General features: G+C 54.4%; 1 protein-coding gene, 1 long non-coding RNA gene and 2 pseudogenes across 4 annotated transcripts; 2 read left to right on the top strand and 2 right to left on the bottom strand.

Annotated features, from left to right (window-relative positions):
• Positions 1–31,313: 31,313 nt before the first annotated feature.
• LOC129526705 (ETS domain-containing protein Elk-1-like) lies at positions 31,314–34,928 on the top strand (annotated as a pseudogene).
• A 4,632-nt stretch (positions 34,929–39,560) lies between these two features.
• LOC129526704 (ATP synthase F(0) complex subunit C1, mitochondrial-like) lies at positions 39,561–44,213 on the top strand (annotated as a pseudogene).
• A 2,378-nt stretch (positions 44,214–46,591) lies between these two features.
• LOC129526703 (uncharacterized) lies at positions 46,592–49,068 on the bottom strand. Its single transcript, XR_008671432.2, has 2 exons — positions 48,390–49,068; positions 46,592–47,941 (listed from the first exon to the last, which is right to left on the bottom strand). It is a non-coding gene; the product is annotated as an uncharacterized lncRNA (long non-coding RNA).
• Positions 49,069–50,743: 1,675 nt separating this feature from the next.
• On the bottom strand, positions 50,744–54,380 carry TMEM121 (transmembrane protein 121). 3 transcript variants are annotated; one of them, XM_031001713.3, is made up of 2 exons: positions 54,279–54,380; positions 50,744–52,204 (listed from the first exon to the last, which is right to left on the bottom strand). In XM_031001713.3, the coding sequence occupies exon 2, from the start codon at positions 52,089–52,091 to the stop codon at positions 51,135–51,137; it is 957 nt and encodes a 318-aa protein (XP_030857573.1). In that variant the 5' UTR covers positions 52,092–52,204; positions 54,279–54,380; the 3' UTR covers positions 50,744–51,134. The 3 variants fall into 3 exon arrangements, with proteins under 3 accessions (XP_030857573.1, XP_030857574.1, XP_030857575.1); XM_031001714.3 differs by lacking the exon at positions 54,279–54,380 and adding an exon at positions 53,494–54,268; XM_031001715.3 differs by lacking the exon at positions 54,279–54,380 and adding an exon at positions 53,039–53,487.
• Between the last annotated feature and the right edge of the window lie 16,234 nt (positions 54,381–70,614).

Below are 70,614 nucleotides of genomic sequence, written 5' to 3'. Positions count from 1 at the left end.
TCCTATGGGGCCCACGGCATGTCCAAGCCTCTGGGCCACCAGCCTCATGGCTCACTGCTGTGTGCCCACCACACGCTGCCTCAGAGGTCCCCTCTGTGAGCTGGGCACATGCCCTACACTCTGCTCATGGGTGCTCTGGGGAAACAGGGCCCACCCAAGGCCTGGCTCGGGAAAGGCCCCAAACACACATGGCCCAGCAGCAAACGGGCAGAGCTCAGCCTGCAGCTGGGAGCGGCCGAGCGGGTGCTGGGCCAGAGCCGGGGCCTGTCTGTGGGTGGGGGGCACGGCAGCACAGGCCCACCTGCACCCCCCAGGCCTGGCCCCCAAGGTCACTGGGCCACCACCCAGCCCTCACCCTGTTCCCTGTCTGTGCTGACCGGGGCAGGGCTCTGAGCCTCGGGGAAACCCACAGACCCACATGGGATGGAGAGACAGAGATAGAGAGAGACAGAGAGAGATAGAGAGACAGAGATTGAGACAGAGATACAGAGACACAGAGAAAGACAGAGAGAGAGATAGAGACAGAGAGATACAGAGAGACAGAGAAAGAGATAGAGAGACAGAGATAGAGATAGAGATGAAAGACAGATACAGAGAGACAGAGAAAGAGAGATAGACATGAGACAGAGATACAGATACAGAGAGACAGAAAGATAGAGAGATAGAGATACAGCGATAGAGATAAGAGAAAGACAGAGACAAAGAGATACAGAGAGTGAGAGAGACAGAGAGAGAGATAAGAAGAGAGACTGAGATAGAGACAGAGAGACAGAGAAAGGCAGAGAAAGACAGACAAAGAGGGACAGAGAGAGGGGAAGAGAAACAGAGACAGACAGCAACAAAAAGACAGAGAGGGATATACAGAGAGGAAGAGACAGAGACAGAGACAGACTCAGAAAGACAAAAAGAGACAGAGAAAGAAACAGGGAGAGAGAAAGACAGATACAAGGAGAGATAGAGAGAGGCAGAGCTACAGAGAGGAAGAGACACAGACAAACAGAGAGACATACAAAAACAGAGACACAAAATGACAGATAGGCAGAGACAGACAGAGATGAAGAGACAGACAGAGACAGAGGCAGAGAGACAGAGAGACACACACAGGAAGAGACAGATGAGAGAGACAGATATAGACAGAGATACAGAAAGAGACAGAGAGAGACATACACAGGGACACGAACAGACAGACAGAGATACAGACAAAGATACAGAGGCAGAGAGACAGAGATATAGACAGAGACATGGAAAGACAGAGAAGAGAGAGACACACACACAGGGACACAAAGAGGCTGAGATATAGACAGAGATACAGAAAGAGACAGAAGCAGAGAGACAGAGAGAGACACACACAGGGACACGAAGAGACAGACAGAGAGACAGAGGCAAAGAAAGAGACACAGCAAAGGGACAGGCACAGAGGGAGGGATAGACGGGAAGAGAGACAGAGGGATAGAGACAGACACGGGGGAGAGATGGATGGAGAAAGGAGGCACAGACGGAGACACACAGAAAGAGAGAGAGGCCAAGACAGTCAAGACAGCGGGACAAAGCCCAGCAGACGGGCTTGACAGAGATGAGTCAGAGACACCGACAATGGGACAGAGACAGAGATTCGGGCAGGGAGATACCTTCAGAGAGGCAGAGAGACAGGGAGACAGAAGGGTGGCCAGAGACAGGGACAGCGGGAAAGATGGAGCTGGAGGCTCAGATGGAGACGGGTGTGACAGAGCTGGGAGCAGGGAGGCCACAGCCCACACACTCCGGGTGCTGCGCCCAGCACGGCCCCCAGGCCCGGAGACCCAGCCCCCATCACCATGTAACCTCAGGCCATGTCTCTGGCCCTGCTGAGCCTCAGTGTTCTCTCTGTACAGTGGGGACCACCAGGCCGTGAGGGTGGGGGAGGTGCGGGCCTGCACCAGACAGGCCCTGTACCAACGGGCTGCCTGTGCCCAGGCCACCAGGGCCATCTCCGCTCAGCCTCCTTGGGGTTTCTGGGGTGGGGGTTGGCTGGGGGCCCTGCCAGCGTTGGCTCCCCTGCCCTTCCTGCCAACCTGGGGGCTGCCCCTGGGTCCTGGTCCCAAAGATGGCAACAAGTTCAGAACCACTGAATTCAATAAAGTTGACGTTTGCAGGGTGGTCCCAGTGTCAGCAACCCAAGTGGGCCTGTCCTGGGGGAGGGGGGGGGTGTCCCCGAATCTGGAGGCCCGGGCCAGCCTGGCCACGCTGGGGGAGGGGGCAGCTGTCCCCGAATCTGGAGGCCTGGGCCAGCCTGGCCACGCTGGGGGAGGGGGCGGGTGTCCCCGAATCTGGAGGCCCGGGCCAGCCTGGCCACGCTGGGGGAGGGGGCGGGTGTCCCCGAATCTGGAGGCCTGGGCCAGCCTGGCCACGCTGGGGGAGGGGGCGGGTGTCCCCGAATCTGGAGGCCTGGGCCAGCCTGGCCACGCTGGGGGAGGGGGCGGGTGTCCCCGTATCTGGAGGCCTGGGCCAGCCTGGCCACGCTGGGGGAGGGGGCGGGTGTCCCCGAATCTGGAGGCCTGGGCCAGCCTGGCCACACTGGGTGGGTGGCGGCTGCAGCTGCAGGTGGAGAATCGTGCAAGCTATTTCTGGAAACAGCCTCAGAGGGCAAGAAACATGTTTTCGGTGTGGAACAAACAACCATTTGCATGTGCCCTGAGGGCCAAGTTTGCCCAGAATGAGTCACTCAAGGAGAAACAGATCAGAGCCCTCACACCTGCCTGGGGGAGGGGTGGGCGCCGCTCCAGGGACCTGCTGTTGGGCCCAGAGATGCCGAAAACTCAGCCCACCCGGCCGCCATGGCAGGACCCACTTTCCTCACCAGCTTGCCCCTAGGTGGGACCCACGGGACCCCTGGGAAGCCCTCAGTAGCCCTTGGGCAGGTCCCACCCTGCAGAGAACGCGAAGGCTCAAAGGCCCACTCAGGCTGAGACCGCAGAGCGCCCTTGGCCACTTGGATGCAGACCCCTGGGGCCCGAGGCTAGGCTGTGGGAGGGAGCAGCAGTGAGACCCCCACTGGCCCTCAGGGCTCACAGGTGCCCCCGTGAGGATGCAGGGAGCGGGGGTGCCTGCCAAGCAGGAAGGCGGAGGACCCAGGCTGCCGTGGCACCATCGGGGCACACTATGTGTCACTGGCCCAAAGGAGACTCGCCCATGAGGAGCTGCTGCTGGTGGACACAGGGGTGCCCTCCAGCTTCCTTGGGGGGCTAGGAAGGGAGGGCAGGGCCAGGCAGACCCTAGGGTGAGGTAGGAGGCCTGGCAAAAGGCCAGTATGGCCAAGGGAGAGCCACATGGGGGCTGGGAGGGCGCAAGGTTCGGGCCCGGCCAAAGCGTGGGTGCCAGGTATGGTGCCCACCAGGGCCGCGCAGCTTGTACTCCAGAAAGACCCTGGGGCACAGGACGGGCTTGCCATGCTGAGATCTGGAAAGTAAAGAGAGGCACTTCACGGCAGCACGCCAGCCTACATGATCTGTGCTCACACTCATCCACTACGAGCAATGCCCTCCTTCTATAAATTTCCTCACTAACACGTGAACAAGGAATGAAGGGAATGGGGTCTCCCGTCTCACAGCCCTCCATGTAATGGTGCCCTCAACCAATCAACTGCTCCCTACCGGCCCCAGCCCTCGGCCCCGCGGCCCACCTCTGCCTGACCCCGGCCCTGCTCTCCTCCTGGCAGCTCAGGGATTCGGCCACTGCCTGGGCTCAGCCGGAGCAAACCCAGTGTCCCCCGGCACCCCACACGGCCTAGTCACCCCTCCCTCACTGCCCCCACCTCCTCGCCCCTGCCAGCCCAGCCACGCTGAGCTGCTCCTGGGCCCCCTTCCCAGAGACATCGGAGCCCTGCAGGTTCTCCAGGCCCTCCAGGCCCTCCGTCCACTCCACTACCCCTGCCTGCTCCCAGCTGCAGGCTGAGCTCTGCCCGTTTGCTCCTGGGCCATGTGTGTTTGATGCCTTTCCTGAGCCAGGCCTTGGGTGGGCCCTGTTTCCCCCAGGCCAGCCATGAACAGAGCGGAGGGCATGTGCCCAGCTCATAGAGGGGACCCCCAAGGCGGGGTGTGGTGGGCACACACCGGTGAGCCAGGGGCTGGTGGCCCAGAGGCTTAGACAGGCTGTAGGCCCCGTCGGAAGTGACAGGGCCTGAGGGAAGCTCAGTGTGTGTGTGTGTGTGTGAGAGTGTGTGTGTGTGAGTGTGTGTGACTGTGTGAGTGTGTGTGTGTGACTGTGTGAGTGTGTGTGTGACTGTGTGAGTGTGTGTGTGAGTGTAAGTGACTGTGTGTGAGTGTGTGTGTGAGAGAGTGTGTGAGGTGAGTGTGTGAGTGTGTGAGCAGGTGAGCGTGGGTATGAATGTGACAGTGACTATCTGTCTCTGTCTCTCTCTGTTTCTGTGTATCTTTCTTATCTCTGTGCCTGTCTCTGTCTCTATCTCTCTCTCTGTATATCTCTGTTACTCTGTCTCTGTCTCTTTCTGTCTCTCTGTGACTCTGTCTCTATCTCTGTGACTCTGTCTCTATCTCTGTTACTCTGTCTCTGTCTCTGTCTCTCTGTCTTTCTCTGTTACTCTGTCTCTGTCTCTGTGTCTCTCTCTGTCTCTCTATCTCTGTTACTCTGTCTCTGTCTCTGTGTCTCTCTGTCTATCTCTGTTACTCTGTCTCTGTCTCTGTGTCTCTCTGTCTCTGTCTCTCTGTCTTTCTCTGTTACTCTGTCTCTGTCTCTGTGTCTCTCTCTGTCTCTCTATCTCTGTTACTCTGTCTCTGTCTCTGTGTCTCTCTGTCTATCTCTGTTACTCTGTCTCTGTCTCTGTGTCTCTCTGTCTCTGTCTCTCTGTCTTTCTCTGTTACTCTGTCTCTGTCTCTGTGTCTCTCTGTCTCTCTGTCTTTCTCTGTTACTCTGTCTCTGTCTCTGTGTCTCTGTCTCTCTGCACTGTTTTCCTGGTGAAGGAGAAGCCATGTACCTTCCTGCATGATCTGTGCTCAGCTCACAACCACCCCATGATTGAGGACACCCCTCCTTCTAGAAGTTTCCCAGCTAACAGGTGCAGGAGTGAAGATTGAAATAGGAGACCCCATCTTGAGACCCTCCCGGAACAGTGCCCCTGGGCCGTGTCCCCACTTCAGGACGTGGGATCTCAGTGCCAGGTGTGCGCTGCCTGACCCCGATCCCGTCGGTGTGTGGGCCCTTCCTCAGCCCAGGTGATTCCCTGTGGGCACGGGACTGGGCAGTGCTCCCCATGGCTGCTGGGCCCCAGGACCGGCCTCCAAGGCTGAACCACCAGCTGCTGGGCCCCAGGACCAGCCTCCAAGGCTGAACCGCGGCTCTGCCAGCTCCACAGACAGCCAACAGCCCACCCGACAGGGACCAAGATGACAAGGTGCTCAGGGCCGCCCTGTGCCCCAGGACCCAGCTGCAGCCTCAGCAGGACAGGGCTGGGGGCGGGGGGCACAGTGGGACTCCTGAGGACAAACGGCCAGCGTCCTGGGTGAACTCAGTGCCGTGAGGAGCCTGTGCACGGGCTGTGGTGGACGTGTCCCTGTGACCCTGTGTGTGCTGTAGGGTGGCTGTGCCCGCTGCCCTCACCACCTGCTGCCCGGGGCCCAGCCTCCCTCGCTGGGGCTGGAGGGTGGATCCACCAGGGACGGCGTGATGCTCAGAGTCATCGCATAGTGACAAGGACGGGGGCTGCTTTCAAAGCTCCTGAATGTTTCAGTGGCTCAGAGTGAAGGTTCACAGGCCTCGGGGGACATGGCCTAGACTGGGCGTGGGTCCAGCCCCTTGGCAGGCAGTGGGTACACGGTGTGTCCTCCTCCATCCCCATCTGTCTGGTCTCCAGCCACACGCTGAGCCTGGGTCCCCGACTCCCCCCCCACCCGGCAGCTCAGGCCCAAGTCCCTGTCCCCTCCCCACATCCCCTCACAGCAGGTGCTTCAGAGGGGCCCTGGAACGTGACCAGTGTGGGGGAGGTGCTGCGGGGACTGGGGACCACACACGGCACCCGGCCCAGTGCCAGGGGGAGGCGGGTCAGGGCCCAGGTCTCCGAGGCCCAGGCTGTGGTGTTGGAAGCCCCATTGTTGATGGAGTCAGATGCCCACATGCTCATCCCCGCCTGGGGCCCCTTCTCCAGGAGCCCTGGGTTCAGTCAGAGCCCAGCCAAGGTCCCCTCCCTGGCCAGAGGCCTCACTGGCTCGGTCGCCCTCACCTCACTGCCCCCACCTCCTCACCCCTGCCAGCCTGGCCACTCTGGGCTGCTCCTGGCCTCCTTCCCACAGACACTGACCTGCAGGTTCTCCAGGCCCTCTGCCCACTCCACAGCCCCTGCCCCTGTCCTGTTGACCCCCCAGCGTCCATCCCTGTCCTCGGGCTGCACCCTGCTGGCTGTCCTGTTCTCTGACCATCCCCCGCTGTCTAGTCCCTCCTGGGAGACCGGAGGCCGTCCTGGGCTTCAGCCCCCAGGGCTGGGGTCGCAGTGCGCAGCATCCTGGGACCTCCTGCTCCTGCCTCTGGCATGTTGTTACCCACCCCAGCCTCCCCAACCTGATGTTCAGGGTCCCGTGTGTATCTGTGGGTTTCCCCGAGGCTCAGAGTCCTGCCCCGGCCAGCACAGACGGGGAACAGGGCGAGGGCTGGGTGGTGGCCCAGTGACCTCGGGGCCAGGCCTGGGGGGTGCAGGTGGGCCTGTGCTGCCGTGCCCCTCACCCACAGACAGGCCCCGACTCTGGCCCAGCACCCGCTCGGCCGCTCCCAGCTGCAGGCTGAGCTCTGCCCATTTGCTCCTGGGCCATGTGTGTTTGGAGCCTCTCCTGAGCCAGGCTTTGGGTGGGCCCTGTTTCCCCAGGCCACCCATGAGCAGAGCGCTGTCGGCTTACAGAGGGGACCCCCGAGGCGGGGTTTGGTGGGCACACACCAGTGAGCCCTGGAGCTGGTGGGGGGTGAGTGTGTGAGGGTGTGAGCGTGTGAGCATGGGTATAAGTGTGACAGTGACTTAGCGTCGGGGTTTGAGTGTGGGTGGGGGTGTGAGTGTGGAAGTGTGTTAGTGAGTATATGAATGTGAGGGTGAGTGTGAGTGAGGGTGTGTATATAGGCGTGTGGGTTGTGTGTATAGGAAGTGTGTGTGTTGTGTGTGTGTATAGGAGGTGTATGTGTTGTGAGTGTGTGATAGTTGCATGTGTTGTGTGTGTATAGGTCTACCGGTTGTGTGTGTGGTGTATGGGTTGTGTATGAGTGGGTGGTGTATGGGTTCTGTGTGAATGTGTGGTGTATGGGTTGTGTGTGTGTATAGGTATATGTGTTGTGTGTGTTTGTGGTACATGAGTTGTGTGTGTAAGTGTGTGTATAGGTGTATGGGTTGTGTGTGTGGTGTATGGGTTGTGTGTGTGGGTGGTGTATGCGTGTGTGTATGAGTGTTTCGTGTATGTGTTGTGTGTGTATAGGAGGTGTATGTGTTGTGAGTGTGTGATAGTTGTATGTGTTGTGTGTGTATAGGTGTATGGGTTGTGTATGAGTGGGTGGTGTGTGGGTCGTATGTATGTTTCATGTATGTGTTGTGTGTGTGTGGTGCATGGGTTGGGTGGGAATGTGTGGTGTATGGGTTGTGTGTGTGCATAGGTGTATGTGTTGTGTGTGTTTGTGGTATATGAGTTGTGTGTGTGAGTGTGTGTATAGGTGTATGGGTTGTGTGTGTGTGGTGTATGGGTTCTGTGTGGGGGTGGTGTATGGGTGTGTGTATGAGTGTTCTGTGTATGTGTTGTATGTGTGGTGTGTATGTATTGTGTGTGTGGTGTATGGGTTGTATGTGTGTATAGGTGTATAGGTTATGTGTGAGTTTGTGGTATATGGGTTGTGTGTGTGTGTGTATAGGTGTATGGGTTATGTGTGAATGTGTGGTGTATGAGTTGTGTGTGTAGGTGTATGGCTTGTTTATGAGTGTGTATATATGTGTACGGGTTGTGTGTGTGTGGTTATGGCTTGTGTATGTGGTCTGTGCATTGTGTATGAGTGTGTGGTGTATGAGTTGTGTGTGTGTATAGGTGTACGGGTTGAGTGTGAGTTTGTGGTATATGGTTGTGTGTGTATATAGGTGTATGGGTTGTGTGTGAGTGTGTGGTGTATGGGTTGTGTGGGGGGGTGTATGCCTTGTTTATGAGTGTGTGTATAGGTGTATGGGTTTGTGTGTGGTTATGGCTTGTGTGTGTTTATGGTCTGTGGGTCGTGTGAGTGTGTGCTATATGAGTTGCATGTGTGTGTATAGGTGTATGCGTTGTGTGTGTATAGGTGTATGCTTTGTGTGTGAGTTTGTGGTATATGGATTGTGTGTGAGTTTGTATATAGATGTAGGGGCTGTGTGTGTGTGGTGTATGAATTGTGAGTGTGAGTGTGTATAGGTGTATGTGTTGTGTGTGTAGTGTATGGGTTGTGTGTTTGAATGTGTATAGGTATATGGGCTGTGTGTGTGTGGTTATGACGTGTGTGTTTGTGGTCTATGGGTTGTGTGTGTGGTGTATGTGTTGTGCATGAGTGTGTGGTGTATGGGTTGTATGTGTGGCATATGGGTATGTGTATAGATGTATGGTTTGTGTGTGAGTGTGTGGTATATGGGTTGTGTGTGAGTGTGTGGTACGTGGGTGTGTGTGTGTATAAATGTATAGGTTGTGGGTGGTATACAGATTGTGAGTGTGAGTGTGTGGTGTATAGGTTGTGTGAGTGTGTGGTGTATGGGTTGTGTGATTGTGTATAGGTGTATGGGTTGTGTGTGAGTGTGTGGTATATTGGTTTTATGTGGTATATGGGTATGAGTGTGTATAGGTGTATGGGTTGTATGAGTGTGTGGTATATGGTTTGTGTGTGTGGTGTATGGGTTGTGTGTGCTATATGGGTGTGTGTGTATAGGTGTATGGGTTGTGTGTGTGTGTGGTATATAGTTTGTAGGTGTGAGTGTGTATAGATGTATGGGTTGTGTGTGTGTGGTGTATGGTGTGTGAGTGTGTGGTATATGGGTGTGTGAGTGTATATAGGTGTATGGTTGGTGTGTGACTGTGTGGTATATAGTTTGTGAGTGTGTGTGTGGTGTATGAGCTGTGTGTGAGTGTGTGGTATATGGGTGTGTGAGTGTATATAGGTGTATGGTTGGTGTATGACTGTGTGGTATATAGTTTGTGAGTGTGAGTGTGTGGTGTATGAGTTGTGTGTGTGTGGTATATGGGTGTGTGAGTGAGTGTGGTATATAGTTTGTGAGTGTGAGTGTGTGGTGTATGGGTTGTGCGTGAGTGTTTGGTATATGGGTGTGTGACTGTATATAGGTGTATGGTTAGTGTGAGGGTGTGTGGTATATAGTTTGTGAGTGTCAGTGTGTGGTGTCTGAGTTGTGTGTGTGTGGTATATGGGTGTGTGAGTGTGTGGTATATAGTTTGTGAGTGTGAGTGTGTGGTGTATGAGTTGTGTGTGTGGTATATGGGTGTGTGAGTGTGTGGTATATAGTTTGTGAGTGTGAGTGTGTGGTGTATGGGTTGTGTGAGTGTGTGCTATATAGTTTGTGGTGTCTATAATGTATGGGCTGTGTATGGTGTATGGGTGTGCGTGTATAGGTGTATGGGTTGTGTGTGGTGTATGGGTTGTATGTGGTATATGGGTGTGTGAATGTATAGGTGCACGGGTTTGTGTGTGTGGTATATGGGTGTGTGTATAGGTGTATGGGTTATGTGTGAGTGTGTGGTATATAGTTTGTGAGTGTGAGTGTGTGGTGTATGGGTTGGGTGGGAGTGTGTGGGACGTGACTGGATAAGTCCGTGAGTGTGAGTGTGTGGCTGTGGGTGTCTGTGTGTCTCTGGGTGTGTGTGGATAGGAGGTACGTGGGTGTGAGTGTGTGTGTGAGGTGTGGTTGTGGGTGTGGGGGGGGGCACTGCGTGTCCTCCCTGGGGGTGGCCCCTGAGAGTCGGGGCCTGAGCCCGGATGTCTCCGCGACTCTGCATGTCTCCCTCTGCCTCCGTCTCTCTGCTTTGTGTCTGTCTCTGTCATCCCTGCCTCTGCCCCATCCCTCTGGGTCCTAGAATCTGTCCAAGTCTGGGGCCGCCTCCCAGGAAGCCCCACAAGTGTCCACCAAGGGATGCACGGAGGACAAACTGCAGTGCACACATACGAGGAGGCTGAGTCACCAGAGCCTCCACCCTAGTCCTGCCCAGACTCCCCGGGTCAGAGCTCCAGGCCCCAAGCGCCGCCCGGCTCCCCGCTGGGCTGGGGCCTCTATGGGGCTGGGAGTCTGGAGGCTCAGCCCTGCGGGGGAGGTGTGAGCAAACCCGCCTGCACTGCGAGCCCCGCACAGGCCATCCCCTGACACTCAGACACGCAGAGACATGCACAGACACACACACATACACACAGACACACACAGACATGCACACACAGAAACGCACAGACACACACAGACATGCACAGAGACACACACACAGAGACATGCACAGACATGCACAGAGACACACACACACAGACACACACAGACATGCACAGAGACACACACACACAGAAATGCACAGACACACACGGACATGCACAGACACACACACATATGTGCACAGAGACACACATATAGACACACATCCACACGGATGCACAGACACACAGAGACACACACAGGCAAACACATACACACACAGACACATAAAGACACAGACACGGATATGCACACACACATATAGACACACATGCACGTGGATGCACAGACACACCGACACACATAGAGACACACACACACAGATAGACACATAAAGACACACACAGACATGCCCGCACACAGGCACCCCCTCCCGCAGGTCACGTTTGCAGCCCCTGGCCACTGTCCTGCCCCGTGTCATGAACCTGCCTCCCCTGTCCACACCACACACCTGTCCACACCACACCCCTGTACACCCCACACACTTGTCCACACCACACACCTGTCCACCCCACATCCCTGTCCACCCCACACACCTGTCCACACCACACACCTGTCCACCCCATACACCTGTTAACACCACACACCTGTCCACCCTGCACACCTGTCCACCCCGCACACCTGTCCACCCCGCACACCTGTCCACACTACACCCCATCCACCCCACACACCTGTCCACACTACACCCCGTCCACCCCACACACCTGTCCACACTGCACACCTGTCCACACTACACCCCTGTCCACACTACACCCCGTCCACCCCACACACCCATCCACACCACACACCTGTCCACACCGCACACCTGTTCACACCACACACCTGTCCACACTACAAACCTGTCCGTATCACGCACAACCGCACACCTCCAGCTCATCCACCACTCACTGCACACACGCTTGCATCTCACACGCTCATGCTCACACTCATGCACTAACACACACATTCTCCCACCTGTTGCCAAGCTCACACTCACACGTGCACTCATGGCGTTGCTGGGCCAGGCTTTGGCACATGGGGTCAGGGAAGGCTCGGAGAGCGCACGCCTTGGCCTCTCTGGCGGCATGTCCGGGTCTGCGGGGCAGAGGTCACAGTTGCTGCCCCACGACACCGCATGTGCCCCTGCAGGGCCTGGGAATGGCACCCCGCAGAGCCCGCGCTCAGGGCCAGCTCGTGTCAGCACCGCGTGGACCACGTCCCGAGGACACCTGGGCCAGCCAGTGCTGGGGGCTGCAGCGAGTGTGTGTGCACACGCATGCCCATATATGTGTTGTGTGGTGCTTGTGTGCATGGGAGGGGGTCCCTGGGTGGGCCAGGGTCTGCCTCGAGGGCTGGAGTGGGAGGCCTGGGCCCCTCAGCTTTCCTCCAACCCAGCCTCACTTCCCCGCCCCTCTCAGCTCTGCGTGGTCACCAGCCAGCCCTGGGCTTGGCCCTGGCATGAGGCCTGAGGCAGGGCCCTGGATAACGCTCAGGACGGGCACCTGGGCCTTCTGGGCCTCCTCGCCAAGGACCAGACTCGGCCTCAGCGCCTCACACTCATCGGGGGTCATGCCCTGGGGCCCAGCCAGGACCCTCGCTGCCCCACGCAGGAGGCTGGACACACTAGCAGGTGGGGGGGCCGCAGCTCCCCCTCCCCCACCCCCGTCCAGTCTGAAAAACAAGACCTCATGGGCACCGGGCCGCAGCTCCCACCCCCACCCCACCACACAGGCACAAACACATTCTTGCAAATATTTCTAAAAATGCTGAAAATGGGAACCACAGGGCAGGTGGGACAGTGGTGTGGAAACCCCCACCCACCTCCGAGATGGCGATTTGCATTGGGGGAGGTGGGGGGAAGGCTGGCACCCAGGCGGCTGCTTTGCAGGATTCCTGACTATTCACACTCCCCGGCCACACCCCATGTCCAGGCCAACGCTGTGGCCAGGCCCAGAGTGACCAGGCCCCAGGGCACTTCCCAGAGGACTGCCTGGTGGAGGGGGTAACAAGTCGGGCCTTGCCCCAGGGGAGCTGGGCCAGGGAGGAGGCCCCTGCATGGAGGTCCCAGGCATGGCCCCCAGGAACAGGACCCCCAGCACCCTCGGAAGAGGATTTTGTGGGTCACCTGAGGACAGAGCCTCCTCCGGGGCCCCTCACAGCCCACCTGTCACCAAACCTCTGTCCTCCCCTGTGCCCAGGCCTGGCCAACCCGGGCACCTTCAGCCTGTAGACCCTGGATGGGGTCGCCAAACCCTACCCCAGCCTCAGACCCTCAGGGGTTGCCCCACGAGACCACCCCAGAACAGACCTGCCCAACCCCAGCCCTGCATCTTCAGTGGGCCACAGAGGCCTCCATAGGACCCCACCCCACACCCAGGGGCTGTCCAGGGTCCATCACCCCAGCACCTGAGACCCTGGGAGATGACACCCTGTGCCTAGAACAGGGTGGACCACATGGGGGGACATTCTGACCCGTGTCCCAGCCAAGCGGGACAGCCCCATGCCAGCCTCCTAGAGGAGGGGTCTGTGCCCGCGCCCACCCCCTCAGTGGAACCTAAGCCTTCCAGGGAGGACTCAAGTTTGAAGAAAGGATCCCTGGGAAGACTCCCAGGGTGCAGCCCGGGTGACAGAGCTCAGGGGGCCCTTCCTGCACATACAGCCTCCCACAAATATAGTCATGCACACCCCACAGAGACACACAGAACACACAAGCACACAGAGACACACAGACACAGAGACATAAAGACACACAATACACACACACACACTAACACACACACACAGAGACACACAGACACACATAGGCACACACAGAGTCAGAGACACGCACAGACACACTACTACACACACAGAGACACACAGACACACATAGGCACATGCGGAGTCAGACACACAGAGTCAGAGACACACAGACACAGAAACACAAGCACAGACACACTACCACACACACAGAGACACGCATAGGCACACACAGAGACAGAGACACGCAGACACAGATACACAAGCACAGACACGCTACCACACGCAGAGACACACACACAGATAGATACAGACACACATAAAGTCAGAGGCACACACAGACACATATAGACACACAGAGGTACATGGCACAGACACACACACTCACAGGCTCACACTCAGCCACAGCCACGTGCACACAGCTCACACGGCCCACACTCAGGTCCACAAGGGCTCACAGCGTCACAGAGGCCCCCAGTCCCACAGCCAGACAAGCACAGGCTGTGCTCACGCTCACACACTGATGCACACATTCTCCCACCCGCTGCCAAGCTCACGCTCACACATGCACACGTGGCATTGCTGGGCCAGGCTTTGGCACATGGGGTCAGGGAAGGCTCAGAGAGTGAGCATCACAGACACGGGGTGGGACTGGTGTCCGGGGGGTCCGTGAGGAGCCGAGGGGCAGCCCTGCCACGCCCACAGGCCCCAGGTCTATTCTCAGGCACCCGCCTGGGGCTGGGGGCTTCCTTCTGGGAACACGAGGACCTCCGTTCTGCACGGAGACACACGTCCAGAAAGGGACACCCCAGGGCCACACCCAGACACACCCAGCCCGACTCGGGCACCCAGCACACGCCAGGCACACAACAAACACAAGAGCTGGCACACGCCTGGCCCCAGGCCAGGACAGCAGCAGGCAACTCGGCCAGTGCACACAGCCACTCACACACCCTCACACATCCACACACTCCCACACATCCACACACACCCCACACATCCACACACCCTCACACATCCACACACACCCTCACACTCCCACACATCCACACACACCCCACACATCCACACACACCCCACACACCCCACACATCCACACACACCCCACACATCCACACACACCCCACACACCCTCACACATCCTCACACTCCCACACATCCACACACACCCCACACACCTCACACATCCACACACTCCCACACATCCACACACACCCCACACATCCACACACCCTCACACATCCACACATACCCTCACACATCCTCACACCCTCACACACCCCACACATCCACACACCCCACACCTGACACATCCACACACACCCTCACACTCCCACACATCCACACACGCCCCACACATACCCCACACCCCAAACATCCACACACACCCTCACGTCCTCACCCTCACACATCCTCACACTCCCACACACCCCACACATCCACACACACCCCACACCTGACACATCCACATACACCCTCACACTCCCACACATCCACACACATCCTCACACACACACACCCTCACACACCACACACCCACTCCCTCACACCCTCACACTCTCACACCTTCACACATCCACACACCCTCACACACACCACACATCCACACACCCACACCCTCACACATTCTCACCCTCACACTCTCATACACCCACACATTCTCACACACATGCTGACACACACATCCCAACTTCATACATCCCACACACACCCTCCCACACATTCTCACGCACCCTCACACTCACACACACCCCCACACTTCCGCATATCTCCACACTCCACCTTCACAAACCTTTATAAGCCCTCACACCCTCACACTCTCTCATTCACCCCTAACACCCTTACATCCTCACACACACATCCTCACACATCCCCACACCCTTACACTCTCACATTTACTCAGTCACACCCACACCCCCTACACCCTTACACACCCTCATACTTTCACACCCTCACACCCTCACATGCCCTCTCATACACACACCCTCACACACCCACACACCCTCACCCACCATCACGCAGACTTCACACACATTCTCACACTCACACACACACCCCTCACACACCCACACCCTGACACACCCACTCACCCTCACACTCACACACCCTCACACCGTCACACACCCACACACACCATCACACAACCCTCACAGACTTCATGAACATTCACTCTCACACCCCCTCACACACTCACACACACCCACACCCTCACACCCTGACACACCCACTCACCCTCACTCACACACCCTCACACCGTCACACACCCCTCACACTCACATGCCCTCACACACCCACACACATCCCTCACAGACTTCATGCACATTCACTCTCACACCCCCTCACACACTCACACACACCCACTCACCCTCACACACATACCCACACACACCATCACACACCCCCTCACACCCTCACACACACCCTCACACACCATCACACAACCCTCAGACTTCACATTCTCACACTCACCTTCACACACACACCCACACCCTCACACCCTGACACACCCACTCACCCTCACACACACCCACACACTCTCACACCCTCACATACCCTCACTCACACCCACACACCCTCATACATTGTCACACACTCCACACCCACACACACACACACCCTCACGCACCCACACACTCTCACACACACACACCCTTGACAGCTTGCCTGCAGTCCGTCAGAGGGGTCCCTCAGAGGGCCACCACGCCCTGCGGATCAGGTGCCCAGAATCCACCATCCAGCGGCTCTGGGCCTTTCCCCTCTCAGCTCATGACCTTTGGGTACCACGGCTCAGGGGTACCCCTGTGCTCCCCAGCTGCCAATCCCTGCATCTCCTTGGGCCCCTGCTGACCTCTCCAGTGGCCTCAGGGTGACGTCCTGGCCAGGCCCTGGCCCTCTGCAGCCACCTCTGCCCACTGCCCTACCACCTGCCCAGGGCTCCCCCAGGCTCCCACACCAGCCGTGGGGGTCTCTCAGGCAGGCCGGCCAGGTGGCACCACGGCTCCCCACTCAAGGGCAGCAGGTCAGGCTTGAGCATTGCCGTCTCCCATCCCCTCCTGCTGAGCCCCCACAGGAGCCTGGCAGCCTGATCCCGTTGCCATAGTGAAGGCAGCTCCTGGCCCACCAGGCCCAGTCCACACCAGCCGGCCGCAAGCAGCATGTCTGGGAGACACCCCAGGCCGCCCACTGCCCAGCAGGGGACAAGCCAGCCCCCAGACCCGTGCCCTGCACGGGCGGACGGGGCTCAGACCCAGGCTGCCCTTGACAGCAGCAGCTGTGGTGGGCCCACGGTGGGGACCACCGGGGACAGGCCTGGGGGCACACGGTGCTCCTGAGGGGCCTCAGGCTGCGTCCTGGGTTGGGGCACTGTTCTGTGAGTAGGTGACATGTCACCTTGAAAGGGCTTTTATTTCACTAAGAGAAAAGGTGGAGGCTTTCCTGGGAGGGGGAGGGCGGTGCGGTGTTGTGTGGGACAGTGAGAGAGGGACCACCAGCACAGACAAAGGAGAGGAAAGGGCGGGGGGAAAGGGGGGGCTGCAGGCAGAGGCTTGGGGAGGCGCTGGAACCGCAGGGCGCGGGCCTGGGGGGCCCACACGCCACCTCGAGGGACCGCACCTGGGGACCACAGACACAGGCCCACTCAGGCTCTGGAGGGCCCTCCTGGGGCTGCCTGGCCACGGTCTCTCTCTCCTGGTCCCAGATCCCCTCCATGGCCCCTCCCCACCCGTCCATCCAGAGGTTGCCCAGGGCTGGTCAGAAGAGGCCACATGACACCCCCAGGACCGGCTGGAAGTGGAGGGATCGTGGTCCCGCAATTCAACTCCCACCCGGCACTCCCCACTCAACATCACTTAAGACAGTTATATTGTTTCGGGTTTTTTTTTTTTTTGTTCTGTATTAAAAGCATTAACTTCCAATACTGCTTTTATAAAACACACATGCACTGTGGTGAGGACATTTTGTTAAAATGAAAGGGACAAGCCAGGGCTGGACAGGGAAGCCCCCTGGTGGGGGGACACGGGAGGGGCACCCTGCACTCACAGAAAAGCCCCTCCATTCTTTGCACGTTTCAAATGTTGTATTTTCAAATATAATTAAGCGACGTGGGAGGAAGGGCACCGCGTGCCAGGCAGGAGCAGCCCCCTCCTGGGAGGGAGATGGCAGAGAGGGGACAGGGTGGGGGACAGCGACCAGGTGAGGAAAGATGCGGGTCAGGGACTGGGGGTGCAAATGGGGAGGTGGTGGGAGACGAAGCCCCTCCAAACCTGACCCCCTGCCGCTTCCCGAGCCCGGGGTTCAGGGCTTCCTGTTTCCCTGTGTAATTATGAGCTCTTGCTCCTGCCCTCGCCCCACGTGCGAGTCTCCCCTGGAAGGATGTGCAAGCTTTTCACAAGCACCACAGACTCTTACAACCCGGGACCACCTGGGACCCCAGGCGGTCAGGACCAGGGCCACTCCACACGGCAGGCACCAGCACTCCTGACCTGGGCTGCACAACAGCCTGTGGTCAGGCAGGGGCTCCCACTGGCCCCTGTCCCGGGCAGGCCCTTCCCCAGGAGCAGCCCCACCTGCTGGTGGAAACGAAGTTCCCACTCTGGTCTTTTCCGTTAGGGTTTTATTTCATGGAGGTTGCATATGCCCACCTCCCTGCAATGCGATGGTGAGGCCAGGGGCTGGGGCTGGGGCTGGGGCAAGGCCTGGAAGGGTGTGACTGTCTGTGAGGTGGGGATGGGCCTGCAGAGGGACGTCCGGGAATACACGGAGGCGTCTCACACCAACACCAGGGTTAACTGTGACGGGAGGGGCTAGAGACAATCTGAGTGGGCTGGAATGGGGGTTGTCGCACACCCCTCGGGGGTGGATGTGGGTGCCCAGCAAGAGAAGCAGACGTGGCCCCACAGGAGGCTGCAGATGGAAGCTTCAGAGGCAGCTCCGGGGCTGCCACAAACCCCGCCCCTCCACGTGCGTCCCTGTCCCGGGAGCCGCCCCTCTGACCCCCGGACCCTTCCCCGGACGTCCCATTTGCTCCACCACCCGGGCTTCTCCCCTCCTGCCCCCATGGAACCCCCACCCTGGGCTGTCTGGGCCTGCCTAGCCGGCCGTATGGGGTCCCCCAGGCCCGTGTCCCAAGCACCCATCTCAGTGTCCAGGGCCTAGAACACTCGGACGTTTCACACGCGGGCCTCTGGGGAGGACCCCCAGGCACCGCCAGCCCAACCCCGGCGGCCGGAAACGACCCGCTGCGGCAGCCACTGAGGCTCTGCTGCCCCCGTGTGGCCGACAGCAGCATCGCACGCCACCGACCACGGGGCGCTTCCCGGACGCGGCTCCTGGTAGGGGGTGGGGCAGGGGGCAGGGGGCAGGGGGCAGGGGGCAGGCAAGCTCTTGGGCCGGATCCCGGCTCTGCCTTGGGCTCAGCGCTGGGGCCCAGTCCGTGTCCAACGCTGCGATCCCCTCCGGACCCGCCCCCTGCAGCCGAAATGGCTGTGGGGTCCGTGAACAGCCTGGAAGGAGGGTCCCACCCTGGGTCCCACGCGGCTGCGTTCCCGGGGTGGACGAGCCACAGCCCCGGGCCTGGTCCCGCAAGAACGACGGAGGGCTGCCCTCCGGCCTCGCGGAGGAGTGGGTGGGGCCAGGGGTCCCCGACTTGCTGCGGGGGCTCTTGCTCCCGACCTTCTTACTCAGGGCGGGCGGCAGGTGCTGCGTTGACACTCGCAGAGCAACAAGGACACCCTCAAGTTCGTACGCCCCACGCGGCAGCCCCAGGGCCCATTCGCGACCACGGTGAAGACCGCAGGCCCCAGGTCCAAGCGTACTCCTGGGCAGGCCCCATTCCGGTGCTTCCGCGAGGACACTGGGCCACGCAAGGAGGAAGGGGGTCCTAACCAGGGTCAGCGAGCATCGGGTGTAGCCGGCAGAACTGGGCGGACGCGGAGCCCCACGGAGGAGCCCAGGTCAGCGTTCCAGCCGCCCCCGCCTGCAGCCCTGGCCTCCAGAACTTTCTGGGGCTGTTCTCTGCCTCTGCCAATCGGGATCTGGGCACAGACAGAGGCAGGCTGAGCCTTTGGGGCCAGTCAGACCTCGGTCGGGGTCGGGATCCGGTGCCCCACTAGCAGGTCAGCCTGCGAGGCCATGGCCCCGTCCCCAGCAGCCCCGTCCCCACAGGGACCCAGAGTAGGGGTCGGGAGCCCCCTCGTGGCCGTCCGGCGACACTGCAGTCTCAGCCGGCCCCAGGTCCTAGAGACTTGGCCCCGCCCCAGCCACGTAGGGTTCTCAGGTAAAGCGATATAAAAACAGACACAGATTGAGTGTGCATGTATGTCTGTGCATGTATATCTATGTGTGCATGTTTGCCTGTATACATTTTCCAGCTCTACCCACTCAGAGGCCCTAGTGACAATTTGCGACATGAATGTCAGCACTGTGGGAGCGGGTCAAGGAGTCGGGGTCTGAAATGCTCTTACAACCTTACCATTAGCAAAGATGTTTTGCTGGACCAAATCGCAGCTATATTCCCGAGGCTCCTCCAGGGCCCAGCTGTGCACTTCCTTACAAAATCAAATTTCAGGAAGAACCCTGCTGAGACAGTGTAGCAGGAAGCCCCCACCCTCGATACCTATCACCCTTGATAAGGGCCACCCTCACCATCTGACTGGATTCCTCACCCTCCACCATGCCCATGTGAAGCTGGCCTGCCTTCAGCAAGGATCCTGGCAGGACGCTTCAGCCAGAACCCCCTCCCTTGCCGGTTCCTCTGAGTCACTCTCCATCCTCTGACCCCACCTGCTCCCTGGCTGTAAACCCCCATGGCCCATGCTGTGTTTAGAGCTGAGCCCCGTTTCTCCCTGCCCCTCTGCAACACCTATTGCCTTGGTGGCTACACCTGCCCCTGTGGTCCTGAATAAAGCCTGCCTCCCCGTGTTTTAACAAGTGTGGATGAATAATTTTCTCAACATTATAAACTCGAAATGATATCAAAATGCACACACTAGCGCTATCACTCCTAGCCAGTCGATACCAGCGGGGATTTTCAAATTTAGTAGCATGAAGACAAGGAGAAGCCCGTTTGTAAAGGCTCACAAACGGTGCAGGCAGGGGATGGACTCCTCCCCCGGACCAGAGCAGGCCTATGACGACTTTTCCCAAGCGAGGACGGCCCTGTGACACTGTGCCCAAGTCTGAGCCATCATGGGAGATGTGGAACTCCTGGCTGGAGAGACCACCCAGGGAGGGAGGCCCCCTGAGCAGACCCCAGGGGCAATAGACGAACCATCCAGGACTGGCAAAGCAGCTCGGCCACCCGCTCAATGACCTGGTCCATGGACCAGGAACCCAGGCGCCCCGGCTGACCCAGCCTAAGTGTGGGGAAGGGCTGCCTGCAGGAACTGGCTTGGAACTTTTGTGGTGCAGCCCTGGACCACAAACCTGGTCCCCAGGCTTACTGGCGCCTCCAAGAAAGGTGTGTGGCACCCTCCTGGGCCTGGATTGAAACTAGAATGGGAGTCGGTATCAGCAGCGATGCCATTTTAACGGCTATAGCTCGTAAGTGCTGTTCTAACACCCAGAACAAAATGTCCACCTCACACTGGTGGTCCTCGTGTGACCCGGCCCCTCAAGAGGCTGCAGATGGAAGCTCCAGAGGCGGCTCCGGGGTCACCACAAACCCCGCCGTTCCACGTGCTTCCCTGTCCCGGGAGCCGCCCCTCTGCCCCCCAGGCCCTTCCCCGGACGTCCCAGCTGCTCCACAGCCCAGGCTTCGCCCCTCCTGCCCCCATGGAACCCCCACCCTGGGCTGTCTGGGCCTGCCTAGCCCGCCGTGTCGGGTCCCCTAGGCCCGTGGCCCAAGCACCCATCTCCGTCCAGGGCCCAGAGCACTCGGTCGTTTCACACGCGGGCCTCTGGGGAGGACCCCCAGGCACCGCCAGCCCAACCCCGGCGGCCGGAAACTGGACCCGCTGCTGCAGCCACTAAGGCTCTGCTGCCCCCGTGTGGCCGACAGCAGCATCGCACGCCGCCGACCACGGGGCGCTTCCCGGACGCGGCTCCTGGCAGAGGGTGGGGCAGGCGGCAGGGGGCAGGCGGCAGGCGGCAGGCGGCAGGCGGCAGGCGGCAGGCGGCAGGCGGCAGGCGGCAGGCGGCAGGCGGCAGGCGGCAGGCGTGCTCTTGGGCCGGATCCCGGCTCTGCCTTGGGCTCAGGGCTGGGGCCCGGTCCGTGTCCAGCACTGTGATCCCCTCCCCTCCCCAGCCCCTGCCACGGAGGTGGCTGTGGCATCCGCGAACTCAGCTTGTGGGGGCTCCGAGGTCTGGGATCCCAGCCTCTGCCGAAGTCCTGCATTCCCTGGGTGTGGGGACGCTGTGGCCTGGGGACCTCGCAGGGCTGCAGCTGGGGCGGCTGGGGAAGCTGGGGCGGCTGGGGAAGCTGGGGCGGCTGGGGAAGCTGGGGCGGCTGGGGAAGCTGGGGCGGCTGGGGAAGCTGGGGCGGCTGGGGAAGCTGGCCTGGGCTCCTCGGTGGAGCCCCGCGCCCCCCACTTCTGCAGGCAGCATCCAATGCCCCCTGACCCTGGTCAAGACCCTTCCTCCTGGCGTGGCCCAGTGTCCCCGCGGAAGCCCCAGAACGCGGCCTGCCCGGGAGCCGGCTGGGGCCTGGGGTCTGCGCGTCTTCACTATGGTCGCGAATGGACCCACGGGATGCTGCATGAGGCGCACGAGCTTGAGGCACCAGCCTCTGGCCACTGTCCCTGGAGGACAAGGGACTCGGCTCCGGAGCAGAGGGTCCTCCCCTGGGGATGCCCTCCCGGCGGCTGGGTGTGGGGCTGGGGGCTGTGCCCGGAAGTGGGTGGGTGGGAGAAGCTTCCTGAGCACAGAGGACAGCAGCCAGGCCCAGGCCCAGGCACTGCAGGCCCCCAGGGGCTCCAGAGCCCCAGAGAGGAGGAAGGTCTCCGAGTGCTCAGAATCAGCTCACACCCCGGGCAGGAACCTCAGAGGGCCGGGACAAGGAAAGGAAGGCCCCGGCCCAACATCGGGGTCTGGGCGCTGGTGGGACAGGGCAGGCTCAGCCTTGGGGCCGGTCAGGGCCCTGTTGGGGTTCGGGTCCCCCTGCCAGGTCCGCGTCTGCAGCCACAGCCCCTCAACCCCAGCAGGGACCCCAGAGACCGGCTCGGGACCCCCTGGTGGCCGTCTTGTGCCACTGCAGTTCTGCTGCTGAGAGGTTCCCGGGGTTCCCGGGGTCCCTGGCCCGGCAGCCTCCTGGGCTCCCAGGCAGGTGCACTCTGCCTTCCGCTCATGCGGGGCCAGCGGACCTCAGAGGCAAGCCTCAACGACGCGCCCAGATCAGGATCCCAGGAACCCAGCTCACATACAAATCAGAAAAGCCCTAAAGAAGCAGAAACAATCAGTGAAACAAGAAACTATAGAATAAGAACCCAAACAAAAGCAAAATGTCGGCGTTATCAGACATAGAATATGCAATGTGTGCTTAAGAGGGTATTTTTGTTTTGTTTTGAGATGGAGTCTCGCTCTGTCGCCCAGGCTGGAGTACAGTGGTGCGACCTCGGCTCACTGCAACCTCCGCCTCCCGAGTTCAAGCGATTCTCCTGCCTCAGCCTCCCGAATAGCTGGGACTACAGGTGCCCGCCACCACGCCCGGCTAATTTTTTTGGATTTTTAGTAGAAATGGGGTTTCACCGTGTTAGCCAGGATGGTCTCGATCTCCTGACCTCATGATCCTCCTGCCTCGGCCTCCCAAAGTGCTGGGATTACAGCGTGGCCACCACGCTCGGCCAAGAGGTTTTTTAAACTTACAGAAGCTATTCAAATATTACTGCAAAATGGGAAATTACTGCACATTGCATTTTGAAATGACCTGAGAGTTTTACGAAGAACTACTAGAATTGAAAACCGTAATAGATGAGGCTAAAATAAGAATGGATGGGACAGGCAGCGCAGAGGACACGCACATCGAAGAAAGCAGGAGACGCCACCCAGCCTAAGCGCAGCCCCGCGGAGGCTGGACGGAGGCTCCCTCAAGGGCTTCTTCTGCCCAAAGGAGAAACAGTCGGGGAGGCAATGGCTGGGAATTTTCCAAAATCGCTGAATAACAGGATGTGTCAGGATCAAGGCCAAGTCCCAAGCAGGATAAATAAAAGCAAACCACGTCCACACCTTGAAGCTTGCCGATGGAGCTGCCAACACCAGAGGCAAAGAGACTTTAGAAGCATCCAGAAGGAGGCCGGGCGTGGTGGCTCACATCTGTAATCCCAGCACTTTTTGAGGCAGAGGTGGGTGGATCACCTGAGGTCAGGAGTTCGAGAGACCAGCGAGGCCAACATGGTGAAACCCGGTCTCTATTAAAAACATAAAAATTAGCTGGACGTGGTGGCGGGTGTCTGTGGTCCCAGCTACTCGGGAGGCTGAGGCAGGAGAATCACTTGAGCCCGGGAGGTGGAGGTTGCAGTGAGCTGCCATCACGCCACTACCCTCCAGCCTGGGAGACAGAGTGAGACTCTATCAAAAAAAAAAAAAAAAATCCATCAGGGCCGGCCCAGGCAGGTGCACTTGCGCGGCCACAGACTCCGGAGCCGGACTCGGGAGCCCCCCGGCGGCCGTCCCATGCCACTGCACGTTCTCATAGTCTCAAGAACCCTGGAGCAAACAAGACGCCTGGAGCAGCCTCCCAGCATCTACTCACCTCTGCTGGCCGTTTACACCCGAAAGCCACCCCTCAAGACCAGGACAACGGTGACACTTTCATACCAAGGGCACAGGCACTTAACTCCACACGCTGGCTGCTGGCGCCTCCTAAGAGTGTGTTTAGAAATGTTAAAGAAAAAATTATTCCATGATAGTTGTTCAACGCAGAGGCGCAGGCATGATTCAGGACCACCGCGGCAGGAGCAGGGACCACGGCCATGGGGGAGAGAGATGGGGCTCAGTTCTTAACACAGCATGGGCTGGCAGGGATTGACAGCCAGGGAGCTGGGTAAACTCGGAGGACGGACATTCCCAAGAGGAAATATTGGGGGGAAGGAGGGTTCTGGCTAAATTAGCCCGGGAAGATTTTTGCTGCAGACAGACCAGGGTGATCAGACCTGGGAGATGGTGGAAGATGAGGAACTCAGGATCAAGGGTGATCAGATGTCAAGAGTGGGTCTTTAACCTGACTTAGGAGGGTTCTTTTTTATTTTGAGATGGAGTCTCACTCTGTCACCAGGCTGGAGTGCAGTGGCATGATCTTGGCTCACTGCAACCTCTGCCTCCCGGGTTCAAGCGATTCTCCTGCCTCAGCCTCCTGAGTAGCTGGGATTACAGGCGCCCTCCACCACACCCAGCTAATTTTTGTATTTTTAGTAGACAGGGTTTCACCATGTTGGCCAGTCTGGTCTTGAACTCCTGACCTCAGATGATCCGCCCACCTCAGCCTCCCAGAGTGCTGGGATTACAGGCATGAGCCACCGCTCCGGGCCCCACTGGGTACTTTTTAAAGCCTTTTTCTTACAAGGAAGTGCAAGCAGCCTAGGAGAAGATTCCAGAGCCCGACTGTAGTTTGGCCAAGCAGAGAATCTTTGTCAGTCCACCCTGTTTAAGGAAAGAGGAGACATTCTGGTTTCCCTCCAACAATATAAGTCCATTTTCTTTTGGGTGGCCTTTCATTCATTAAGAACCAGCTGGATTTTCTGTTGGGACTGGGTAGAAGAGGACATTTCGCCGCATGGTGCTAGCAGTTGGACATTCGAAGAGGAGAGACTCTGAAAATAAATGAAACACAAAGGTTAACACTTAGAAATGCAGTTTCCGAGCCCAGTGGGCACCAGGCCGGAAGATTTCTAGACGCTGGGCCTGAAGCATCTTCAGCTGCAGCCAGGTAGGCAGCTGAAGGGCCTTCCTGATTTGCAGGTCAGGTGTTGCAGAAGCTGCCCGCACAGGATCTGTGGTGATGATTTCTCTAAAGTTTACATCAACTTGTCCCATTTCAGCTCACACAGCTTCAGGAAAAGAGCAGTTTTAAATTTGATTCCAAGTGAGAGGGTGAGGGAAAAATTGGAAAAATTACTTTGCAGAGTTGTTGCCTGATATTAGACAAAACTAGAAGAATTCTGAAGGGGCCAGCCCCTCCACACCTGTGGGTATTTCTCATCAGGTGGGACGAGAGACTGAGAAAAGAAATAAGACACAAAGTATAGAGAAAGCACAGTGGGCCCAGGAAACCAGCGCTCAGCATACAGAGGACCCGCACCGGCACTGGTCTCTGAGTTCCCTCAGTATTTATTAATTACTATTTTCACTATCTCAGCAAGAGGAATGCGGCAGGAGAGCAGGGTGATAGTGGGGAGAAGGCCAGCAAGAAAACATGTGAGCAAAGGAATCTGTGTCACAAATAAGTTCAAGGGAAGGTACTATGCCTGGATATGCACGTAGGACAGATTTATGTTTCTCTCCACCCAAACATTTCAGTGGAGCAAACAACAAGGCAGCATTGCTGCCAGCATGTCTTGTCTCCCACCACAGGGTGGTTTTTCTCCTGTCTCAGAATAGAATAAATGTACAATCGGGTTTTATACCGAGACATTCCGTTCCCAGGGGCAGGCAGGAGACAGAGGCCTTCCTCTTTTACTAATCCTCCTCAGCACAGACCCTTCACGGTTGTCGGGCTGGGGGACGGTCAGGTCTTTCTCATCCCACAAGGCCATATTTCAGACTGTCACATGGGGAGAAACCTTGGACAATACCCGGCTTTCCAGGGCAGAGGTCCCTGTGGCTTTCCACAGTGCATTGTGCCCCTGGTTCATCGAGACTGGAAAATGGTGATGACTTTTACCAAGCATACTGCCTGTGAACACTTTGTTAACAAGGCACGTCCTGCACAGCCCTAGATTCCTTAAACCTTGATTCCATACAGCACAGGTTTCTGTGAGCAATTGTTCAGGATACAGGTCAAAATGGAATCTCTTTATCTCTTCCTTTTCTACATAGACATAGTAAGTCTGATCTTTCTTTTCCCTAAAAATTCAAGATCCAGTCCAGTTTGCAGATAAATAACAAAACCTCGTAAACAATGAGCAGGGCTGAAATCTCATCACGGTGCCCTGCAGTTTTGCATTGAATCATTTTTTTCTCCAGTCACTCCCATATTTCCATAAATGTTGATCCAAATAAGAGTGATATGTTTGTAAAGTCAGTCTAGTTTCACTATACTTGGCCTGATTGTTTACATAAGTGCAACAAGAAGCAGTTGACCACATTCGCTCTCTTTAAATTTGCTTTGCTGGAGGCTGGGCGTGGTGGCTCATGCCTGTAATCCCAGCACTTTGGGAGACTGAGGCAGGTAGATCACGAGGTCAGGAGTTCAAGACCAGTCTGCCTAACATAGTGAAACCCCGTCTCTACTAAAAATAAAAAAATTAGCTGAGTGTGGTGGTGTGCACCTGTAATCCCAGCTACTCGGGAGGCTGAAGCAGGAGAATGACATGAACCTGGCAGGCAGAGGTTGCAGAGCCGAGATCACGCCATTGCACTCCAGCCTGGGTGACAGAATGAGACTCCGTCTCAAAATAAAAAAAAAAAATTGCTTTGCTGGAGCTTTTCATGAAGAATCTCAGATTTAACTGTAAAGGCCTCCTGGGGCTGGGAAGCCACACCAAGGACATGCCATCTGACTTGGCACAGAGTACCTATAGATCTGGGTGAGCTCCTTTCTTCTCAGTCCCCAAAATACCCTGAGGTTGCTGGGCTGCCTTACTCAACCTGCAAGACTGGGAACCCTCAGGCCAATTTTTCCAAGGGGGGGCATTTACTGGCTCCATAAAGTCAACTCTAGTTCCTTAAAGCTGTGTGGTCATATCTGAAGATAGGATGTTCCGGTCAAAGCCTTGGTAATATCATCAGAGTCTGTAATTGTGCCATTACAAGGAGAACAGATTCTTACTGAACTTTTATAAATAACTCTATTGTCATAAAAATAAGTGTAGGGAAAAGAGAGATCAAACCGTTGCTGTGTCTATGTAGAAAAGGAAGACATAAGAAACTCCATTTTGATCTGTACCAAGAAAAATTGTTTTGCCTTGAGATGCTGTTAACCTGTAACTTTAGCCCCAGCCTCGAGCTCACAGAAACCTGTGCTGTATGGAATCAAGGTTTAAGGGATCTAGGGCTGTGCAGGACGTGCCTTGTTAACAAAATGTTTACAGGCAGTATGCTTGGTAAAAGTCATCACCATTCTCCAGTCTCGATTAACCAGGGACACAATGCACTGCGGAAAGCCGCAGGGACCTCTGCCCTGGAAAGCCTGGGTATTGTCCAAGGTTTCCCCGCCCTGAAACAGTCTGAAATATGGCCTCATGGGAAGGGAAAGACCTGACCATCCCCCTAGCCCGACACCCGTAAATGGTCTGTGCTGAGGAGGATTAGTAAAAGAGGAAGGCCTCGGCCGGGTGTGGTGGCTCACGCCTGTAATCCCAGCACTTTGGGAGGCCGAGGCGGGTGGATCACGAGGTAGGTCAGGAGATCGAGACCATCCTGGCTAACATGGTGAAACTCTGTCTCTACTAAAAAAAAAAAAAAATACAAGGAATTAGCTCGGCGTGGTGGTGGGCGCCTGTAGTCCCAGCTACTCGGGAGGCTGAGGCAGGAGAATGGCGTGAACCCAGGAGGCGGAGTTTGCAGTGAGCCCAGATCATGCCACTGCACTCCAGCCTGGCCAACAGAGCAAGACTCTGTCTCAAAAAAAAAAAAAGGAAAGCCTCTTGTGGATGAGATAAGAGAAGGCCTCCGTCTCCTGCATGTCCCTGGGAGCAGAATGTCTCAGTGTAAAACCTGATCATACATTCGTTCTATTCTGAGGAGAAAACCGCCCTGTGTCTGGAGGCAAGATATGCTGGTGGCAATGCTGCTGTTACTCTTTACTACACTGAGATGTTAGGGTGGAGAGAAGCATAAATCTGGCCTATGTGCACATCCAGGGATAGTACCTTCTCTTCAACTTATTTGTGACACAGATTCCTTTGCTCACATGTTTTCTTGCTGACCTCCTCCCCACTGTCACCCTGTTCTCCTGCCACATTCCCCTTGCCGAGATAGTGAAAATAGTAATCAATAAATACTGAGGGAACTCAGAGACCCGTGCCGGTGCAGGTGCTCCGTATGCTGAGCCCTGGTCTCCTTGGCCCACTGTTCTTTCTCTATACTTTGTATCTGTGTCTTACTTCTTTTCTCAGTCTCTCATCCCACCTGACGAAAAATACCCACAGGTGTGGAGGGGCTGGCCCCCTTCAATAAAAACACTCACTACTAGTTTTGGGGTTCTGGAGGGATTAGGAAGGGAGAAAATAGTTGTTTCCTCTCTGTTCGCAAAGATGTAACTTACCAAATTGCTGCAAACTATTGACAGCTTAAGGGAAAAAAGTTCTCTAAAATCTGAAAAACAAAACATTAAAGAACCAGCAATGTTTCCAACAAAAAGTCATTTAAAAATTATCCTCGGCGGGGTGCAGTGGCTCACACCTATAATCCCAGCACTCTGGGAGGCCAAGGCGGGCAGATCACGAGGTCAGCAGTTCGAGACCAGCCTGAACAACATGGTGAAACCCTGTCTGTACTAAAAATACAAAAAAATTAGCTGGGTGTGGTGGCGCACGCCTGTAATGCCAGCTGCTCAGGAGGCTGAGGCAGGAGAATCACTTGAACCCGGGAGGTGGTGGTTGCAGTGAGCCGAGATGGCGCCATTGCTCTCCAGCATGAGCAACAGAGTGAGACTCCATCTCAAAAAAAAAAAAAATTATCTTCCTTTGTTCATTCAGTCCCATGTAATTGAATCTTGTTCTGTTTGAAGCTGGATTAGTAGTTTGATGACATCAGTTTTTTCATTCTATTTCTGAAAATTCTTACACAATCCAATGGTATGATCTTAAAGCTATTAGCAGCGGTCTGTATTTCGGAGTTAACTGTCAAGAGTCTTTTTCATGAATCTTGAATAATAGCCACTTTTGTCTGTAGCTAATTGCAAATTACTTTAGAAAAGAATCAAAGGAAAACAATAACTGAATGGCAAAGGCTTAAAATGGCCATTTTTAAAGATCTGATGAGAGTTCATTATAATAATGATACAATTGACAAAGAAATCTGGTTATTTCTGTAACATACAACACTTTAACACAATATCTGAAATTACGGCTGATAAAATTATACCAGGACATATCCGATTTCTAGGATTTCCACATAATTTCTGAAGCATTCATTAATGACGTATCCAAAAATATGATTTAAAGATGTAGTATCAAATACTATTTGTTTTCTTTATAACTTTACTTATCAAATAAGCCCAATTAGACCACGCACGGTTGCTCACACCTGTAATCCCAGCACTTTGGGAGGCTGAGGTGGGCAGATCACCTGAGGTCGAGTTTGAGACTAGCCTGGCCAACATGGTGAAACTCCATCTCTACTAAAAATACAAAATTTAGCTGGGCGTGATGGCACACACCTGTAGTTCCAACGACTTGGGAGGATGAGGCACGAGAATCACTTGAACCCATGAGACGGAGGTTGCAGTGAGCCAAGATCTCGCCATTGCACTCCAGCCTGGGCGACAGAGTGAGACTGTCTCAAAAAAAAAAAAAAAAAAAAAAAAAGCCTTATTAGTTTAAAATCTCTTTTTTGAGACAGGCTCTTGCTCTGCCACCCAGGCTGGAATACAGTGGTGCAACCATTGCTCACTGCAGCCTCCACCTTTCAAGCTCATGCTATCCTCCCATCTCACTTTCGGAGTGGTAGGGATTACAGGCATGTGCCATGTCACCTAATTTTTATTTTTTTGTAGTGACAGGGTCTCACTAAGTTCCCAAGACTTGTCTTCAACTCCTAGTCTCAAAGGATCCTCCCACCTTGACCTCCCAAAGTGCTGGGATTATGGGCATGAGCCACCATGCCCGGCCTAAAATCCAGGGGTAAGGCCATTCCAAAGCATCCAAGCTGACTATATTGAAATGCCCCCAATAGGCCACCTCAAGTATTTACTAGTGATAGCAGACCACCTTACCCGCTGGGTAGAAGCTCTCCCCTTCCCACGCGCAACAGCCACTGATGTAGTCAAAGCCCTGTTAGAACACATCATACCCAGGTTTAAACTAACAGAGACCATTGATTCAGACAATGGGACCCACTTTACCGTGCTCATTAAAGGGCTAACCCAAGCACTACAAATAAAGTGGGAATACCATACTCCCTGGCATCCACCCTCACCAGGAAGAGCAGAAAGAATGAACCAGACTCTAAAAACCCACCTACCTAAATTAATTCTAGAAACCCGGTTACCATGGACTAAGTGTCTTCCCATTGCCCTATTAAGAGTCTGAACTGCTCCCTGAAAAGACATCGGCCTATCCCCTTACGAAATGCTTCATGGGTTGCCTTATTTAAGTTCCACTACTCACCTCCCAACATTTGACACAAAGGATCAGTTTCTTAAAAACTATGTATCCAGTCTGTCTTCTACCCTCTCCTCCCTTGAATTCCCAGTTCAACACCAGCCCCGAGATCACATTATCAGAAGTTAGAAAGGGGAAAAGCTTGAACCCACCTGGGAAGGACCTTATGTGATGCTCCTAACGACTGAGACGGCAGTCAGACCGCTAAGGAGTGGACCCATCATACCCAGTCAAAAAGGTGTCTCCCTCTCCAAAGTCACGGACCTTCATCCCAGGACCAATCCCCACCAGAGTAACGTGAAAGAAAAAAGCCTAATTGGCCTGTCCGCACTTCCTCTTCTCTTTCCCTTAGCTACCCCACATCTCATTATTAATGTAACCAGGGCAAAATCACCCCAAATCATTACTTTTGATGCTTGTCTTGTTATACCTTGTGGAGACTTGCAAAGTCAAACGCAGCTCTCTACTTCAGAACAATATCTTTGCGAAAAAAATAGCTTTTTCGTTAATCACTGACATAATGAAAAACAACATGAAGCACAAGTTATCTTGATGACACACAAAAATCCTTGTTTGTCCTAAGCCAATTACTTAGGTTAAAAAAAAAAAAAAAAACCTTCCGGCCTCCGCCTCCGCACCCAGGCCTGGGGGGCGGCGGGGCCGCGTATGGAGCCCCCACCCCCTGGAGCTGCCAACATGGCCAGCACCACCGCCCCGCTACACACAGGTACCCCTAGGATGGCGTAAGCACTCCGCCGGCGATGGACCCACCTGTGACGCTGTGGCACTTTCTGCTGCAGCTGCTGAGAGCAAGGCAACGGCCACAGCTCCTGGACTTCATGGGATGGTGGTGAATTCAAGCTGGTGGTTGCACAGGAAGGTGGCCTAGCCGTGGGGGCGATGCAAGAACAAGACCAACGTGAATTACGTCAAGCTCAGGCGGGCCTTGCCGTACTACCGTGTCTGGAATTGGTGGGTTCTTGATCTCACTGACTTCAACAACGAAGCCGCGGACCCTCGCAGTGAGTGTGACAGTTCTTAAAAGGCGGCATGTCCCGCGTTTGTTCCCTCTCATGTTACGATAGGTTCCGAGTTTTTTTTTTCTTCTGTTGGGTTTGTGGACTCGGTGGTTCAAGACTGAAGCTGCAGACCTTCGTGGCGAGTGTTACAGCTTTTAAGGCGGCGCGTCTAGAGTTGTTTGTTCTTCCTGGTGGGTTGGGGGTCTCGCTGGTTTCAGAAATGAAGTTACAGACCTTTACGGTGAGTGTCACAGCTCACAAAGGCACTGCACATACCAAAACACAGCAGTAACAAGACTTATTACAAACAGTGAAAAACAAAGCTTTCTCCCTGTAGAAGACGAGGTTGCCGCTGCTGGTTCAGGCAGCCTGCTTTTATTCCCTTATCTGGCCCCACCCACATCGTGCTGATTGGTCCATTTTACAGAGAGCCGATTGGTCTGTTTTACAGGGAGCTGATTGGTCCGTTTTGACAGGGTGCTGATTGGTCCGTTTTGACAGGGTGCTGATTGGTGTGTTTACAATCCCTGAGCTAGACACAAAAGTTCTCCACGTCCCCACTAGATTAGCTAGATACAGAGTGTCAATTGGTGTATTTACAAACCCTGAGCTAGACACAGTGCTGATTGGTGCATTTACAAACCTTGAGCTAGATACAGAGTGCTGATTGGTGCATTCAGTCCCTTAGCTAGACATAAAGATTCTCCAAATCCCCACCAGATTAGCTAGACACAGAGCGCTGATTGGTGCATTTACAACTCTTGAGCTAGATACAGGGTGCTGATTGGTGTATTTACAATCCCTTAGCTAGACATAAAGGTTCTCCAAGTCCCCACCAGATTAACTAGATACAGCGTGCCAACTGGTGCATCCACAAACCCTGAGCTAGACACACAGGGTGCTGACTGGTGTGTTTACAAACCTTGAGCTAGATACAGAGTGCTGATTGGTGTATTTACAATCCCTTAGCTAGACATAAAGGTTCTCCAAGTCCCCACCAGATTAACTAGATACAGCATGCCAACTGGTGCATCCACAAACCCTGAGCTAGACACAGGGTGCTGACTGGTGTGTTTACAAACCTTGAGCTAGATACAGGGTGCTGATTGGTGTATTTACAATCCCTTAGCTAGACATAAAGGTTCTCCAAGTCGCCACTAGACTCAGGAGCCCTGCTGGCTTCACCCAGTGTATCTTGCACCCGGGCCATAGGTGGAGCTGCTTGCTAGTCCCCTGCTGTGCGCCCACACTCCTCAGCCCTTGGACGGTCAATGGGACCGGACGCAGTGGAGCAGGGGGCAGCGCTCTTCTGGGAGGCTCAGGCCAGGCCGGAGCCCACGCCGGCGGGTGGCAGTGGGGAGCGGCAGGGAGCCTCAGGCATGGCAAGCTGCAGGTCTCGAGCCCTGCCCCACGGTGACGCAGGTAAGGCCCAGTGAGAAATGGAGCGCAGCGCCGGTGGGCCGGCACTGCTGGGGACGCCGGCGCATCCTCCGCAGCTGCTGGCCCGGGTGCTAAGCCCCTCACTGCCCAGGGCAGGCGGGGCCTGCCACTCCGAGTGCGGGGCCCGCGGAGCCCACGCCCACCCAGAACTCGCGCTGGCCCGCAAGCGCCGCGCGCAGCCTCGGTTCCTACCCGTGCCTCTCCCTTCACACCTCCCTGCAAGCCGAGGGAGCCGGCTCCGGCCTCGGCCAGCCCAGACAAGGGCTCCCACGGTGCAGCGGCGGGCTGAAGGGCTCTTCAAGCGTGGCCAGAGTGGGCGCCAAGGCCGAGGAGGCACCGAGAGCGAGTGAGGGCTGCCAGCATGCTGTCACCTCTCACGACTATGACGAGAACATCATCCGCAAGGTGAGCGGCCAGAAGTTGGTCTACAAGTTTGTGTCCTATCCTGAGGTCGCAGGGTGCTCCACTGAGTGAGGACTGCCCGCCCCAACCAGAGGTGTCGGTTACTCCGCCGTGGCAGTTGTGGCCCCTGCTGCTGTACATGCCGCCCCAGGGGGCACTGCCTCAGGAAAGCCAGGCACACCCAAGGGTGCAGGAATGGCAGGCCCTGGCGGTTTGGCGCGCAACAGCCGGAACAAGTACATGCGCTCGGGCCTCTGTTCCACCTTCACCATCCAGTCTCTGCAGCCGCAGCCACCCCCTCAGCCTCGGCCTGCTGCGGTGCTCCCCAACGCAGCTCCTGCAGTCCAAGCCCCTGGGAGGCCTGCCCGGAGGCTGAGGAAGCCGGCTTCCCTCTGCAGGTCATCCTGACCCCGCCCGAGGCCCCAAACCTGAAACTGGAAGAGCCGAATGTGGAGCCGGGCTTGCGCCGCCCTTTGCCCCCGGAAGTGGAAGTGGAAGGGCCCAAGGAAGAGCTGGAATTCGCGGGGGAGAGGGTTCGTGCCAGAAACCGCCAAGGCCGAGCCTGAAGTCCCTCCACAGGAGGGCGTGCCAGCCCCGCTGCCGAGGTCCTTACGGACACCGCAGGGCAGGCGGGCGGCCACGCGGCTTCCAGCCCTCAGATCTCCCAGCCGCAGAAGGGCCGGAAGCCCCGGGACCTAGAGCTTCCACTCAGCCCGAGCCTGCTAGGTGCGCCGGGACCCGAACGGACCCCAGGATCGGGAACTGGCTCCGGCCTCCAGGCGCCGAGGCCGGCGCTGACCCTGTCCCTGCTTCCTACGCATACGTTGACCCCGGCGCTGCTGACACCCAGCTCGCTGCCTCCCAGCATTCACTTCCGGAGCACCGAGTCCCACTGCGCCCCGCAGCCCGGCCAAGCTCTCCTGCCAGCTTCCGTCCAGTGGCGGCGCGCAGGTGCACATCCCTTCCATCGGCGTGGATGGCCTCTCGACCCCCGCGGTGCTCTCGCCAGGGCCCCAGAAGCCATGACCACCACCACCACCACCACCACCACCCCTTCTGGGGTCCCTCCATCCGTGCTCTCTCAAGGAGAAACACAGTTCAGCTGAAAGACTCATGCTCTGATTGTGGTGGGGTGGGGATCCTTGGGAAGAATTTCTCCCAGGAGTGACTCTCATTAACTCCTCCACAGAAAACACTCAGCTTCCACAGCTTCTCTCTTTTCTGTCAGTCCCCCAGTGGCTGCCCTTACACGTCTCCTACTTCAATGGTAGGGGCGGTTTATTTATTTATTTTTTGAAGGCCACTGGGAAGCGCCTGACCTAACCTATTAGGGTGGTCAGGACGTCTCCCCCACCTCCCCGCTTTTTCCCCCAAGACAAGACATTCGGGGTCTGGCTTGAGAACGACCTTTCTTTCTTCATTCCTCGGCCTGCCCTTGGGGAGATGAGGGAGCCCTGTGTCCATTTTCGGATGTGAGTAGAAGTTTGTTTCGTTTTATTATTCCTGGCCATACTCGGGGTCCAGGAAGAATTTGTACCATTTAATGGGTTGGGAGTCTTGGCCAAGGCAGAATCACACCCTTGGAATAGAAATTTCCACCTCCCCAACCTTTCTCTCAGACAGCTTATCCTTTTTTAACCAACTTTTTGGCCAGGGAGGAATGTCCCTTTGTTCTTCTTCCCCCTGAGAAGCCATTCCTTTGTCTGCCAAACTCCCTGGGGTCCTGCCTGTTTCCTCCCATGGAGGGGTTTTTTGGGGGTGGTTCCTGTCTGGGGGGCCCCTCCAGCCGGTACTCCAGGTCTCCCTGTCTCTCCCCTGCTGCCATTTTGATAGTATAATCTATTTTTAAATGGGGCTTTTCAATAGGGCAGAGGGAGTCATCTCTTCCTATATTTGGTGGGGTGGGTGTGAAGAAAGGGATTTGGGAGGGAATCTTCCTGCCGCCTCCCCCACCAGGTGCTTATTTTTGATAACAAATGTGTATTTTCAGTTCCCTCCCTCCCAGCCCCCCAATTTCCTGCAGGTAGGTACAAAGGACCCTTTCAATGTCCCTGGAGTTGGGAGGGAGGAATGGGGGACATAAAGCCTGTCCTGTCTCTATTCTAGGCAGGAAGAGTGGGTTCAAAAGACTCCTGGGCTCCCCTGTCAGCCCTGGCCCAGCCCAGGCCTTGGGACCTGGGGGTTGGTGATTTGGGGGACGGTGCCGACTTTGACCACATAAGATCCCTTTTCCACAATCCTTTTACAACTTTTTTTTTTTTTTTTTTTTGAGACAAAGTCTTGCTCTGTTGCCAAGGCTGGAGTGGAGTGCAGTGGTGCAATCTTGGCTCACTCCACCTCCCAGGTTAAAGCGATTTTCATGCCTCAGCCTCCCAAGTAGCTGGAATTACAAGCATGCACCACCATGCCCAGCTAGTTTTTGTATTTTTTGTAGAGATGGAGTTACACCACGTTGGCCAGGCTGGTCTCTAGCTCCTGGCCTCATGTGATCCGCCTGCCTCAGCCTCCCAAAGTGCTGGGATTACAGGCATGAGCCACCACACCCAGCCTAACATTTCATAATTTTTAAAAACGTGCTTCCTCATAGTACAGCTTCTCATCTTAATAACAGACCGAAATATGTTTAGCTTTTCAATACCATATAAAAACAAGATGCCAGGCCAGGCCAGGCACAGTGGCTCATACCTATAATCCCAGCACTTTGGGAGGCCAAGGCAGAAGGCTCACTTGAGCCCAGAAGTTTGAGACCAGCCTGGGCAACATAGCAAGATCCTGTCTCTACAAACAAATTAAAAGTTAGCTAGGTGTTGTGGCCCATGCCTGTAGTCTTAGCTACTGGGAGGCTAAGGCTAGAGAATCGTTTGAACCCAAGAGGTTGAGGTTGCAGTGAACTATGATCACACCACTGCACCCAGCATGGGTGACAAGTGAGACCTTGTCTCTAAAAGGTAAAATTTAAAATTTGTTTAACAAAAGAATAGAAACAGAATGTATAACTTCTAAATCAGAAGAAGAAAGATTAAGTGAGGAAAATAACTCCTAAAGAAATAAGAAAACGATTTAAAAGATACTCAGAAAAAGCAAGACAAATAGAAACACAAAATAAGGAGGTAGAAATAAATAACGAGTAATGAAAATAAAAAGACATGGACTACATTCTCCAGTTAAAAGATGGATGCTCTTAATCCAGCTATGTGGTTTTTCAAGAGACACACACAAAACAAAGTGACACAGAAGAGTTAGGAGGGAAAATGATGGGAAAAGATAAACCAGGCACACAGTAGCTCACAAAACTCACAAGTTTGTGGCATTTTACTGTCAGGCAAAATTGATGTTTTGAGGAAAAGCATTACTAGAGATGTTTTAAAGGGCATGAACTACTGATTATTGTAATAACATGTAGCACACGAAGCACTTACAATGTCCTGGGGGCTGCTCTCAACCCCTTAGTTAAATTAACTCCCCATTTTACAGGTGAAGGAAGCCAAGCACAGAACAGTCAGGAAGTATTTTCTGAATTTTCATGTAAGCTGTCTTTTCAATCATCTGCCTTATGATTTGTGCTTCCGAATTTTTATTTTATAACTTTTTCCCTGCTCCAACATCAATAAGTGATCCTCCTTTTTTTAGCATTAACTTTAGTTTTGCAATTCACAGATCTATAATCTGGCTCAAGTCCACGCACATATGGGATAAGTGGTGGAGGCCCAGTTTCTATTATTCCCTGTATAGTGAGTCGATTTTGCCAACACCATTTATAAACGATCTTGTCTCATTGATTTGTGGTGTTTCCTTTTTATCTTATATTAAGAGTCTATATGTGGTAGCAGTAAACATTGTTCATATTCACCAATAGCCAGTGGTTCTCTACTTCCAGGAGCACAGAGTTACTCCTCCCTCACCCCTTGGCCTTGTCATTTGTTCTGGCCAATGATATTTGAGAAGCGATGTATGGAATTTCCAGGTCTAAGCATTCAATGGCCAGGATCCCTCTCCACTCCTAGCTTCCCTGCTATAACTGTGATGATAACCCTCTTAGTTCATAGTTTTCTATCCTTCTAATTTTTCAACTTGTGTCTTCTTTTGTTTTAATTATAAAGTTGCTCTTGGAGTGCTCGTTTCTTTGTTTGTTCATTTGTTTGTTTCAGAGACAGGGTCTTGCTGTGTTGCCCAGGCTGGACTCAAATTCCTGGACTCAAGCAATCCTCCACCCCAGCCTCCTGAGCCTGAGTGGCAGGGGCTATAGGCAAGTGTCTGCCACTATGCCTAGCTTTGTCTTGCCTTAATTTTTTTTTAATTTCAATACAAGAATCTCTACTTTTTAACTGATTAGTTTAAGCCATTAATATTTATTGTGATTACAACTGTATTATGATTTAGTTCTATCATCAAAGTTATTTTTTATTTGTTTGTTTCTTCCACATTTCCTGTTTTCCATTGAATAGATTACATCTTCTTTTACTGGTTTAAAAAATTGTACTTGTAACTTTTATGGTGATCGTTCTTAAGATTAACTTTTAATAACTTTACTCATTTATTGAATGTATTCATAAATATAATTCATATTCTCCCAACAAGATATATGCTTTAGCATAATCTTAGTTCCTTGATTAATTCCTTATCCCGCATCATATTGATATTTTCTGGAGTTTTGGTTATGGGTAATTGTAGACATATTATCAATTTTTCATTTTCATGATATCTGTTATCAACAGTATATTCTATAGGTATATATCATGATATTAACAATAACCTTTACTTGCTCTTTCTTCCTGTATCTCTTGCAACAGCTCCTGGGATTTTCCCTTCGTTTGCGAGAACTTTTTCCTACAGTGTTTTCAATGTGGTCTCTGTATAGCAAGTATTCTGAGGCCTCTTTTGCCTAAAAATGTTTTTATTATACCTTCACATTTGAATTAAAAAATTTGCTGGATATAAGATTATAGGTGTAGGTTGGCCACATGCCTGTAACCCCAGCATTTTGGGAGGCTGGGGTGGGAGCATTGCTTGCAGCTAGGAGTTCAAAACCAGCCCGAGAAACATAGGGAAACCCCATCTCTACAAAAAATTAAAAGATTAGCCAGGTGTGGTAGCACATACCTGTGCTCCAGGTACTCAGGAGGCTGAGGTGGGAGGATTGCTTGAGCACAGGAGTTCAACGCTGTGGTGAGCTGTGATTGAGCCACTGCACTGCAGCCTGGGTGACAGTGCAAGACCCTGTCTCAGGAAAAAAAAAAAAAAGGTATAAAGTGGGTTTTTTTGATACCTTGAAAATAATCTGTAGCCCTCTTGCGTTGTTGAATCATGTTGAAGGGTCTGAAGTCGGTGCGATTCTTACCCCTTATCCACCACCTGCTCTTCCATTAAAACTTTTTCCTTCTTTTCAAAATTTTTTACATTTTCCCTTTTTTTCTAATACGCTTCAATTTTAATTTAATTGTGACTAGGTACAGGTTTTCCTCATATCATCTTTTGGATTTCCGTGGCGTCTTTCATCCCTAATGTTTGAAAATCCCTCTCACCTTTTCACCTTTTTCTTCTGCTCTGTCCTCCCACCCACTTCTCTCCTCACAGTCCCTGTCCTTCTTCCTGCATGCTGGCCACTCTGCCAGGATTCCTTCCCCTCGTCTGTCACTTCGCAGATTGTTTTCCTCGGCTGCGTCCGTCCCACTGAATTTCAGTTACCACATTTTTCTCAATCATTATTTTGATACCTGATATTCCTACTTAGTTCTTTGTGCTCCCTGTTATTGCTTTCTCCCTGTTATTGCTAATATCTTTCCTTAATTCTTCAAGGATGTTACCGCATTTGTCTTTAATTCTTTGCCCAGAGGGTCTCATACTCCTGCTGCACACAAGTCATGCTGTGGAGGGTGCTGTTTTTCCTTCAGGTGCTCTGCTCTCCAGGCGTCTTGTTACTTTGGCCTGGGAGGGCATGTCCCCCAGAGGGGCTCAGTTCCTCTGTCTTGTGGTGTGGCCTGGGGAAGTGCTGAAGGCCGCAGCCTGGTCTGGGTGGGTCCTGGCAAGCTGTGGAGAGAGGAAGAGGGAGCAGAGAGGCCTCATCACCCTGGCTCAGCCGGTGAGCCGTCCTATTTCTTGCCCCACCACCAGGCTGCCCTCTAGCCAGGCTTCACCTTCCAGTCTCCATGATGGAGAAGGCTGGAGGCGGTGGTCTCCACAGTTGCAGCCCAGCCCTGGAGACGTGGACGGAGTGGGCAGGTGAGGGAACGGGAATGCGGCGGGTGTGCTCCAACTGGGATTTTCCATGGAAGGTCTATCTCCAAAGGAACTAGAGGTGAGAGTGGGATGAGTGGGATGTGGAAACCGCGAGGGTCAGCGCAGGAACCTGAGGCTGTCAGCATCCGAGCTTTGCAGCCCAAGACCCAGCAAGGCGAGGGTCCGGCACAGAGGGAAGCTGTGTGGACCCAGCCGCCTCCGGAGGAGCAATGATCTTGGGAAAGTTGTCAGAAGCCAGATGGAATCAAAATGAGAAAAAAAAAATCTCACAAACAGAGCAGAAAGGAGACGGGCAGAGAGGGGTCAGGAAGGGAGAACCAAGGTGCCCTGCAGCCTGATGAGGCCCACGGAGCCGCGTTGGCCCACAGGTTCCCCAACTCCTCCGCACAGGGTTGCCACCACCAGGAAGCATCCAAAGGATGCCAGCGGCAGAGGCCCAGCTGCCCCCACCAAGTTTCGCCAAGAAAAGGTCAGTCACGAGAGCAGAAGGCAGGGAAATGGTTCCCGAGGGTTCCCTCTGCCTCCCCGGGGCCTCCACCACAATCTGCAGCCCTCACCCCACATGGGGCCAAGACAGCATCCAGCCTGCCCAGGGCTCTGCAGCCCTAAGCATTTGCCGCTGGAATCAATATGTCTTCCTATAAATACAGGTTCTCCAGGGTGATTTTTTTCATTTTTTTGAGACAGGGTCTTGCTCTGTCACCCAGACTGGAGTGCAGTGGTGCAATCATAGCTCATTCCAGCCTCCACCTCCTGGGCTCAAGGTATCCTCCCACCTCAGCCTCCCAAGTACCTGGGACTACAGGTGCACACCACTATGCCCTGCTAAGTTTTAAAATTTTTTGTAGTGACAAGGTATTGCCATGCTGCCCAGGCTGGTCTGGAACTCCTGGGATCAAGCGATCCTCCTGCCTCAGCCTCCCAAAGTGCTGGAATTATAGGCGCGAGCCACCACACCTGGCCCAGAGTTGATTTTTTTTGTTTGTGTTTTGTTTTTGAGACAGAGCCTCACTCTTGTCGCCCAGGCTGGAGTACAGTGGCGCGATCTCGGCTCACTGCAACCTCTGCCTCCTGGGTTCAAGTGATTCTCCTGCCTCAGACTCCCGAGTAGCTGGGACTACAGACGTATGTCACCACGCCTGGCTAATTTTTATATTTTTAGTAGAGATGGGGTTTCACCATGTTGGCCAGGCTGGTCTTGAACCCCTGACCTCAGGTGATCCGCCTGCCTCGGCCTCCCAAAGTGCTGGGATTACAGGCGTGAGCCACCACCCCCGGCCCAGACTTGATTTTTTATTAACTTTCTTTGCTCCTGGCAGGACCAAAGGCCCTCATATTCTGTTTCTCAAAGTGGGCTCTGTGTGCATAAATGCATGGACATCATTTTACGTAGATTCTTTCTATATTATGTATCATAAAATTTTAACAGAAAAATGTATTATCAAATCACCTAAAAGCGCCAGGTGTGGTGGCTCACGCCTGTAATCCCAGCACTTTGGGAGGCCGAGGCTGGTGGATCACGAGGTCAGGAGATTGAGACCATCCTGGCTAACACGGTGAAACCCCATCTCTACTAAAAATACAAAAAATTAGCCGAGTGTGGTGGCATGTGCCTGTACTCCCGGCTACTCAGAAGGCTGAGGCAGGAGAATCGCTTGAACCCAGGAGGCGGAGGTTGCAATGAGCCAAGATCGCACCACTGCACTCCAGCCTGGCGAGAGAGCAAGACTCCGTCTCAAAAAAAAAAACAAAAAAAAATCACTAAAAGCTGTGGAACAAGGAGGACACCTTAACTTATATGAAAACTGATCATCTGGGCCAGTTCTGAAGCTTGTCTCAATCCAGATTTGTCAGAAACTGGATCCAGTGAGCACCATCACCTGCCCCAGACCCAATCAGCCGAGCATGGGGAGAGCAAAGAATTTCGAAGTTTAAAGTGTGCCGTGAAGAACTGCTTTGTGTTGGATAAATAAGTTTAAATTATTTGAAATCTGGATTTTTTATTTCTTTCTTTGTGTTTTGTGTGGGTTTTCTTGAGACAAGGTCTTGCTATGTTGTCCAGGCTGGAGTGCAGTGGCACCATCTCTGCTTGCTGTAGCCTTGACCTCCTGGGCTCAGGTGATCCTCCTGCCTCAGCCTCCTGAGTAGCTGGGACCACAGGCACGCGCCACCATGCCTGGCTAATTTTTAAAATTTTTTTAGAGACAAGGTCTCACTATATTGCCCAGGCTGGTCTCAAACTCCTGGGCTCAAGCAATCCTCCTCCCACCTCAGCCTCCCAAAGTGCTGGGATTGCAGGGGTGAGCCACAGCACCCAGCCCTCAGAAATCTTTTGTAATGCCCAGTGATGTTTGTAATGTGTTGATAACAGACACCAAGTCAGGGTCTCTCGTTCCTGAACACAAGTGGGACAGAGTCCCAGCCTTCTTGTGGCAGATGTCACCGTGAGGCTGGGCCCTGGACAACAGTGTGAGTGAGATAAGCCGGGGAGCTTCAACCGGGCCAGGCTGTCGGGGCCTCAGCCCGAGTGTGACCCAGGGCAAGCCAGGGTCAGTCTGCGATGAGCGTCAAGGTTCAGTGTGGACCTGCGCTCAGGGCCTGGGACTGTGGGAGACACGTCCGTCGGGGACGAGGCCGAAACAAACAGCCCCAAGCGCTCAGTGGCTTCAGCAGCAAAGGGTTGTCTCCTGCTTGGGCTTTGGTGGGGAGGTGGGATCCACTCCAGAGCTCACTCAGGGCCCAGGCTGAGGCAGCCCCGCCTTCCTTAGCCCACCCTGTGCAACCGCAGCCTCTCCGGACGCTGCAACAGGGAGATGCTGCTGGGCCATGGTCAGCCGGGAGGTGACACAGAGCTGATGCAGGTGATGTGGGAGGTGACACAGCTGATGCAGGAGGTTACATGGAGGTGACACACAGATGACACGGGAGGTGACGTGGGAGTTGATACGAACCCACTGGCCAGGCCTTCGCTGCCCAGGCAGGCAGAGGCAAGGGAGCAGATGAGTGTTCAGTGAGCAGAATCGGGCTCGGGTTCTGGTCAGGGGCATCAGCACAGCCTGGGGCTGGGGCAGGCTCAGCCTTTGGCCGCGCAGGGTCCTGTGGGGTCGGGGGGTCGGGGCACCACTGGCAGGTCCGGGTCTCACGGCCGGGTCCCGCGGCTCCCTCCTCAAAGGGACCCAGAGCCGGGCTCCGGAGCCCCCTTGTGGCCATCTGGCGACACTGCAGGCTCCGCTGGCGCGAAGGTCCAGAGGCTCCCGCCTGCCCCAGCCAGGTAGGGTTCTCAGGCCGGTGAGCTTTGTGGGCAGCCTCACCTGCCAGGAATATGTGTGCCCCCTGCCTGCAGGCCAGCCTTGGCCACGGTCCAGTCCCAACATAATATCACTTGGTGAGGCCTACCCTGACCCAAGGCCTGCCTGAGTGGGGTCTCTGTGTGGCCCTGCCCCAACCTCCCTGCATCACACTCCACCCCACGCACCTGTGTGATACCTATCTCCCTCCAGGCGTGGAGCCTCTCCTCCTAGGAGGCATCTCAGAGACGCCCCGGGGGGCCGGGGTCACTCAGGTGCACCCCACAGGTGCAGGTTGCAGGTGGGAGAGCAGCACACAGCTGCTGTGTGGCTCCTGCAGTGGGCCCTGCCTCCCATGCTGTGGATTTGGCATCCGGTACACAGGCCCACCGCGCCTCACCATCCCCTCCAGGCCCACCAGCCATTTCTGTGCAACTTCCCGCAGCAGCCTTGAAAGTGTTCACTGTGGGAACGCAACACAGACCAGCTCTCGAGGAAAGCACCCCCTGGGGCGGATACTCATGAGGGCGGGAGAAAGCTTTCCTCAAGGCTCACGCACTTTGAAACACGTTTCCGATGATCTCCACATTCAGCTTATTTCATAAGCAATGAGTAAAAGTGAGTCGGTCACCTTAGGTCACCTTCAGCCGGGTGAGTGCTGTGGGCCCGCAGGTGCTGCAGGGCAGTGGGAGTGCAGACAGAAAATGCAGACCCCCGGGCATTACTCACCTCTCCAGCTCTGGTCCGCTGTTGTACCAGGGGTCTAATCAGGCTGTGTCTGTCTCCTTCTTGAACAGCCCAGAAAATTCATCTGAACAGCCTTCCTACAGCCGCTCCCCACACCAGGTGGCCAGGTGGGAGTTCCAGACCAGAGCTGTCTCCCGGGATGTCGACACAGCAGCCACGTTGATTGGTGTTGGGGCAGCCCCTGTCGGTGTGGCTGGCTTCGGGCCTGGCATTGGAACGGTGTCTGGCAGCTTGTTGGCTATGCCGGGAATCTGTTTCTCGGGCAGCAGCTCATCTCCGATGCCATTCTGGGCTTTGCTGTGTCTGAGGCCATGGGGCTGTTCTGTTTGGTGGTCATCTTCCTCATCCTCGCCACGTGGGGCTCCACAGGGGTCACCTGCCTGTCCCTGCTGCCCGTCCCTACTCCACGCCATTCCTGGTGATGGGGTATGCTAATTTTTACCATTAAACACACGTTTCTCTCAAAAAAAATTCTCCCCCACATAAATTTTACTACGAAGACCTGAACCATGGGCCGGTGCTCATCCATATCAAATTTCAGCAGTCAATGGCTTCCGTCGTCGTGAGTTTTCCTTCTCGGCCATTATGACCATCAAGGGCGACTCTGTTTTGTAAAATGTTGCAGCATTGCACTTTGTCCAGAGGATTTGCCAGCAGCAGGTGTGAGTGAGGAGGTGGCCCCTGGGGCTCTCTCACTGCTGGGCAGGATGCAGGTTTGGGCAACGCTTGGGAGGAAAACACTGAAAAGTCCAGTAAAGTTACCGAGGTGCAGCAACACAGGAGGGCTCCCCTTCTTTCTCGCCTGGGCATGCGGCACCCAAAGGCAGGTCCCTCTTCCTGGCTCCCTGGCAGCTCAGGGCACTGGCATGTCTAAGTTCTGAGCAGCAGAGTGTGGGCAGGTGCCTCGTGCCAGCTCCTGAGCCCCATCCCAAAGAGACCCCAAAAGCATGCCTCGTCAACCTCCTCCACCCTGGCTGTGCTGCAGCTGAGCCCTGATGGTGCAGCCTGACCTGTGAGAGCAAGACCCACACCCAGGACCCAGGGGCCACGAGTAGGAGGGATCTGTGTCCTGGCAGCCTGGACCACTGCCCAGACTCACCCAGGAGGGAAATGAATGTGTACGTTGACAAACACCACCATCATCCGAGCCTGGGCTATGGCTTGAGTGTCCCCTCCAAAATTCGTATGGAAATTTAATTGCCACTATGGCAATATTAAGAGGTGGGGAGCTGGGCGCGGTGACTCACACCTGTAATCCCAGCACTTTGGGAGGCCAAGGCGGGCAGATCACTTGAGGTCAGGAGCTCAAGACCAGCCTGGCCAACATGGCAAAACCCTGTCTCTACTAAAAAAAAATACAAAAAATTAGCCAGGTGATGGCAGGCGCCTGTAATCCCAGCTACTTGGGAGGCTGAGGCAGGAGAATTGCTTGAACCCGGGAGGCAGAGATTGCAGTGAGTCAAGATCGCGCCACTGCACTCCAGCCTGGCGACAGAGCAAGGCTCCATCTCAGGCCGGGCGTGGTAGCTCATGCCTGTAATCCCAGCACTTTGGGAGGCCGAGGCGGGTGGATCACGAGGTCAGGAGATCGAGACCATCCTGGCTAACACGGTGAAACCCCATCTCTACTAAAAATACAAAAAAAAAAAAATTAGCCGGGCATGGTGGTGGGCGCCTGTAGTCCCAGCTACTCGGGAGGCTGAGGCAGGAGAATGGCATGAACCTGGGAGGCGGAGCTTGCAGTGAGCCAAGATCGCGCCACTGCACTCCAGCCTGGGCAACAGAGCGAGATTCCGTCTCAAAAAAAAAAAAAAAGTGGGGCCATTAAGAGGTGATGAGGCCAGGCGGGTTCCACCCTCGTGGAGGGGTTAACGCCATTATCTTGGGGCGTGTTTACTATCTGCACCGTGGGTGGTTACGACAGCAAGCTGGGCCCTCTCTCTCTCGCACCCTTTCCTGCCCCTGCACCTTCCACCGTGAGCTGGTGCAGCACAAAGGCCCTCGCCAGAGCTGGCACCTCAGTCTTGGACTTCCAGCCTCCAGAACTGTGAGAAATAAATGTCTTTTCTTTGTAAATTAGTTCCCAGCCTGTGGTATTATTACAGCCACACAAAATGGACAGCCTGTTGCATTGAGGATTATGTTTCCACATAAGTTTTGGAGGGGATGCAAATGTTCAAAGCACAGCGGTCACCATGGGTTTTCTTTCTCGGGGGACAGTGTGATGTTAATGCCCCTCCCTTGGCAGCTGCCCCAGCCCTCAGAGGACGGAGTCCATTCCACATCAGCCACGGAGTGAGGAGAGGCGGCACTGTCCCAGGGGAATCTGGGGCCTCGTGCCAAGGCAGGGTGGCGGGGGTGGGCATGGGCCGGGGGCTGCCGTGTGTCTGGCAACACTCCTGCCCACCTCCCCCTCTGTCTTGACCTCCCTCTGGCACCCAGGCCCCTTCCTCCGCCTGCCCCCGTCTGCCTCCCTCTGGTGTTCCCCCCACCTGCCCACTGCCTTTTCTGCCCTCTCCTCACCCACCTCTTGACCCTCTGCACGCTTGGTCCTCACGCCCAGTGCAGCCCTAGCCCTGCTGCTGGGGCCTGCCTGCAGGTCAAGCCCCGAGGACAGAGGCCCTCCCTGACATCCTCTGATTGGGGGGTGTTTTTCCCTTCATCTTTCCCTGGTTAAATGGCAGTTACCTTGTTTTCGCAACAAACGAAGCCACCCACGTTTCAGCCAGGGTGGGAATGTGGCTTTGCAGCCTCTGCCACCGTTCTGCACTGGCAGTGACTCTGATGGCTTTTCCCTCTGGGGTTGCCACTTAGTGCATCTCCGTTATTTTACTGCATAAAACGAATCCAATAATGTTTGGCTTTCTTATTGCTTAAGATAAGTGAGTTCAATTTCGCTAAATTGAGTTTTTATTATTATGAGGCTGTTTTCCTATAGAAAATGTGAGTGTGTTCTGAAAGGAAGATGAAGGGTCGGAAGTTCGAGTATATTTTATCTTTTTGGGTGACTGATCTTCTTGTGTCTGTGATTAGACTCCGACGTCTCTTCCCACAAGCAGGTGGAGGCGGGTCTGACGCAGCTCCCAGCCCTACCGTTCTAAGGGGATGAAGGGGGACACGGTCCCGCTCTCTGCAGTAAAGGAGAGTGGCTGGGGCTTTGGCCAGGGCAGCCCTGGGTAAGCCGAGCTGCAGAACTCCCCAAGGGCTCAGGAGCTGCCAGGCTGTGCTGCTGGAATCACCTAGGAAGAGAATTGTTGACACGTGCTTGGTGAGACAGAGCTGGAGGCTGGGTTGCTGCTGTGCGGGTTAAACTGGACGTTGCTCCGTGTGAGGGGTTAAATATGTGCTGGCGTTGTGTAGAAAGAAATTGATCACCATGATGGCTCTTGTAGGATCAAAGGCAATTTGCAAGCTCACAGCTTTTGCAGAATGTGAACCTGGGCCAAGTTGCAGAGGATTTTTGATGTCACACTGCAGCCTCCTGGGTAATGGCAGAGGGAGGGTGGGCTCCTGCCAGCTGTGTGTGCTGCATCGCCAGGCACTCCCGTTGCCCCCACGGGATTGTAGGCAAGAGGAGCCACAGCTGAAGCTCATGCTGAGAAACAGGGCCCTTTGTCTCAGACCCACGAGTCTCGTGTCTTCTGGGGCATCCATGATACCACGGGCTCACCTGTGGGCAGGCAGCCAGTCATGACACCCATGTCCCCTGCCAGCGGAAGTGTACACATTGTCCTGGAACAAGCTCTGGACCACAGGACCTGAGCAGACACGTTCTGGGGGCTTCTGAGAAGGGTTTTCCTCCCAAGGAGAGGGAGGCACCCAAGGAGGAGCCGTCCCTCCTTCCCTCATTCGGATGACATTTTGAGACAATGTGATGCTCGCTGCTATTGTGGCTCCATCACCAACCCCCCTAGATGGTGAAGAAAGAGGGGCTGAGCCTGGGTCCTCCATGGCCAGGTGACCCTGGAAGGGCTCACCTCAAACTTCCACAGAGAGACCTGACAGTGTCTTCACAGCTACAATCTGCCATGTACTTCACAATTAGAAAAGAGCTCACTCTCATTCATCTAGGGGAGCCAACTGGGCTGGGGCTTTCTTGACGCAGCTTCAGCAGCACCTGAATTCCTGGTGGCGGTGGAGCTATGGTGGGGCATGCGAGCTGCATGGATTCCTGGTGGCCGCAGGGCAGGGAGGTCTCTGCTGGTGTAGAGGCAGACTAGGCCACGAGAGGGAGCAGAGTGCCTGCAGACAGCCCCTTTCTCAGGACAGGACCTCCACTGCCCAATTTCTCTCCCCCACACACGCCTCCCTTCCCAGCCAAACCACACTGGTGCACCCAGCTGCATCTCCGTCCACACCCTGCTCAGCATCCCAGCCCCGCCTCTTCCCTCTGAGCTGCCCACTTCTCCCCCGGGGCCCTTTCTGCTCCCTTTGCTGGTGAGCTGCCCACCACGGCCCTCTCAGGCGCTGACACACCCAGCTCTCTGCCTCCAGGCTGCTGCACCTGCGGGCCTCCCTCGAGGCCAGCTCCCAAGTCTACCCCAAGCCCATCTGAGGAGGCCTCCCTGCTCCTCCCAGGCCCTAACTCCCCAAAGTGTGGCTGTCCCGAGACGTCTCTGCCTGGGTTGGGCACCAGGCCCCAGCACAGGGCCAGCGGGTAGTGGACACGCATCAGGACTCACGTACTCACCAGGAATCAGTGAGGGGACAAGGGAGCTGGCTGGCTTCTCCGTCGAATCTGGCCATTGCAGGACACCTCAGGAAACTCGCAAAGGGCAGGCTGGAGTGCGGCCGGGTCCCCGTCCTGTTCCCAGGGGAGATCACAGAGGCCAGAAACCTCAGGCCGTGAGCCTGACAAAGGCCCCCTGCTTCCCAGCCCTGCCACAGTCGGAGCCACAGCTGCGCCTCGTCGTGGAAACCGGGTGCCAGGCGTGGGCCTGGGCAGGGTGGGGCTTGATGTCTGCTCCAATGCCCTCAGAGTCAGTCGCAGGGGTGATGGGCCATTGAACCAAGTCATAGCGGGTAGAGCCAGGATCCCTGGCCCCACTGGTGAGCGGGGGGACAGCCAGGACTTGGACCTCCACTGCCAGGGATGTGGTGGCAGAGGTAGAGGGCACTGGCCTGTGCCAAGGAGCACGGAGATCAGGGACCACCCCTGAACAGGCCAGGAGGAGTGGGGTGTGTGCAGGGTAAGGTTGCCTGGGGAGGTCTTTGAGCCCCAGGGCCTTCACTGCCCCGAGAGTAGCTAAACTAGGGGAGTAGCTAAACCAGCCACGGCCATCTCACCTCTGACTAGGGGGTGTGGGCTTTCAGCTTTCACAGGCCAAGCTGGACCCAACGCCTCCCAGACTGCAGCCAGCAGGGAAGAGACCATGGGCTTTCAGGAAGGGTCAGAGCAGGATGTCAGGAGCCCAGAGCCCCTCAGCTCCATTCACCCATGGCCACGCTGCCTGTCTGTTCCCATGGGATTTGCTGCAGGTGCCAGAGCCAAGACGACTGTGGGCTCGTCTTCACCCAGGAGACCCTTAAGGCAGGATGGGGCCGGCACTGGCTTCAGCCAGGGGAGGAAACAGGCTCCAGCCCAGACAGGCAGAATGAAGCTCGCCCCTCACCCACTGCCCCCCACTCCAGACCACACCCTCCCAAGAAGGCCCAGGTCCTCCCACTGGCCCACGCAACTCCCGCAGCCCCTCTTCTCTCTCCATGCCAGACCTGGGGCCTTTCCACTGCTGCTCATCACTGCCCCTCCCCGGCCCCCCAGCCCCCTTGATCCTGCAGACCTTCCACTTCCCAACACGATCATTAGTGGTCTGGGCACAGCCCAGAGCAGGGCGCCTCTGACCTCCTACCCAGGCCAGCGCCCTGTGCCCACCCACGGCGCTCGGCGCTTGGAGGGGCTGCTGGGGATATGGTCGGAGGCCGGGGCCAAGGCATGGTTTGAGAGATGGGCAGAGCGCTGGCCACGTCTGACCTGGACAGGGAGGTAGTCCCCCTGCCCGGGACCCTGAGGACAGCAGTCCCGAGGCCAGCTGCCTGGAAGGCAGGCGACTTTCAAAGGCCAGACCCCAGGTGGCCTGGAGCTGGGGTATGAGGACTGTGTGGGGTCGGGGTGCGGCTGGGGCTGCCACCAGCCACGCCCTTAACTGCTGCAGTTCTTGGGAAATGCGCTTGGGGAGGACCCCACTTGAGCAGCCAGCTCCACTCCCCTCGACGGTTTTAGCCCTGGCTGGCTAAACCTTGCCACCTTTGGGCCGTGGAAATGCGGGAAACGAAGGCCCAGGCAGTGAACTGCGCCACGTGAGATGTGTGTGACCATCACCCGCTCATGGAGCGGGCATCCTCAGACAATCCTTTTAGCAGCCTCATAAAGGCCCCCCCCCAAATGCTACGGACCTTCCCAGGCCGGGTGGATACCCAGGGCCACATCACAGGTGCAGGGTCCCAGGTGGAAGGCAGGTGAGAGACCCCTTGCAGATGGGCTTCGGGGCGGGTGCTGCCTGGGCCAGGGGCTGCCAGCTCCCGTGCTGGGGCAAGGCCAGGATGGTAAGGTGGGGCCAGGCTCCGTGCTGCTCCTGGGGCTGCGACCTGGGGCTGCCACATCAACTTGGGAACACCCTGATTCCATCTGGCTGTGGCTGTCCTGGGCTGGAGAAGCCCACAGGGAAGGTGGGTTCCACGGTGGGGGAGAAGGAAACCAGGGATGTGGGAGACACTGTCATGCCTGAGGTTGAGGGGAGCAGGGGCCAGGACACCCAGGGTGCTGGGGGAAGATGGGGGTCAAGGTATCCCAGGAAGAGAATTGGGAACACCGAAGCTGGAGTGGAGGAGCTGTCCCTGGGACAGAGCGGCAGTGGCCCCCAGGAGCTCCTGAGAGCCCCGGAGGAAGTGGAGCGGCCCAGCCTCACCAGCATCCGGCACTTGGACGCCACCATCTCCCCCGCCCTCCACACACCCCTCCTGGCTCCCGGCCCCCGGCCTCCCAGCCTGGCTGGTAAACACAGGGACACAGGAACAGGCAAAGCAGTGCGGCCTTGGATACAAAACTGTAAACACGAGTCTTTAAAATGACAGAGGCCTCCTTGGCCCCAAATCTGAGCCAGAGGCCCCCACCGAAGGAGCAGATCTCCGCCCACACTGCCCTCCCTTCCAACCCGGGCGGCCCAGCAGGCAGGGGCCGGACCACCTCTGCTCTGCTCCGACCCAGGCCTCCCAAACAGAACCACGCGCTGGGGCGGGCTGGTGGAGCGGGGGCTGAGGATCCGCGGTCCGAGAGATTCCTGAGATGAAGAAGCGGCCGCGGGACCCCAGGCACGGGCACTCGAGGCACCTGTCCCTAGGGGAGCCCGCCCCCACCCCATCCCATGCAAACCGCGCGCCCCAAGCCAACCCGGTGTCTCTGCGCCCCAGGGGCGTGTCGGGGGCCGCGCGGGCCCTGTCACGTGTCCAGGGGGTCACGCGTGGGCGAGGACATGTGGGGGCGCCCAGGCGGGCCGTGCAGCGGCGGCGGCGGCGGCACCGAGTTGCGCTGCGGGGGTGGCGGCTGCAGCTCCAGTGCTAGCGCAGGCGGCGGGAAGTCGCGCACCTGGCGGCGGTACTCCAGGAAGGTGCAGGCCTTGGTGGCGAGCGCCACCACGTTTTTGCCGACGAAGATGGCCGAGACACGGCTGTCTCGGAACAGCGCCATGTTGGCGGCGCGCGCAAGCACGGCCACCACATTGACGGTGGCGAGGCTGAGCACCGGGTAGAGCATCATCTTCTGCGGCGCTATGTGCTCGCCCTGCATGCTGACCTCGCTGAGCGCCACGCACGGCAGCACCAGCAGCAGCATGTAGCAGTAGAAGAAGGTGAGGCCCTCGGCCCACAGCGGCAGCCCGGAGCGCGGCGGCTCCCACAGGCTGGCCTGCATGTCCAGCAGGTCCAGCAGGTCCAGCGCCACCCAAAACAGGCGGCCGCGCAGGTCCTCGCGCTTGCGGAAGGTGCGCACGTACTCCATGCGGTCCAGCGCCACGAGCAGCAGGAACAGGCCGGGCACACACACAGACAGCAGCAGCGTCAGCGCCTTGCGCGCCACGGGGTCCGCCGCGCCGCGCCGCGCCGCCTTGTAGTTCTGGAAGATGAAGTAGAGCTTGATCTCCAGCACGAAGATGTAAAGGAACCACAGGATCATGGCGTAGCCGCGCTTGGCCGTGCGCACCTCGGCGCCCACCCACACGGCCACGTAGCGCAGCACCAGCAGGAAGCACACGTCGCCCACCAGCACGATGATGCACACGCCGATCTTGCGCGGGCCCTGGTTCTGCTCCACCAGGTACGCGTCCATGACGGCCATGCTGCCCATGATCACCAGCGTGGTCAGGCACACGTGGCGCCGGTCCGGGGGCGGCAGCACCATGGTCGGCCGCCGGGCCCGGGCCTGGGCGCCCGCGGCCCCCACGCCTGGCGGGACGAGGCCCTGCGGCGCTCAGCCAGTGGTCATGGCGCGGCACGGCCCGGCGAGCTCGAAACCTGGGGAGACCGGAGGAGACAAGATCAGGGTGCGGGTTGGAGCGGCCTCCCCCAACACCCCCCGCCCCCCCCACCCCCACCCCGCGTGCTTCCCACCAGGCGCGGTCTCCGCGCCGGGGCCCCGAGGCATCGCGCACGCCTGCGCCCATGCGCGAACCGGCGGTCGCGAACCACAGCGAGGCCTCCAGAGGGCGCTGCTGCCTCGCCAGAGCACCCGGGCCTCGTTCCCGCCGCCAGGAAGGAAACGGAACGGACGCGTTTTCTGCCCGCCGAGCTCGTTCCCGGAGCCCGGGGGGGTTTGTCACTGCTGGGCCCGCGCCGCCCTCCCTCCTGGCTCCGGCGGCCCGGACCCCACGCCCGCGCTGCTGGCCCCAGGCCGTTTCCGCGGAGTTCCGGGCATACCCTCTCCCCGCCGCCTCACTGGGCAGGGAGGCGGGCCTGCCCCTCCGCTCTTGGAGTACCCAAGGAGGCCCCGGCCCTCCCAGGCTTTCTGATCCCGGACCGAGAGTCACCCAGGTCCCGATGCATCCGTCCCACAAGCCTCTCCGAGCCTCCCCGCCCCTGCCTGGCAGCCCCCACGCCCCTCCTCCCTGCACGGGCAGGCTCGGTCTCCCCTCCTGTCCACCATCCTGGGCGCGTGGCCACTGCCTGCCCTGCTCCCCATGGCTCCGCATTGCCTTGGCGAGGTGTTGTCCCCCACCCTCTGCCCCGGCACAGCCACCCTGCTTTGCTCCTATGCGCCAGGGCGATGCCTGTGGCTGCCCTCGAATCTCGGGAAGCCCGTCCACCAAGGCCCGTCGGGCTTCCACAGGCCCCTGCACCTCTGTCACACACCTGGCACTGGTCCTCATGGCCGTGCTGTCGGAGTCCCCACACCTGGGCCTGTGCACACCTGGGTGACAATGGAGGCCCGCACACCCGCAGCCACCCCAAAGTCACTGACAGGCTTACTCCCAGCCAGCCCCTCACCCCCTCCACAGCCCCAGGCCTGGGGCTCCGTTTACTGCCCTGTCTAGACAAAGGCATAAAATTCAATGTCCCCGTGACAGTCGGGCGCTCGGACTGCCCTGGTGACACCGCAGGCCCCACCAATCCGGGAAAGCGTTGAACTCTGCACTCCCACCCCTGCCCCCACCTAGCACCCGCCGCCCAGGATCCCCACAGCCACACACAGGACACCCCCACCCCTCGGAGCTCTGACAGGTCGCACAGAGGGTGCCTTGAGGGTCCTCAGCCCATGCCCCTGCCTGCAAGCTTCCCCGCGCTCTGGGTCCCACCGGGACACTCACCCGGTTTGCACGTCCACTGGATCTACACGTCTGACCCAGGAAGCCCTCTCTGGGCCCATTCCAGGCCCACCTGGGCCTCCCTTAGCTGCAGCCGCAGCCTGAGAATTTCCTCCCTCTCCGCGCGTGGCGGGGCCAAATAAATAGCGGGGGAGCCACGGCGCCTCTCACCCTTTCCGGCCGTGCCTCCAGCCCCTCCGCCCCACTACGCTGTCGCTCGATCCTCAGTCACTTGGCAGATGCGGGCCGAGGGGCTCTGCGCTGGCGAAGGGACGGACTCCAGCCCCTAGCGGAGCCCCTACCCCGGCAAGCCAGAGCCCGGCCCGGCCGCCTCTCCGTAGGGACCTGGCCCCAGGCCCACCTGTCCTGGGTCTCCTGGGCCCCGGCCGAGGCCCCTCCTCCCCCCACGCCCCGCGGCTCAGACCTGGCACAGACTCTGGGGCCTCCAGGCCCTTCACTGCCCGGGCCCCGCAAGGACCCTCGCCCCATAACCACCCCTCGGAGCCCCCGGGAGGAGGGGCGGGAGGGGGCTGCTGCGCTCCCGCCGCGGGCCGGTGCAGAGCTTGGGCCGCTCCCAGCAGGCTGCGTCTCTGCTTGTCCCCCCGAGGCTTCCCCACGCAGGGCCGGGTCCCCGTCAACCCGCCGGCCCCAGGCCTCACCCCTGCCGCATCGGCCCCCGCCCCACTCCACAGTCCCCACGGCCCAGAGGTGCAGGGTCGCCCAGGCCCGCTGCCCCCTCCGCGGACGCAGCCGCGCACCCAGCCAGTCCCGCCCGCGCCCGCGCCTACCCCGCCGCCCGCAGATGCTGCGCCGCTCCCGGGCCCGCCCGCCCAGCCTCTGCCGCCACTGCCGGGGCCGCGCCGGCTCCTCCCGCCGCGCCCCTCCCCCGCCCGCGCGGCACCGCCCCCGACCCAGAGGCCCCGCCCCGCGCCCCTCGGCCCGCGAGACCCGCCGGACCTGGGGACCTGGGAGCGCGGGGGTCCCGGTGCCCCGCCCCCTCCGCAGCGCCGGTTGCCACGGCGACAGCACCGCGCGGCGGCGCGCGGGACTGGTGGCTCTGGGGAGCGGGGCGCCCTCGTGCACCCCCAGGCCCGGAGTCGCGTCTCCACCGTCCTCACCCACCGCCCAGAATCCCAGGGTTCCGCCCAGTGCCCCCCGCGCCCTGAAACTCCGCTGCCGCCCCCTACAGCGACCCCACTCAGCCGGACAGGCGCCCACCAGCCCAGGAGCTGGCAGGGATGTAGGCGCGGGGCTGGCCTGGCCGCCGGGGCCCTCCGCGCCACCCTCTGTCCTCTTTGGGGAGAAACCCAGCCTTCCCGGGTTTCTTCTCAGGGCAGAGGAAAGGAATGATGAGCGGCCCCCACCTTCTTCTCCAGCCCGTCCAGGAGGCAAGCTAGGGTTTGGGGACTTGGGCTTCATTTTGTCACTGAGGTGGCACTGAGCCCCTCCACCCACATCCTGTCCATCCCGTGTGAGCCAGAGAAGAACCCGAGGGCACCTTCTGCCTGCCTGCCCTCCTTCCCAGAACTGCTGTCACTTCCCTCTGACATAGGAGGAGACTGAGGGTCAGAGAGGTAAAGGGACACCAGATTTGGGGGAAAGGCCAGAATCTGAGGCACCACCCAACTGGTAGTGAACTTCCAGATTCTCTTCCCTTATCCCTGGGCCTGGACTCAACACGGCCTGAAAGCCAGAAGAGGACAGAGAGCTGCAGAAGTTCTCTAGTCCTGGCACAAGGGGAGGAAAGAAAAAGGTCGCCTAAGGCTCCCAGGGTGCAGGAGAATGCCCCGGGGGATGTTTGTTAGGGTTTGGGAGGATGGGTTTTTTTGGTAGTGGTTGTTGTTTTACTCTTCTCCATTCTCTGATGCCCCAGCCCCTAGGTATCCCACCAAAGCCATGACCAAGGCACAGGGTTTACAAGCACCTAAAACGCTGAGGCAGAAGAGCCTTCCTTTCCAGTCCCAGGAGATGTGGTCCCCTGTCGCTGGAGAGATGGTGGGCAGGGAGAAGCAGTAGAAAGCAATCCATGGGCTGGGCGTGGTGGCTCACACCTGTAATTCCAGCACTTTGGGAGGCCGATGCGGGTGGATTACCTGAGGTCAGGAGTTCGAGACCAGCCTGGCCAACATGGAGAAACCCCCCATCTCTACTAAAAATATAAAAATTAGCCAGGCGTGGTGGCACACACCTGTAATCCCAGCTACTCGGGAGGCTGAAGCAGGAGAATAGCTTGAGTCCGGGAGATGGAGGTTGCAGTGAGCCGAGATCTTGCCACTGCACTCCAGCCTGGGCAACAGAGTGAGACTCTGTCTCAAAAAAAAAAAAAAAAAAAAAAAGCAACCCCCATGAAGTTGTGCAAGCTGTGCATGATGTACAAGTCTAAACCCTCATTCACATCCCAAGGCTGAGAACTGAACAAAAGGACAGCCCACTGCCCACGTCCCACACTGGCCACTGGGCAGTGCATACAAAGGACAGATCTGAGTCCCACTGCAAAGGCTTTGAAAACAAAACCGACATGGAAGGCAGGACCCACAGGAGCCTATTTGAACTTGTGGCCTGAAACCAACTAGGTTGATTGCATGATAAAACAAAATGCCAACATTCTCAATGGGATTTAAATAAGACCAGTCTCATAACATAATGTCTAAATGTGCAGGAGATAATCTAAAATTACTCTGCATGTGAAGAACCAGGGAATCCAACCTGCAAGAGAAAAGACAATCAACAGCCACCAATGCCAAGATGACACAAAAACCCTCAACTAATTATCAGCAAATAGAATCAAGCAGCATTAAAAACACACACACACAAATACCCCAACCAAATGGAGGCTATCCCAGAAAGGCAGGGCTGGTTCAACATGTGAAAATAAATTGATGTGATCCACCATATTAGTCTCAAGAAGAAAACCATGTGATCATCTCAATCAATTCAAAGAAAGTATTTGACGGAATTCAACACTCATCCCTGATAAACACTCTCAGCAAACTAGAAAGCAAAGGGAACATGCTTAATCTCATAAAGGGAATCTACAAAAAGCAACAACAAAAACAACAGGCCAGGCATGGTGGCTCACCCCTGCAATCTCAACATTTTGGGAGGCCAGGAGTTCAAGACCAGCCCGGGCAACATGGAGAGATTCCATATCTGTTATTTTTAATTAAAAAAAAATTAGGCCAGGCACTGTGGCTCATGCCTCTAATACCAGCATTTTGGGAGGCCAAGGTGGGCAGATTGCTTGAGCTTGAGTTCAAGACCAGCCTGGGAAACATGGTGAAACCCTGTCTCTACAAAAAATACAAAACAATCTGGCCGGATGTGGTGGCTCACGCCTGTAATCCCAGCACTTTGGGAGGCCAAGGCAGGCAGATCACCTGAGCTCAGGATTTCTATGCCAGCCTGGGCAACATGGCGAAACACCATCTCTACTTAAAACACACACACACACACACATTAGCAGGGTACAGTGACACACACCTGTAATCCCAGCTACTCAGGAGGCTGAGGCATGAGAATCGCTTGAACTTGGGAGGCAGAGGTTGCAGTGAACTGAGATCGCACCACTGCACTCCAGTGTGGGCAACAGAGGAAGACCCTGTCCAAAAAAGAAAAAAAAAAAAAACCTCTGCATCTAATGTGATACTTAATAATGAAGGACTAAATGCTGAGCCCTAAGATCAGGAACAAGGTAAAGATGTCCACTCTATTCACTCCTATTCCACAGTGTACTGGCAGTCCTAACCCATGCAATAAAACCAGAAAAATAAAAGGCATACAGATTAGAAAGGAAGAAATAAAGATGTCCCTATCCATAAATAACATAAAAGTCTATGTCGAAAATCCCAAGAATTTTACCAACAAAAAAGTCAGAATACTAATAAGTGAGTTTTGCAAGGTTGCAGGATGAAAACACAGAACTCAGTCCTGTTTCTATATATTAGCAATGAACACTTGAAAACCAAAATTTTTTAAAGCAATGCTATTTAAAATGGTCCCCCAGTAAATTTATTAGTTTGGTATTAATCTAACAAGACTGGTACAGGATTTGTATACTGAAAACTACCAAATGCTGATAAAAGAAATCAAAGAAGGCCTAAATATGTGAGAGGCATGTTGTGTTCCTGAATTAGAACAAATATAGTTAAGATACCAATTCTCTCCAAAACGACTATGGATTTAATGCAATTTCAATTAAAATTCCTGTCGGAAATTTTATAGGTATAGAAAACCTTGTTCTGAAATGTATATAGAAATGAAAAGCAACTAGTTGCCAAAATAATTCTGAAAAAGAAGGGAAAAAGTTGGAGGGTTCTCACGAATGGATGTTTTTGTTGTTGTTGTTGTTGTTGTTGTTTTTGGTTTTTTTTTTTTTTTTTTGAGACTGAGTCTCGCTCTGTAGCCCAGGCTGGAGTGTAGTGGCGCGATCTTGGCTCACTGGAAGCTCTGCCTCCCGGGTTCACGCCATTCTCCTGCCTCAGCCTCCCGAGTAGCTGGGACTACAGGCGGCCACCACCACGCCCGGCTAATTTTTTGTATTTTTAGTAGAGACGGAGTTTCACTGTGTTAGCCAGGATGATCTCGATCTCCTGACCTCATAATCCGCCCACCTCGGCCTCCCAAAGTGCTGGGATTACAGGTGTGAGCCACTGTGCCCAGCCATCACTAATGAATGTTAACTCACCGTAAAGCTAAAGCAATTGAGACAGGCTGAATTGGCAGAGGGTCAGCCGACAGATCAATGGAACAAGTGCACCCACACAAGCATGGCCATTGATTCTTTAACAGATTTATTGAAATATAATTCAAATACCATAAAATTCACCCATTTAAAGGGTACAATTCAGGCCAGGCGCAGTGGCTCACACTTGTAATCCCAGCACTCTGGGAGTCCGAGGCAGGTGATCACCTGAGGTCAGGAGTTCAAGACCAGCCTGGCCAACACGGTGAAACCCCACCTCTACTAAAAACACACACACACAAAAAATTAGCCAGGCATGGTGACCCACGCCTGTAGTCCCAGCTACTTGGGAGGCTAAGGCAAGAGAATCGCTTGAACCCAGGAGACGGAGGTTGCAGTGAGCCGAGATCATGCCACTGCACGCCAGCCTGGGCAACAGAGCAAGACTGTCTCAAAATAAATAAATAAATAAAGTGTACAATTCAGCCAGGCACAGTGGCTCACTCCTGTAATCCCAGCGCTTTGGGAGGCCAGGCAGGAGAACTGCTTGATCCCAAGAGTTCGATGCCAACGTAGGTAACATAGCAATACCTCGTCTCTACAAAAAACACAAAGGGTAGGTGGGCATGGTGGCGCATGCCTGTAGTCGCAGCTATTTGGGGAGCTGAGGTGGGAGGATCGCTTGAACCTGGGAGGTTGAGGCTACAGTGAGCCGTGGGAGCTGGGGCAACAGAGTGAGACTCTGTCTCCAAAAGCAAAAGTGTACAGTCTGGGCACAGTGGCTCACGCCTGTGATCCCAGCACTTTGGGAGGGCAGATGACTTGAGGTCAGGAGTTCGAGATCAGCCTGGCCAGCATGGTGAAACCTCGTCTCTACTAAAATACAAAAATTAGCTGGGCGTGGTGGCACACGCTTGTAATCCCAGCTGCTTGGGAGGCTGAGGCAGAAGGAGCATAGCTTGAACCCAGGAGGCGGAGGTTGTAGTGAGCCGAGATGGCACCACTGCACTCCAGCCTGGGTGACAGAGCAAGATAAGAGAGAGAGAGAGAGGAAAGGAAGCAAAGGAAAGAGAGAGGAAGGGAGGAAGGAAGGAAGGAAAATTTTACACGTCATAATCAATTTTAAAAGATTTTCATCATCCCCAGACCCAGTAGCATTCACCCCCCTTTCACACCCAATTTCTCCCCAGTTTTCCCAGCCCCTGGCAACCACTAATCTACTTTCTGTCTCTACAGATTTGCCTTTTCTGGACGTTTCATATAAATGGGACCATACCATATGCGGTCATCTGTGACTGGCTTATTTTGCTAAATGTGTTCAAGGCGCATTCATGTTGCAGCATGCATCACTACTTCCTTCCTTTTTATTGCCAAACAATATTCCATTCTCTTATTATCTCTTTATCAGTTGATGGACATCTTTTGGCTTTGTTTCCACCTTTTGGCCATTATGGATGTGGCTGTGAACACTTGAGTACAAAATTTTATGTGGACCTGTGTTTATTTCTCTTAGGTATCCGTCGAGGGGTGGAACGGCCGGGTCATATGGTAACTCTGTGTTTAACATTTTGGGGAAGCGTCGACTCTTTTTCAGATCATTTTACATTTCCATCAGCAATATGTGAGGATTCCAATTTCTTCACACCCTTGCCAGCACTTGTTATTATCAACATATTTAATCATAGCCATCGTGGCAGGTGTGAAATGTTGCCTCACTGTGCCTCTGATTTGCATTTCCCTGATGGCTAATGACACCAGGCATTGGTCGTGTGTTTAGTGGCCATTTGCGTATCTCCTTTGGAGAAATGTCTGTTCAAATCCTTTGCACGTTTTTCCATTGGGTTATTTATCCTTTTACTGTTCCACTCTAAGAGTTCCCTATATATTCTGGATACAATTCTCTTATCAGATAAGTGATTTGCAAATACTTTCTCCCATTTTCTGAGTTGTCTTTTCAACTTTTTTTTTTTTTTTTTTTTTTGAGACAGAGTCGTGCTCTGTCACCCAGGCTGGAGTGCCGTAGCACAATCTCAGCTCACTACAACCTCTGCTTCCGAGGTTCAAGCAATTCTCGTGCCTCAGCCTCCCAAGTAGCTGGGAATACAGTCACACGCCACCACACCCAGCTAATTTTTTGTGTTTTTAGTAGAGATGGGGTTTCACCGTGTTGCCCAGGCTGGTCTTGAACGCCTGAGCTCAAGCAATCTGCCCACCTCAGCCTCCCAAAGTGCTAGGATTACAGGCATGAGCAACTGTGCTTGGCCATTTTGTTTTCTTTTCTTTTTTTTTTTTTTTTTTGAGACAGAGTCTTGCTCTGTCACCCAGGCTGGAGTGCAGTGGTGAGATCTCGGCTTACTGCAACCTCCGCCTCCTGTATTCAAGTGATTCTCCTGCCTCGGCCTCCTGAGTAGCTGGAATTACAGTCACGTGCCACTACGCCCAGCTAATTTTTGTATTTTTAGTAGAGACGGAGTTTCACCATGTTGGCCAGGCTGGTCTCAAACTCCTGACCTCAGACGATCCATGTGCCTAAGCCCCCCAAAGTGCTGGGATTACAGGCGTGAGCCACCACGCCCAGCCTCAACTTTTTTTTTGAGACAGGGTCTCTCTCTGTCGCCCAGGCTGGAGTGCAGTGGCACAATGACAGCTCACCAGGGCCTTGATCTCCCAGGCTCAAGTGACCTTCCCACCTCAACCTCCTGAGTAGCTGGAACCACAGGTGCGCACCACCATGGCTGGCTAATTTTTTAATTTTCTGTAGAGACATGGTCTTGCTACTCTCGTTTCCCAGGCTGGCCTTGAACTCGTGGGCTCAATTGATCCTCCCACCTTGACCTCCCAAAGTGCTGGTATTACAGGCGTGATCCTTACCCACCCAACGTTTTTTATGGAGTCCCAAAGCACAGAAACTTTTTTTTTTTTTTTGAGACAGTCTCGCTTTATTGCCCAGGCTGGAGTACAGTGGTGTGATCTCAGCTCACTGCAACCTCCACTTCCCAAGTTCAAGCAATTATCCTGCCTCAGCTTCCCGAATAGCTGGGATTACAGGTCCACACCACCACACTCGGCTAACTTTTCCTATTTTTAGTAGAGATATGGTTTCACCATGTTGGCGAGTCTGGTCTCGAACTCCTGACCTCGTGATCTGCCCACCTCAGTCTCCCAAAGTGCTGGGATTATAGGCATGAGCCACTGTGCCGGGCCAGAAACCTCTAATTTTAATTAAACCCAATTTATCTATCTTTTATTTTGTTGCTTGTGCTTTTCTGTGTCCTAAGAAGCTTTTGCATAATCCGAGGTCACAAAGATTTTCTCCTGTGTTTTCTTCTAGGAGTTTTATAGTTTTAGGTTTTACATTTAGGTGTATGATGCATTTTTAGTTAAATTTTATGTCTGTTTTAAGGAAGGGATCTGCTGTGGGCTAAATCATGGCTCCCAAAAAGATATGTTTCAGTCCTACCCTGATACCTGCCAACGTGACCTTATTTGGAAATAAGATCTTTGTAGGTATCATCTAGTTAAGTTGAGATCACACTGGATTAGGGTGGGCCTACATCCAATGTCTGTGTCCTTATAAGGAGAGAGGAAAGAAGACTGTATGAGGACAGGGACAGAGGTTGGAGGGAGGCAGCTGCAAGCTGAGAGTTGCTGGCAAGGTTACTGAAACACCAGGGTTTCATTCCAGGTCCTGCTGCTTGCTGCAAAGATAGCCAATCACTGAGATGCCAAGTATGGCCAAGGAAGAAGGCTTTAATTGGGTGCTGAGCAGAGGAGATGGGAGCTCAGTCCCAAATCCATCTCCTGACTGACTAAAACCAGGGGTTTATATAGCAGGGAAGAAATGTAACAACGTGTAAGAAAACAAGAACTAGAGAGGTGCAATGTATTATCTCGTTTTCATGCTGCTGATAAAGATATACCCCAAACTGGGAACAAAAAAAGATTTCATTGGACTTACAGTTCCACATGGCTGGGGAGTTCTCAGAATCACGGCAGGAGGTGAGAGGCACTTCTTACATGGCAGCGGCAAGAGAAAATGAGAGAGAAGCAAAAGCAGAAACCCCTAATAAACCATCAGATCTCATGAGACTTATTCACTATCAAGAGAATAGCACGGGAAAGACTGGCCCCCATGATTCAATTATCTCCCCCTGGTTCCCTCCCACAACACGTGGGAATTCTGGGAGATACAATTCAAGTTGAGATTTGGGTGAGGACACAGCCAAACCATGTCAGGCAAGGAAGCAATCATGATGAATGAGGGGTCCAGCATCTGTGCCTTGGTCTGGGTAGTTTCAGTTCTTTGATACTTTTCTGAGAGGCCTGAAGGTCCTTTGCTGAGGAAGAAATTCAGATAAAACAAAAGTTTCGAGCTTTAAGACCAGAAGGGTCCATTTCTGTGTTTTCAAAAAGAACAGTCTGTAGGACTATTGGGTCAGTTTCAGCAACACCAGTCCTGCAGACACCTTGATCTTGGGCTTCTAGCTTCCAGAGCGTGGGAGAAGGAATTCCTGTGGTTGACGCTGTCCCGTTTGCAGTGCTTTGTTAGGGCAGCCCTGGGGCACAGACACAGGGTCTAGCTTCCTGCTTAGGCATATCCAGTGCTCCCAGCACCATTTGTTAAAAAGACGATTCTTTCCCGTTTAATGGTCTTGACATCCTTTTCAAAAATTGACTGGCCATAAAAACGTAAAGGTTTATTTCTGGATTCTCCACTCTGTTCCAGTAATCTGTAAGTCTGTCCTTCTGTGAGCCCCTCATTATCTTGATGTCTGCAGCTTTGTAGTAAGTGTTAACACTGGGAAGTGTGGATACTCCAACTGTTTTCTTCAAGACGGTTTTGGGGCCAGGCGTGGTAGCTCACGCCTGTAATCTCAGCACTTTGGGAGGCCGAGGCGGGTGGATCACTTGAGGCCAGGAGTTCGAGACCAGCCTGGCCAACATGGTGAAACCCCATCTCTACTAAAAATAGAAAAATGAGTTGAGTGTGGTGGTGGGTGCCTGTAATCCCAGCTACTTGGGAGGCTGAGGCATGAGAATAGCTTGAACCCAGGAGGCAGAGGTTGAGGTGAGCTGAGATCTCGCCACTGCACTCCAGCCTGGGTGACAGAGCCAGACTCCATCTCAAAACAAAACAAAACAAAAGACTGTTTAGTCCGCCCTGGATCCCTTGCATTTCCCTGTGAATTTCAGAATCAGCTTGTCAATTTCTGCAACAACAAACAAAGAAGCCATGTGTGGTTTTGATATTAGGGATTGCATTGAGTCTGCAGGTCAGTTTGTGATTAACATAGGATGTCTTTACATTTACTTAGTTCGGTCTTCTTTAATTTCTTTCAACAATGTTTTGTCGTCTTCAAAACACACGTTTTACAGTCTTTTTTTTTTTTGCGTAGAAAAATACACCACACATCGCCAACGTTTTACACTTCTTTTGTAAAATTTATTTCTAAGCGTTTAATTCTTTTTGACTCTGCTATAAATGGATTTTTTTACTTCATTTCAGTTGCTCACGGCTAGTGCATAGAAATAAGTGGATTTTCTGCATATCGATCACAAGATTCTGCAACCTTGCTGAATTTCTTTATTAGTGCTAATACTTTTAGTTCATTTCTGAGGATTTCCTATATATAGTATTATATCATCCCCAGACAGAGAAGTTTTACTTCTTCCTTTCTGATCTAGATGTCTTTTATTTCTTTATCTTGCCAAATTCCCTTGACTAGAGCCTCCAGTATAATGTTGAATAAAAGTGGTGACAGTAGATATCCTTGTCTTGTTTTTGATCCCAGGGGAAGAGCATCCTGCCTTTTACCATTAAGGAGAATGTTAGCTGTGGGGCCTAGCCGATCTCTTTCATCAGATTAAGGAAGTTCCCTTCTATTCCTAGCTTTTCGAAAGTGGTAATTAATTTTTAACTAAAGTGCAAAAGTGATTCGACATTGGCAAGATAGTATTTTCACCAAATTGGACATGTGTGTGGGAAAAAAGAAAGGATCCTCAACCTAGACCCTCATTCCTTCTGCAAAAATTAACTCAAAATGATCACAGGTCTAAATGTCAAGTGTAAAGCTACAAAACCTTTAGAAGAAAAAAACAGGAAAAATTTTCACAACCTGGGCCAAGGCTAAAAATATTCTTAGACACAACAATGAAAGCTCAATCCATAAAAGATAAATTGATAAATTGGATTTCATCAAAATTTAAACCTTTTTTTCTATGTAAAAGTCACTGTTAAGAGGATGAAAAGACAAATTATATACTGGGAGAAAGTATTTGTGTATTAGTCCATACTCATGCTGCTATGAAGAAATACCCAAGACTGAGCCCGGGTGCAGTGGCTCACGCCTGTAATCCCCAGGACTTTGGGAGGCTGAAGTGGGTGAATCACCCGAGGTCAGGAGTTCAAGACCAGCCTGGCCAACATGGTGAGACCCTGTCTCTACTAAAAAATACAAAAATAAGCTGGGCGTGGTGGCAGGGGCCTGTAATCCCAGCTACTCGGGAGAGTGAGGCAGAGGAATCACTTGAACCAGGGAGGCAGAGGTTGCAGTGAGCCAAGATCATGCCATTGCACTCCAGCCTGGGCAATAAGAGTGAAACTCCGTCTCAAAAAAAAAAAGAAGTAACCAAGACTGGGTAATTTATAAAAGAAAAAGGTTTAATTGACTCACAGTTCCACATGCCTGGGGAGGCGTCAGGAGACTTACAATCATGGTGGAAGGGGAAGCAACACGTCCTTCTTCACATGGCGTCAGGAGAAAGAAGTGCTGAGCAAAGGGTGAAAAGCCCTTTGTAAAACCATCAGATCTCATGAGAACTCACTCACTACCAAGAGAAGAGTAGCATGGGGGTAACCACCCCCATGATTCAGTTATCTCACACTGGGTCCCTCCCACAACAGGTGGGGATTATGGGAACTACAATTCAAGATGAGATTTGGGTGGGGACACTGCCAAACCATATCAACTTGTAAATCATGTATCAAACAAAAGACTTGTTTGCAGAATATATATATATAAAATATGTAATGTATATTAACATCTAATGTACATATTTATATATTTAACTTTTATTTTATGTTCAGGAGTACATGTGCAGGTTTGCTATATAGGTTAACTTGTGTCATAGGGGGTTGTTGTACAGATTATTTCATCACCCAGGTACTAAGCCTTTGTACTCATTAGTTATTTTACCTGATCCTCTCCCTCCTCCCACTCTCCACCCTCCAATAGGCCAGTGTCAGTTGTTCCCCTCTATGTGTCCATATGTTCTCATCATTTAGCTCCCACTTACAGGTGAGAACATGAATTTGGGTTTCTGTCCCTGCATTAGCTTGCTAAGGATAATGGCCTTCAGCTCCATCCACGTTCCTGCAAAGGACATGATCTCATTCTTTTTTATAGCTTCATAGTATTCCATAGTGTATATGTATCACATTTTCCATCCAGTCTATCACTGATGGGCATTCAGGTTGATTCTATGAGTTTGCTATCGTGAATAGTGGTGCATGTGTCTTTATGATAGAACAATTTATATTCCTTTGGGTATATATCTAGTAACGGGATTTCTGGATAGAATGGTAGTTCTGTTTTTAGGTCTTTGAGGAATCACCACATGGTTTTCCACAATGGTTGAACTAATTTACACTCCCACCAACAGTATATAAGCGTTCCTTTTTCTCCACAACTTCACCAGCACCTGTTAGTTTTTTACTTTTTTTTTTTTTTTAGAGACGGCGTCTCACCCTGTCACCCAGGAGAGAGTGCAATGGCACGATCTTGGCTCACAGCAACCTCCACCTCCCCAGTTCAAGCAATTCTCCTGCCTCTGCTTCACAAGTAGCTGGGATTACAGAAGCACGCCACCACGCCTGGCTAATTTTTTGTATCTTTTGTAGAGATGGGATTTCTCCATGTTGGCCAAGCTGGTCTCAAACTCCTGACCTCGTGATCTGCCCGCCTCAGCCTCCCGAAGTGCTGGGATTACGGTGTGAGCCACCATGCCCAGCCTACATATTTTGTTAACTCTTAACATCAGCAATAAGGCCAAGCACAGTGGCTCATGCCTGTAATCTCAGTGCTTTGGAAGGCCGAGTCAGGAGGATCACTTGAGGCCAGGAGTTCGAGGCTGCAGTGAGCTATGTTGATGCCACTGCATTCCACCCTGGGAGACAGAACAAAACCCTGTCTCTAAAAATAAAAAATAAAAAAATAAATCTGCAGTAAATACAATAATCTAAAAATCGGCAAAGGACTTGAACAGACATTTCACCAAAGAGGATACATGGATGCAAATTGGCACATGAGGAGTTCCATGCAGATTTAAACAGTGATGAGGTTCCCGTGCACACCTATTAGATGGCTAGGAGTTGATAGTTGTGTGAGGTTATGGGTTATGTGGAGGTTCCTAGTAAGATGGTAGATTTAAACCCAAATAGATTAGCGATTATAAATCAATTAGAAGAGTCCATCATAAGACAAATATATTCTGTTTCTGCAACTTACATTTACAATACATATACAGAAAGATTGAAAACAAGAGAACAGGCCAGGCACGGTGGCTCACGCCTGTAATCCCAGCACTTTGGGAGGCTGAGGCAGGGGGAACACTTGAGGTCAGGAGTTTGAGACCAGCTGACCCTGGGTGCTGGGCGTGCTCACTGCTGCCCGGCTGCCGCCGCTCAGGCTGTCTTTGCAGGCAGGCACACACCTGTGTTTCCACACCCATCCCTCTCCCAGGCCGTCGATGATTTAACCAGAAGTTCATGCCAGTCCACAGGGCTTATTCCTAAATCCCCCCTTTCCTGATGTGTAACCACCACGTACAGTCAGAGTCTCACTCCCTCATCCTCAATCTCCCTATTTATCGTTCCTTTCCGAATGCCTCCTCTGCCCATGCTAGGTGTGCTATTGAAAGCTCAGCCCCAAAGAAAGGAAAAGGGGGGGGGGGCTTGGGCAACAGGAGGAAAAAGCCAGCTGGAAAGCTGTGCCTTGGACACAGCAGACAGACTGCTGGCCCTTGGCTGAAGGTGACCCCTAAATACGCGTCCACATCCTAACCCCCAGAGTCCGGGAATGCACCTTTATTTGGAATAAGAGTCTTGGCAGATGTGATTAAGGATCTTGAGATGAGGAGATCATCCTGCATTATCAAGTGGACCCTATATCCAATGACAACTGTCCTTATAAGACAGAGACATGGCCAGGTGTGGTGGCTCATGCCTGTAATCCCAACATTTTGGGATTACTGGAGCCCAGCCTGGGCAACATAACGAGACCTCCCCCCCATCTCCAAAAAAATAGAAAAAAATGAGCTGGGCGTGGTGGCACACATCTGTAGTCTCAGCTACTCGAGAGGCTGAGGTGGGAGGATCACTTGAGCCCAGGGAGGTCGAGGCTGCAGTAAGCCATGATTGCACCACTTCACTCCAGCCTGGGTGACAGAGTGAGACCCTGTCTCCAAAAAATCTTTAAAGATAGAATGGCAGGACACACTACAAAGTCACCAGAGCCAGCTGTAGGGCTGCACTGGCTGACTCCGGGACTATGTGAGCATCACATAAATAATGAGAATAATGCATCATAACCCTCTGAGTAAAATAGGCACCCACAAGTCCAAGCTGATGTGAATAAGCAGAGGGAGGGAAAGCTGCAGCTGGCAGCAGGCTCACTGAGGCATCCAGAAGGGAAGTGGACTCCGCCCTTCGGCCACATCACAGTCCTCACCTAGTTGGGCCAGAGTCTCAGGGTGGCCCTCAGAGGGTGAGCATGGGATTAGGACCAGGACATCCGGTTGGGTGGGAGTCTCGGGGCACCCTGCGGAGGGCGCCCGTGGGAATTGGACCAGGACACTGACATCGCATTGGAGCATCACCCTCATACAATACTCAGGAATTATGCCGTAGTTAGCAACACATTTCGCACTAACCTCATGGTGGAGAAGCCAGCGGTTGCCACTCTAAGGACTAAGGGAGAGAGGTGGGTGGCACCCGCAGCAGGGCCCAGAGAGCCACACCCTCCTGAGCGAATGCCCTGAGGCCGACACAGCTCCACTCCCTCGGGCACCCGCCCAGCACACAGTGATCTTGCGGGACCGTCCAGGGCACTCCAAAGAGCTCTTGTGAGTGCCAAGGGGAGACAGGGGGCTGTTCCTGCTGGAAGGACACCAAGGCCAGTGGCAATCACAGGCACACGTGAGCCGCGGGGGTCACAGACCCACGAAGGGTTGCACTGGGACGGGGGCAGGGGAGCTGAGTGGGGTCTGTGGTTCTGCAGATTAGACAGAGACATTGGATCAGTCGTCATTTCCAATTTTGCGGGTCGCCCTGTGGTTCCGCAGAAGGGAGTCCTTTTCCTTTGGGAATGTTCTCTGAGCTGTTGAGGGTAGTGGGGGCATCATGTCTGCAACTTAATTCTCAAATGGTGCAAAAGGAAAAGACATAAGCAAACAGAGCCGCACCCTCCTGAGCGGATGCCCTGAGGCTGACACAGCTCCACTCCCATACGTCCATCACGCGTGTGTGTGTGTGTGTGTGTGTGTGTGTGTGTGTGTGTAGAGAATGGTCAGGTGAAATGTTAACAATTGAGGAATCTGTGTGAAGACATATAGGAGCTATGGTACCACTGTAGTATTTTTGTTGTTTGTTTTTTCTTTTTGTTTTGTTTGTTTGTTTGTTTTTGTGACAGGGTGTCACTCTGTCGCCCAGACCCAGAGTGCAGTGGTGCAATCTTGGCTCACTGCAACCTTCACCTCCCAGGTTGAAGCAATTCTCTTGCCTCAGCCTCCAGCTCCCGAGTAGCTGGGATTACAGGCACCCACCACCATGTCCAGCTAATTTTTGTATTTTTAGAAGAGGCAGGGATTCACCATGTCCAGCTAATTTTTGTATTTTTAGAAGAGGCAGGGTTTCACCATGTTGGTCAGGCTGGTCTCGAACTCCTGACCTCAGATGATCCACCTGCCTCAGCCTCCCAAAGTGCTGAGATTACAGGCGTGAGCCACGGTGCCCAGCCACTACTGTAATTTTTTATTCGAAATGATTTTTTAATAAAGGGTTTTCTGAAATCAATAAATGTAAGTCTTCACATTAACAGATTAAAGAAAAAAATGATCATATCAATAGGTGCAAAAAAGGCATTTAGTAGATTCAATAGCTGTTTATGACTTCCTAAAACAGCTCTCAGTAGATGAAGAATGGAAGGGAGCTCTCCTTAATCTAATTAAGTGCATCTACAGGAATCTACTTTGCAAACAGCAATCTTCGTAGTGCAGAACTAGAAACGCTCTCTTCCAGCCAGAAGCAGACAGAGACGCTGCAGCTGCCTGGGCTGCTCAGCCCCTACTAGAAACACCAGGAAAACAGGGTGCTTCTTTCAGGAAGCAAGAAAAAGAAATAAGAATTGGGGATTTTAAGCTGGGCGTGGTGGCTCATGCCTGTAATCCCAGCACTTTGGGAGGTCGAGGCGGGCAGATCACGAGGTCAGGAGATCGAGACCATCCTGGCTAACACAGAGAAACCCCGTGTCTTTTAAAAATACAAAAATTAGCTGGGTGTGGTGGAGCGTGCCTGTAGTCCCAGCTACTCAGGAGGCTGAGGCAGGAGAATGGTTTGAACCTGGGAGGCGGAGGTTGCAGTGAGCCGAGATCATGCCACTGCACTCCAGCCTGGGGGACAGAGCAAGACTCTGTCTCAAAAAAAAAAAAAAAAAAAAAAGAAGAAGAATTGGAGATGTTTAAAATGAAGCTATCATTAGTTTGTTTGTCTGTTTTGTTTTGGTTTGGTTTGGTTTTTTGAGACAGAGTCTCGCACTGTTGCCCAGACTGGAGTACGGTGTCGCGATCTCGGCTCACTGCAACCTCTGCCTCCCGGGTTCCAGTGATTCTCCTGCCTCAGCCTCCCTAGTAGGTGAGATTACAGGCACCCGCCACCCCACCCAGCTAATTTTTTTCTTTTTTTTTTTGTATTGTTAGTAGAGATGGAGTTTCACCATGTTGGCCAGGCTGGTCTCAAACTCCTGACCTCACGTGAGCCACCTGCCTCAGCCTCCCAAAGTGCTGGGATTACAGGTGTGAGCCATCGTGACTGGTTTTTTTGTTTGTTTTTAAAGAGAGGGTCTTGCTCTGTGCAAGGTGGAGTGCAGTGGCATGATCATGGCTCACTGCAGTCTCAACCTTACAGGCTCTGACAATCCTCCTGCCTCAGCCTCCAGAGTAGCTGGGAATACAGGTGCACACCACCACATCCTGTTAATTTTTAAATTTTTTGTAGATATGGTGTGTAACAGTGTTGTCTGGGCTGGTCTCAAACTCCTGGCCTCAAGTGATCCTCCCACCTTGGCTTCCCAAAGTGCTGGGATTACAGGCATAAGCCACTATGCCCAGCCTAACCTACAACTAGTTTTTGCAAGTGATATAATTGTGTACTTAGAAAAGTCTTTTAA

Source organism: Gorilla gorilla, chromosome 15 (assembly GCF_029281585.2).
Source record: "Gorilla gorilla gorilla isolate KB3781 chromosome 15, NHGRI_mGorGor1-v2.1_pri, whole genome shotgun sequence".
In the NCBI taxonomy this organism is placed as follows: domain Eukaryota; kingdom Metazoa; phylum Chordata; class Mammalia; order Primates; family Hominidae; genus Gorilla; species Gorilla gorilla.
The sequence above is the reverse complement of the archived record's forward strand: the minus strand, read 5'-3'. Positions and strand labels throughout refer to the sequence as shown.

Bases quoted from the DNA above. Each gene is read 5' to 3' on its own strand.
- TMEM121 (XM_031001713.3), bottom strand. From the start codon at position 52,091: ATGGTGCTGCCGCCCCCGGACCGGCGCCACGTGTGCCTGACCACGCTG.